General features: G+C 45.3%; 1 protein-coding gene, 1 long non-coding RNA gene and 1 other non-coding gene across 4 annotated transcripts; 2 read left to right on the forward strand and 1 right to left on the reverse strand.

Moving 5' to 3' along the window:
• On the reverse strand, positions 21,991–32,932 carry LOC106502199. 2 transcript variants are annotated; one of them, XR_001918186.1, is made up of 4 exons: positions 32,887–32,932; positions 31,723–31,888; positions 26,638–26,719; positions 21,991–22,579 (listed from the first exon to the last, which is right to left on the reverse strand). It is a non-coding gene; the product is annotated as an uncharacterized LOC106502199 (long non-coding RNA). The 2 variants fall into 2 exon arrangements; XR_001295791.2 differs by having other exon boundaries at positions 31,723–31,885; positions 32,887–32,924.
• On the forward strand, positions 33,590–46,226 carry SMIM20 (small integral membrane protein 20). Its single transcript, XM_005681486.3, has 3 exons — positions 33,590–33,822; positions 44,743–44,799; positions 45,552–46,226. Exons 1-3 carry the CDS (start codon positions 33,714–33,716, stop codon positions 45,587–45,589), a joined length of 204 nt encoding a protein of 67 aa, XP_005681543.1. The 5' UTR covers positions 33,590–33,713; the 3' UTR covers positions 45,590–46,226.
• On the forward strand, positions 66,267–66,339 carry TRNAA-UGC. Its single transcript has one exon. It is a non-coding gene; the product is annotated as a tRNA-Ala (tRNA).

The following is a 71,744-nucleotide window of genomic DNA, read 5'->3' on the forward strand; positions in this document are numbered from 1 at the left end:
CCAGGAGATCTACCTGACCCAGGGATCAAACCCAGTTCTCCAGCATTGCAGACAGACGCTTTACCATCTGAGCCACCAGGGAAGCCCACTTCTAGATCTATATAACCCCAATTTCATGCTCAGGTGTGCCAACAGATATTTACAAGAACATTCATAATAACCAACAACTGGATACAGTCCCAATGCCCATCAACGATGAGCTGTGTAAGTAGATCATGAAAAGCGAAAGTGAAAGTTTTAGTCACTCAGCCGTGTCCATGGACTGTAGCCCACCAGGCTCCTCTGGCCATGAAATTCTCCAGGCAAGAATATTTTAGTGGGTTGCCTTTCCCTTCTCCATGGATTCAGCCACTCTGGAAAGCTAGGGGATTGAACCCAGGTCTCCTGCAGATTCTTTGCCATCTGATCCACCAGGGAAGCCCACAAGTGGATCATGGAGTCCTCACATAATGCACCATGGCAATGAAAACGGGTGAACTACAACCACACACGGCATCACAGGCAAATCTCACACACGTATTGAGTGAAAGAAGCCATACACAAAGAAATACATACTGCATGATTCCATTTACATAAACTCTCAGAATAGGCAAAATGGACAATAGTAGCTGGTTTCCTTCAGGGAGAAGAGAGCGAGGTACGAAAGGGTGAGGTCTTGTGAGGCATTTGTTTACCTGGTGATCAGAAGCCTTGTGATAATTCATTATGCTGTTTATGCTTTGTGTACTTTCTCGAATGTATGTTATGCATATTTAATCATATTCTAAAGATTAATTTTTTTTCTTAAAATGTGTGACCCTTTGAAAATAAAAACACTAGCTTTCAGAGAAGTATGTTGCTCACTACCCCAAATTTGCTGCAATATGTGTTCATCCTTGGTGATTAAGTTCAAGAGGTATTGGCAAGGCAGAGGGGCTATCATGGAAGACCTGGGAGCTAGGAAGTGGATGGGAGTTGGCCAGGTTGTTGACCAGCTCTGGTGGGGAGTCCATCAGGGACACTATCTCCTGGGGATTGACAAATGTAAGCACTAGACCTGGGTTACCTGAAGAGACCGGAAACAAATGAACCCACAATGCAAGAGGAATTGGGTTTAAGTATAAAAGTCACAGGATAGAGCCAGATAAATGGTACCAAATGACAGATACAAGCGATGAGACCCCAAAGAGGAAACAACTGGAAAGAAGTTGCTGAGGAGTCCGAGTAAGGCCAGAAAATAGAAAGATGGGTTCATCTCCCAGAAAGCTGAAACCCAGGGGACTAGGACTGTTTCCCACGCTGCCTGTCTTCCAGCATTACCACTCTGAGGACTCAGAATCTGAATTTGAATCTAGGCTTCCAGGTGGTGTCAAGGTAGGAAGAAAGAACACACTTTGTCTAAAAGTTTGTTAGACTGATTTATAACTTCAAAGTCTTTGGTTGTATGGAATGCTGGTCTTCATTTGTACTTTCGCCCCAGGGCCCAGGAATGTTACAGGTGGATGTTCAGGAGTCTCACATTTATCCCGCTCTAGCTCATCAAGATTTTCTGAAACAGTGATGCTGACAAATCAATGCCCATTACTAGCTATCCCCTATCCTCCAGCTATAGGCAAACTTCACACTGATAGCATGGCTTCTGAATTATTTGTGCCAATAAAAATGCAGGAGTTAAGTCCGGAGTCTTGTGAGAACTTGTTAGAGATCTCCAAGATTGATGTCAGCCCATTCATCTGTACATTGTATAGGCCATTATTTGACCATCAACACAACCTACTAATCAGTTCCATCCTACCTATATGGTGGAAGGTTTTTGAACTCTGATGTAATCAATATGCTTGGCAGGCTGCTCATCTCATGCTCGAGGACTCCTGCCGAGAAGAAATGGAGTGGTTTGACCAGACTTGTCTAGTTCCTGGTGCTCACCCTCCTTTGTACGTGACACTCTTCACTCTTTTTTCCTGCTACTGACTTAATCAGCACGATTAAATCTGGTCACTTGTTAAAGGCAGAGGTGAGCCGTACACAAGGTAATGAGGCAAACCTTCAAGATGATCTCCAGAGTTTCTAGTCTGATGGGAAAATTGGCATAAACTTCAGAGAACCAAAGGGCAAGGGTCAGTACAGTTTTTCTGTAAAGTATCAAATCACGAATATCTCACACCTTGCAAGTCATACAGTCTATATTGCTACTACTCAACTCTGCTTTGTGATCAGCCACAGTGTGAAAGCCACAGTGCGAAAGCCACAGTGGAGAGCGCAAAGAAATGACGAGAATGTGTTCTTTATTGATAAAGCAGGTGGGAGACCAGATATGGCCAGTGGGTCATAGTTTGCAGACCTCTGTTCTAGGGTAAACACTCCCTGAGAATAAGCAAAGAACTTTAGGAAGTGGATTAATTCTCTGAATCAGTAAAACAAAAACAAAAACACACACACACAAAACAGCGCCATGTATCACCCTTAAGGTGGATCTCACTGGGAGGCTCTGCTCTGCAGATCAAAGACTGTTTAAAACACCAATCTGCTTGTGCCTTTCTCAGCCTGAAAAATCTCCAGGGTTCATATCCACATAGAGCCGGCCCAGCCACCCTGCCCTCTTTTCCAGCTGCACGCACACCATCAGCCACGCAAATCTCTTCCTGTTCCTTCGTTAGCTGTGCAGAGTCGTGTCTCCAAACCTTTGCCCACGCTGTCACTCAGCAGAGAAGACTCCCCATGCTGTTTTCAGACTCTTATTCATCCTTCAAGACACCGTTCAAATGTCTCTGTCTTGATGTTTCCCTGGCACCCCTGGGTTGGCTTAATTTTCACCTCGTCTGTGTCCCCAGCACACTCTGTATATAATCTATACTTCAATGCAGCTTCAGAGTGATCCCTTCCAATTGATGTTTAATGGCTTACCCTCATCTTGTACGGTATTTTTAAAATCTGTTCGCTCCTTCCCCCCTGGGTTGTGAACACGCTCAGACACAGCAGTGCCTTGTGACTCATCCTTTACCTGGAGTTAGCACTGGATCTGCCATGGAAAGGGGCTGAGTTCATGTTTGTGCAACTGTTTAACTCAGTGCCAAATCCAGTCTGGGCCACCAGGGCTTCATGGAATGATTTACAGTTTACATTGTCTGTTGTTTTTATACTTTCAGTGGCTTAATAAGCAACTCTTTTTGACAAGGTACTTGGGAACTGTTCATCAATGACAGAATGACATGAAAATCAGGTTCAGAGGTAAATACAGAAATCTCTCCAACATTATATGTTCCCTTCAAATTGGAAGGGATAATGGTTTGGATTTATCCATGTTATTTCTGCACATGCATTTTTCTTTTTGGAAGATAGCTCATGAAAATCTCATTCCTGTATTAGATATGGGAATGTGTTGCCTTTTCTTTTATTAATGGCTTTCCCGGATCTTGTGGTCTTGCTCTCCGGTTCCATTTAGAACAATAGAATGATCACTTCTTCAGTCGAACCCTAGCAACTCAAATGTGTGGCTGCAGTTTTTCAGAGTGCCTCCTGGATGATCTCTCACAGAATTAAATCCAGCGGAGAATAAAGTTCATGAAACGCCAGGTGTCCCCGGGGCTGCTGCTGCTGCTGCTAAGTCGCTTCAGTCGTGTCCTACTCTGTGCAACCCCATAGACGGCAGTCCACCAGGCTCCCCCGTCCCTGGGATTCTCCAGGCAAGAACACTGGAGTGGGTTGCCATTTCCTTCTCCAGTGCATGAAAGTGAAAAGTGAAAGTGAAGACGCTCAGTCGTATCCGACTCCTAGCTGTTACATTATCTGTCCAAGGAAAAGATCAGTATTTGAGATGGACATACATTAACTACTTGATTTAACCCCCCCTCAATTCATCTGGCTTTCTGCAGCACCCATTTTCCAGATGCTGCTTTTTCTGCAAATTAATGTATACGGCAGGCTTCCCAGGTGGCTCCGTGGTTAAAAAACGCAAATCTGCCCACTATACATACAGGAGACCTAGGTTTGATCCCTGGGTATGGAAGAAGCACTGCAGAAGGAGATGGCCACCTACTCCAGTATTCTTGCCTGGGAAATCCCACGGACAGAGGAGCCTGGTCAGGCTACATCCATAGGGTTGCAGAAAGAGTTAGACACGACTTGGTGACTTAACAACAACAACAACAACAGCGAATAGGGCACACACGACTGGGATCAGGGGGTGGGGGTATGGAGGCGGGTGGGGGGGTGAGATATGCAGGTATGCTCTGCCCCCAGGCTCCCTGAAGGGGGCAAGTGGGAGGCTGCTCACTCTGCTCTACCATTAGTCCTAGCCTCGGGCTGCCCAGAGTGAGGGGGAGAAGGGGTCCAGGGACAATGGGTCATACTTCTATAACTTACACACAAGAACCTTACAGTCCAGGACTGGCCCCAAGGAAAACCAAGGCAAAAATTTTAGACTAGGCACACCCCAAACCTCGATCGTGCTCCCTGTAGAGTTTTGGACAGCCTCACGTTTCCCCCCTTACTTGCCCTGAGAATTCTTGGGGAAACAGTAGGTCTAAGAGAATCAAGCCCCTCAGCAGGCAAGGTGACTCGGTCCTGCCCCCAGTTAGGTGGCGGCGTCATCACCTTTTTCCCTTCCTCCCAGTCTCTCCCTCACTAGCACCTCGCTTTCCCATAAAGAACTGGCCCTGCCTGGAGCCCCACACCAGCAGGAAGCCCACGCAGGCTAGTTCCTCAAGGTTACAGAGACCACGAACAAGAACAAGGGAAAGGAGAAGTGCTGGAAATCAGTTTCTTTTAGGCTTGTCTGATATCCTCTGGGCTCTGAGTTTGGCAGGGCATAAATAGATAATCAAAGATTTTTACTTTCCCAGGTTGGAATTATGTAACCAGGAGCGGCTTCTTCCTTTGTTTTCCTGAAACTTCTCTAGAAGGAAATTCCCCTTTCGTTCTCAATCACAACGAGTGTTTTCCCCTGTGCTTTTACTTGGAGATCTTCAAGTCAGCAGCCTCTGAAGCTAATCAGATAATTCTGTGTGAATTAATGCACACACTGGAGTTTTAAAAATATATCCTTCATGATCCTTTGGAGTACGTGCGTGTGTGTGTGTGTGAAGAAATATCATATACTGACATGGATAACCCTTTCCAAAAATAGCTCTGATTCCTTTTTCCAGATCTACTGAATTCAACTTGGTTCCACTCCCCTCCTTCCCACCCCCAAGAGCTTCAAAGATGAGTAAGTGTTCTATCCGTGCTCTCAATCTGAAAAGGTGAACTGTTCAACTCCTGTTGACAGAGGGAATAATTTCTTCCCTTGGTACACGAATTCTGATTCTCCGAGGTTTCAGCCCCCATTCCTAATGACTCTAAACTCTCTCCTCGGCTCTGGAGACCCACCCTCCTCCTGGACATCTCCACATATTTATCCCCCGTGCCATTTCCAGCTCCACCTATCTGTCTCACCTTCAGTCCACCAGACCTGCACTTCCTTTGGCACTTCCTGCAGCACTGAGAATATACCTGGTTATCCACGGGAGAAACACACTGCCCCGGCCAAGAATTCTTTTCTGGGAAACGAGCCTTACTCTCATTGTGCCCCAGACCTGAGCCCAGGTCCGCATACATCAGGATAGCCAGGGTAGCCTCTCGCTTCCTGATTGTCTCCGAGTCTGGGCAGTTTTATCCTCTTCATTCCTTGTCAGGTTGCTATGGCTCAGGTCCTCAGCTTCTTCCCTGCTAACTCACGTCAGTTGTGTCCGACTCTGTGCGACCCCACAGACGGCAGCCCTCCAGGCTCCTCCGTCCCTGGGATTCTCCGGGCAAGAACACTGGAGTGGGTTGCCATTTCCTTCTCCAATGCATGAAAGTGGAAAGGGAAAGGGAAGTTGCTCAGTCGTGTCCGACTCCTAGCGACCCCATGGACTGCAGCCTACCATGCTCCCCCGTCCATGGGATTTTCCAGGCAAGAGTACTGGAGTAGGGTGCCATTGCCTTCTCTGAGCTTCTTCCCTAGACCTCCTTAAATTAGAATGATGCCTCATGGGCATTTGGAAAGGACAAGGGTTGGCAGACTTTTCCCATAAAGGGCCAGGTAGCATTTCCAGCTTTGTAGGTCAGTTTGTAGGTCAAGATGCAAAATTAAGGCTATGATACATAACTAAAGAGAGAATAAATTTCCACAACATATTTTACTGATAGAATACAAAATAGAATAATAATTGAAGATTGAAGACTTTTCTAATAATAATACATGTCTGCTAATGAGAACAATGGAATTCTTTTGGGGGAAAAGATAATACTTTGCTTAATTAGGTTCAGTCTTAGTATTTTCCTATCATCAAAATCTTTTGCAAATGTTCGTCTGTGAAAAATCATGCTTAGCTTAGCTCTTAGGCTAAAAACAAAACCAAGTGGTGGACTAGATTTGGCCCGCAGTTTGCCTACTTCAGGGAAAGAATGAGAGATAGCAGAGAATACTTAACACGCTGTGGGTACTCAGAAGATGTTGGTTATGATAATGATTTCTTATCTTCCTATCCACATTCACCCTTGGCTTCAGACGTGTAAATGCTTGGGGTTTCCTGGAGCTGTTTCATCCCTCTGAACTTTGCTCATCCTGTTTTTCTCCCTTCTTCCATCTCTTTTCATCCAACTTCTCCCTCAAGGTCCTGCTCAGAGTGACTCTTTACAGAGGCCCCTCCCTGCCACGTAGCATTCAGTGGTTTACTTCCTCCACTTCAAACTGTTAATAGAAGCCATGCATTACTCATAAGGTCCCCAGCTCTGTGCCCGATCACAGTATGTGTTCAACAAATATTGGCTGAAGAAATAAAGGAGCTCCTCCCGCGAATGGAAGACTCAGAAGAAAACTTCCTTGATAGCCCCAGCTCCCTGGGAGCTCTTTGTTCTCTGCATACCTAAAGCCCTTGTGGATTTTCTTCTAGGGAACCTGAACTCTGGGTACAAACCCCAGTATTCCATCACTTCCTAGCTTTGTGGCTCTGTATAAAAAAATCACTTAACTTCTCTGAGACTCCACTTCCTTATTGATAAAACAAGGATAATATTGGTGCCCATCTCACATGTTGTTTGCAGATTAGATGAAACAGAGCATATAAAACACTCAGCACAGTGAATACTCTACAAATGATTGCTGCTTGGTCACATTTACTGAGTAATGACCATGGTTTAAGCCCTTTTGTTAATATGTTTACCCCCCACAATGACCCTATGAGGGAGGTAGGTAGTGTTGTTATCCCCATCCTACAGATTCGAAAACTTGAGGCTTTAGAGGTTGTGTAATTTGCCTGAGGTCACATAGCCAGTGTGATAGAGCCAGGATGCAAACCCAGGCTGTCTGCTTCAAAGCTGTGCTGCTAACCCTGGCTGGAAGAGATGTACCTCTTTTGCAAGATCGTAGGCTATTTGAGGGTCAGGAATGTGTTCCAGAATTCTTTGTACCTTTCCTAGGTGCCAGCACAGCATCTTGCATGAGATGAAGCTCCATAGACGCCTGCTCATTCATTTACCCATCTCTCCTCCACCCTGACCCAGAGGAGGGAACAGAGTGTACTAGAGACATTTCTTACTGTCTGGGATTGACCACCAATGAGCACCTTGGTGTCTCAGAGATGGTGACAGGAAGGGAAGCAGAAAAGCATAATGTACCTAAGGAAGCGGTGCAGGTGGGTTCTGGAGAGAGTTTCGCCTGTTCAGAAGGTGACTGTGGGCTTTCAGCCTATCTCACAGAATTCATAATCCCTGTGGGAGCCCCAAGGCCACCATCAGTGAGCAACTCTAAGGACACTGACCAATGCAAACTGACTCCACTGATTATCTGTAACGTGCTTGTTCCTCTTAATCAAAGTGATGTCATCCTTTGATTTCAGAAAGTGAAGGATAGCAAAATTAATGATGGCTTCAGTGGGCTTCTGACAGCCAAGGCCGCCGAGGGGCCGTAGGGCTGCAGAGCCCGCTGCATTTCAATGATGTGCACAGGGATTTTTTCACTAACGAGGGTGCCGTAAGTCTTAATTACCCAGAACCGAGGCCTCACCTTGCTGCCTGTCCCCCGGGAGCATTCTGTGAAGTCAGTGGGAGCTCTGCCTGCAGTTCAGCCTGGTGAAAACTTGCCTGCAAATATTTGCAAATTACCTTGAGCACCTCGGATAGAAACGGGGGAGAATTATTTATTTTGAAGATGTTGGCATAGCCCGGTCCCTGCCTTGCCTGACGCTTACTGCAATGCTATCTTGCAGTAATCCCACTCCCTTTATCTCTGATTAATTCAGGACTGTGGGCCTCTTTTCTTCGTGGTTGATGACCCACCTCTTTGGTCTCACCCTCAGCCGAACAGCTGGTTATCTCCCGTTGTTCTCACTCTTTGCTTAGCTGCTCTTTCTAGACGGCCTAATGCATTTTCCATTAGAGAAACCGATTTGCCCTTTTGTTTCCAGCAACTACAAGCTGCAAGCTCCCCCCTTGGAAGAGGTCAAGACCACCTACATGGCTCTTCCTTCCCTCTGGGAAGGAAGCATTGCCAGCATTTGCCTACTTGTATTGAGACTACCTTCCCTCTGGGAGTAGATGCTCTTGGTACCCCACCCATGTCCCCCTGACCAGGGGCTGCTAACAGCTCACAGCTGCTCCCTTCTCAGAGACTTGGCCTGGGAGAAAAGCACTAGGCATTTTTGTGGGAAATGTCAGGAGGTTTTGCCTTTTTTTCTGGGGACAGCCTGATAACAAGGCACAGGGCCCCCACACCCAGAGCTCTGCATGGGATCAGGCTAGGGCTAGACCATATCTCTGCCTGCCCTATTCATGCTTCCCACACGCATGCTTCCCACTTCTTCCAGAAACTGCTTGCCCAGAAAGCCAGTCTCAGGCTCAACTTCTTGGCATCCCAGCCTAGGACACCTCTCCATGCCACCCTCCCCACTGCAAGCAGAGTAGCCTTTAGAACCTCAGCCTGATCTTGTCATTTCCTTTCTTAAAGTCGGCCATGACTCCCATCAGCCAAACTCCATCACAGACCGGGTGCTGTTTAACCCTCCTGCCTCACCTCTCATCACACCTTCTGCCTCACCTGAGAAGCCACTTTCTCCAGAGGGACTCACCCAGACTCCCTTCCGAGGCCTGAGACATTTGTGCATGTCCACACAGCCCTCTGGACTGACCCTTCCCATAAATCCTGTTGTATTGAGACTACCTGCCTCCTTGTCTTTCTTCCCCTCTAGACCACAATCCCCTCCGGTATTCCCAAAGCCCACCATGCATCTGGCCCACATGAGACTTTCGATAATTATTAATGTTTGTTGGTTGATGAAATGAACTGATGAATGAATAAGCTAGACTGCATAAAGGTTTACTGCTGCCGCTGCTGCTGCTAAGTCGCTTAAGTCGTGTCCGACTCTGCGGCCCCGCAGACGGCAGCCCAAAAGGCTCCCCCGTCCCTGGGATTCTCCAGGCGAGAACACTGGAGTGGGCTGCCATTTCCTTCTCCAATGCATGAAAGTGAAAAGGGAAAGTGAAGTCACTCAGTCATTCTGGCTCCTAGTGACCCCATGGACGGCAGCCCACCAGGCTCCTCCACCCATGGGATTTTCCGGGCAAGAGTACTAATGACAGCTAAATTCCCACTTCGAGTTAATATGTCAGCATTTGCCTACTTGTGGTTTTTCTAAAGTTTTCCTAAATGGAAGAATTCACTGGAAACATATTAAAAGAATTCAATGCCTTCAATACTTACAGGTATATGCAGTCTGATTAGGGTGTCTAGTCTAACTGAGGTATGACTAGGCCTAGATGTTTCAAAAGGTTTCTGTTTCTTTCAGACCCTGAGCTTGACAATCAAAGATTTCCCAGCCCTATCAGCCTCTAACTCTTGGTGATCCTCTGCTGAATTTTAAATCCCCTTGCCTTCCCTGTCTGCTCCCAATAATAACAAAAATAAACAAATAAGCAAAGAGAAAAAAAAAAAAAAAACTGTTGCAATTCCAAGTGCCAGAACAGCTCTGCTCATCTCAGGAAGAAACCCTTGAACATCAATGAACCGTGATTTCAAACTGCCATTTCACTGCCGACTTTTCAGAAAAGCATCACCCTGCAAAGACGTTGCTCTTGAATGCAAACCTTGTGACTGCCAGGATCATCCAGGGTTCTGTCTTACCTCGTTCTCTCTTTGGAATTGGGTGTATTAGTCAGTAGAGGTGCATTAATTCTCTGCGTGACCTCAGATGGAACACAAGCAGCATTAACAAATTACCAGTGATGGGGAGGCAAATGGAGCAAGGACGAATATTCACACAGCCCTGTCTCTCTGGGCCGCTACCTCATCTTGTCCAAAATTCACAGAAATATTAATCCTCCTGGAATGCTTAGCAATGCATATACAGTAACATTCCTGAGGAAGCTAATAATTATCTCTTGTTAGCAAGATCAACTTACTGCAGTCTTTCACTGCAGGGACAGAAAAATATTGTGACTTGCTATGCTAAGTGAAACATGATGACAGGGTAAATTAGGACATTTAAACTAACAGTAATAAAGACACACAGCTCTGTCTCCCCTCTATATAGAACTGATAAAATTCACGGAAAATAGACACGGTGGTAAAAGGAGAATGTATTGTGAATAGTTGGTTGAAACACAAAGAGACAAACTTTCTTCCGTTGCTTTTGTTGTTACAGCTAATATTTATTGGGCACCCACCATGCATGGTACGACTCTTATCAGGGACAAGGATAATAATAAATTACTACCTGTCAGCCACATGCACAGTAACTTCATTATGTGACTAGGCAGCACTCTTATTAAGTCTTCGGAATCTATTAAAAGTCTCGTTTTGAAACAATGAACCATGAGGAACAAATTTATGAATTGTGGATCCCTGGTATTAACCCAAAGATTCAGCCTTGGGGAAAGAAAAAACAAATTCCTAAGGGGGAAAAAGATTAATTTCTGCCAAGGAAAATCTAAGAACATACGTTAGCTGGCCCTACCAGATGCCTCTAGCTGTGCTGTAACAGAGATGAGGCAAATATCTAATTTCACAGGAAAAAATTTATAGAGCAGTCTTGGAATCAGACGGAGTCCAAAACGCTTCCCTGCCAGGTCCTCAGTCAAAGGGCGTAATAAACAGCCATACCCTCACACGTCTGAGGTGCCCCTCTGATCTCTGGCTCTGATTGGTATCACGCTGTCACCTCCACTGATGTATCCAGGCAGAACTCGTCCTGTATATTCACTCGTTTACTTTGCTCAGTGAATGTGGTAGATCACCTGCAAAACTGTCACAACAAATCCTCATGTCGCTGTATGCACACTCCTTTATAACGTCACTTTGAATCGCTTCCTGTCTGTTTTATTAAGGTGGGGTCTATTCCTCCTTGCCTTAAACGTAGGAAAGCTTTGTAACTTGCTTTGACCAATGGAAGTGATGTTTTGGTGACTCCTGAGCCTAAGTCTTAAAGGGCCTTGCAGCTTCTGCTTTCACCTTCTTAAAACACAGGGTGTCACCAGGTAAGGAAGCCCCAGCTAGCCATCTTGAAGATGAGAACTTTGAGTATACAGTCAACAACCAGTACCAGTTGTCTGATGTCAGATGTGTGAGTGAGATCATCTTGGACCATCTAGTTCCAGTGCTGTGGAGTGAATGGTTGCTGCTGCTGCTGCTGCTAAGTCGCTTCAGTCGTGTCCGACTCTGTGCGACCCCATAGACAGAAGCCCACCAGGCTCCGCCGTCCCTGGGATTCTCCAGGCAAGAACACTGGAGTGGGTTGCCATTTCCTTCTCCAATGCATGAAATGAAAAGTGAAAGTGAAGTCACTCAGTCGTGTCTGACTCTTAGCGACCCCATGGACTGCAGCCTATCAGGCTGCTGCCTCCATGGGATTTTCCAGGCAAGAGTACTGGAGTGGGGTGCCATTGCCTTCTCCGGGAGTGAGTGGTTATGTCCCTCCAAATTCACAGGTTGAAGCCCTAAACCCCAGTGTGATGGTATTTGCAGGTGGGACCTTTGAAAAGTAATTAGGTCATGAGGGTGGAGCCCTCATCAATGGTTTTAGTACTGTTATGAGGGCTTCCCCTGTGGCACAGTGGTAAAGAATCCGCCTGCCAATGCAGGAGATACGATAGATGCAGGTTCAATCCCTGGGCAGGGAAGATCCCTTGGAGTAGGAAATGGCAAACTGCTCCAGTATTCTCGCCTGGAAAATCCCATGGACAGGGAAACCTGGCAGGCTACAGTCCATGGAGCCCAAAGAGTATGACACAACTGAGCACTCATTCAGCACTTATAAGAGACATGGGAGAGATGGTCTCTGCCTCTATCATGAGAGAACACAGGGATATGACATCCCCAGCAAACCAGGAAGAGCGGTCTCACCAGGAACCCAATCAGCTGGCCCCTTCATCCTGAACTTCACAGCGGTTGTGTAAGCCACAAAGTCTATGACGTTTTTGTTACAGCAGCCTGAACCTAGCCGTACTAGCCAGGCGACAGAAGCTGCCGCAGTGACTCCGGAAGAGACGGAGCAGAACCAGCTAGTTGAGGCCAGCATGAACTGCTCACCCTCAGCGTCCTGAACAAATAAAATAGGTACAATTTTAAGCCACTCAATTGTGAAATAGTTTGCTAGACAACGGTAGGTCACCAGACCATGAACCATGTCTTTAACATTTCGTGCATTGTTCTAAAAGAGCAGTTCCGCTCTGACTCCTCGTACAGAACAGTAGCTTCCAGAACTGTATTAACTTGGAAGCAAAGGAATTTCTTCTCATTTCTTCCCCATCATCTCCTACAGCAGTTCACCCTGAGATTGAACGTTCAACCTTCCTTTGCTGAGGGAATAATACAAGTTGAAGGCTCAGAAATATGCTTGTTCAGTGGTTCAGTGATAGTTTGTTTACAGTGAAGTGGGTTGAAAGGCAGCCTCAGGCATTCAGCTCTCTCTAGGTGAGGCATTGCCAGCCCTGCCAAGATGCTGAGGCCTGAGGAGGAGGGTGTCAGGGACAGGGACCCTAGGATGGTGGGTTAGTCAGGACTCTTCAAAGAAACAGACCACGCATAACTGTATTTATATTTATTTGAGGGGTGGGGTGGCAAGAGAGAGAATTTGTCCTAAGGAATTCACTCACATGATCATGGAGGCTCAGCCAGTCCAAAATTTTCAGCGTGGGCTGGAAGGCTAGAGATCTGGGAGGATTTCAGCTGGAGTCCAGAGGTGGTCTGCTGGCAGAATACCCTCTTCTTCCAGAGAGATCAGTCAGTTTCTATTAAGGCTTCAACTGATCAGATGGAGGGTAATCTGTTTTACTGGAGATCTCCTGATCTAAGTGTTAATCTCATCTGGAAAAACAACTTCACAGAAACATCTATAATAACGTTGGATCAAATATCCGGATGCCGTGGCCTAACCAAGTTGACACATAAAATTAACCATTACAGATGGTGTTAGGAATTGAATTGCATCTCCCCAAAAAAGATACACTGAAGTCCTAACCCCCAATCCTGAGGAATGAGATATTATTTGGAACAGGAGCTTGACAGAGGTAATTCAGTTCAAATGGGTCATTGAGGTGGGCCTTGATCCAATATAACCGATGTCCTGTATAAAGGGAAATTTGGACAGATGGCCAGATATGCACAGAGGAAAGATCACGTGAGGACACCCAGGAAAAAGATGTCACATGACTGAGGTGATGCATTTATAAGGCAAGAGAGGCCAAGGAGTGCTGGCAAAGGCCAGGAGATACAAGAGGTGAGAGGAAGGAGTTTGCCCTGCACCCACGACAGAGAGCATGGCTCTGCCAACGCCTCGATGTTGGACTCCAGCCTTCAGAACTGTGAGACAGCACATTTCTATTTTAAACCATCTAGCTTTGGGTATTTTGTTATGGAAGTCCCAAGGGATTAATACTGATGGATAACTGGGAATCTTGCTTCCAGATCTGAGAGACCTCAAGCACGTCTGGGGCAGGTGGGAGGCTGAGCAAAACCTTAAAACAGTCCCTTCTTCGTGAGCTCCTGTCTCTTCCCCATGGACTTTTGACAAGCTTTGGGGGATAGAGGGCCTTCCCCGGTGACTCAGCGGTAAAGAACCTGCCAGCACAGCCCCTGCCCGTCCGCCTCTGAGGGCGTTGGGGGAGGCCCCGACATGCACTTTGTATCAGCGTCCCAGCTTCCCTGCACCGCCTCTCCCCGCCGGTCTTCCACGGTGTTGGTCCCTCGCTATCTTCCGGCCTCCCTCTCTGCTTCCTCCTGCAGCCCACCTTGGGTTTTCTTCTGATACCAGTTTATAGCCTTTTTTATAAAAGCATTTGATTTTTGTAACAGGCGGAGCCCAGCCCTACCCCAAGTCTCCCTGCGCCCTGCCAGGGGCCCCACAGAAACCGATAACATTTTGCCACTTGAAACAATAAAGTCTTTTGGGAATTAAAAAAAAAAAAAAAAAGAATCTGCCAGCAATGCAGGAAAGGAGACATGGGTTCAATCCCTGGGTCAGGAAGATCCCTTGGAGGAGGGTATGGCAACCTGCTCCAGTATTATCGCCTGGAGAATCCCATGCACAGAGGAGCCTGGTGGGCTACCGTCCATAGGGTCACAAAGATTCAGACATGACCAAAGCAACTGAGCACACACCGGGGAGACAGAGACCTGAAAGGAGCCTGGAAAGATTCTACTTTCCGCCAGAGAGGCAAGGATCTTCCCTCGATTTCTGGATCACCAACTGGAATGGGAATATGGGGGTCCTTGGGAGGCATAGGTGCCTGGCCATCTATGGAGGGAAATAAGCAATGATGCTGGCTCCCCATCTGTGTGACCACTCACCCTTTGGGGATGAGCAATCCAGTGGAAGCCACACTGAGTTCCCCAGATGGGCAACCATGGAGAGACGGGACCAGACAAGCCTGGGTGAGTCCCAGCTCTGCCAATCACCAGCTAATGATAGCAATAATGGCTGTCATTTTCTTGAATGCTAAGCACTTTAGGTACATATCTCACTGACACATTCTAACAGCTTATTTAACAGATGAGAGGCTGGAGTTCAGAGAGGTTAATAAACCTTTCCAAAATCACACAGCCAGCTAACATTCTAATACAGGCAATCTGACTCCTAAACCCCAGAGTCCAAATTCATAACCACCATACTCCCTCAAAAACATACCATGGCCCAGATTAAATCTCTGTACTGAGCCTACCAGCAGGTCAGAAGCATGTGCTCTGTTAGATGTTCTTAAAGGTACAACAAAAAAAAGCAAGATAGGGCCTTGGCCTTGAGGTGTTAAAGGTCTAGTGACAGAACGCCCATTTGGGAGTACTTGTGACTGACTTGTGCCCCCTTCTTCGGGAGTGTGGAAAGTTTAAGTTCACCCACAGGGAAAGCTCTAGCTACTAGGAGCATCACCATTTTTAATGAGTTGGCATTTGGCCCGCTATACACATCAGCAGGTGAAGGCGTCTTATTAGAAGAGTTCTGTGGGCATTGAGAGAGAGTTGGCAACTCGAGGAACTTAGATCATTATTTAAAATTCTAGGCAGCAAGTCCAAATTGTAGCTCATCACTACCCTAGGCAAGTCACTGATTAATCTAGATTTTATTTCCCCTGGTCTTTTGTCTTCTTTCACATTGGTGCTGCCTACCTGACTCGCAGGAATGGGTGGGGGTGAGGGCTGGTCACGTAAAAGCACTGTCACGTTTGCCAACCAAAGGCTGTGTGCCTTCACCAAGTTATTAAGACCGTACATCAAGAAATGGCTTCAACATTAATCACAAAGGAGAAATCATGAAACCCGTATCCTGGAAACGGAACAGCCTTGGAATATAAAGGAAGGGCAACGCCCCGGTATTAGCTGTCCACTGCCTCCAGGCTCCTGCCCGTCCAGAGCAAACAGTGGGCCTCTGGGAAGCCGTTGAGTTCAGAGTGTGTTCAGAGGGCAGTGGAGGGAAGAGCTCTCATACAGGGTGGGTCCTCGTGCTGGGAACTCCAGGACCCGGTGGCTTCACACGGCGGTGGCAAAGAGGGCGGGGAGCCATGGTTAAGAGGAGCCCACCTTCAAGATGCGCTGGAAGGAGAGGGTGGGACACCTGTCTGCAGAGGCTTGTTGCTGGAGGGCCACTGGGGTGGGGGGCATAGGCAGAGCAATCTTGTGTGAACGTGTATGTATGTGCTCGCTTGGTCGCCCGGCCATGTTCAACTCTTTTCAACCCGCCAGGCTCCTCTGTCCATGGGACTTTATAGGCAAGAATACTGGAGTTGGTTGCCATTTCCTCCTCCAGGGGATCTTCCTGACCCAGAGATCGAACCTACGTCTCCTGTGTCTCCTGCATTGGCAGGCGGGTTCTTTATCACTGCACCACCTGGGAGCAATCTTAGGCAAGATTCAAATCAATGTAGGTTGCCAGAGGAGGATCCTGATGACTGTTTTTGTTTCTTATGGCGGCCGTAACAAAGTACCAAAAACTAAAACCTGAGTGGTTTGAAACAACGGAAAACTCTTGTCTCAGCCTTCTGGAGGCTGCTGCTGGTGGTGGTTTAGTTGCTAAGTCGCGTCCGACTCTTGAGACCCCATGGACTGTAGCCTGCCAGATTCCTCTGTCCATAGGATTCTCCAGGTAAGAATACTGGAGTGGGTTGCCATTTCCTTCTCCAGGGGATCTTCCCTGGAATTGAACCCAGGTCTCCTGCACTGCAGGCAGATTCTTTACCAACTGAGCTATGAGAGAAGCCCATTCTGGAAGCTAAAAGTCCCAAATCAAGGTGTTGGCAATGTTGGTTCCTTCTGAGAACTTGCAGGGAGAATCTATTTCAAGCCTCCTTCCTGGTTGCTAGTGACCACAGGCAATCCTTACTGTTCCTCGGCTTATAGAGGCATCACTCCAATCTCTTCCTCTATCTTCACATGGCCTTCTCCTTTTGTGGCTCTGAGTCTAAATTTCCCTCTTTTAAGGACACCAGTCATAACAGATGAGGGCCTGCCCTTAATAATGAACTCATTTTAACTTGATTACATCTGCACAGACCCTATTCCCAAAGAGGGTCACTTTCACAAATACTGGGGAGTTAGAGCTTCAAAATATCTTTTGGGGGGACACAGTTCAAATCAATGAAGACCCTAATGAAGTTCCCCCCACTGGACTGTGAATAGCTGAAGGATATGCACTATCTCATTCATTTCATATCCCCAATGCCCAGGACCTCCCAGCAAATAGCTAATGTCTGATAAGTGCTGAAGGAGTGAATCAGCAGTAATCTTTGCTTGATCTGTATGATATGGGTAATCTGGCCCAAATTCTGAGTGTAAAATCCTGGCTCCATTACATTCTACCTGGATGGTCTTTGGCATGTCTCTTAGTTCCTCTAAGTCTCGATTTTCTCCTTTCTAAAATGATATAACATGCAAGAAAGTGGTAAGAAGCCAAGACATAGAGTATATGAAACAGCTGGTACATTGAAAGTGTTCAGTAAATAGGAGACACTATTTTTAGAGGAAATCCAAAACTTAACCCTACAGACTACCCTCTAGTTCACATTTCTTTACAATACATTCATTCCATTATAGCAATTATTCACGATATTTAAAAAGCCTAATATACAGGTTAATCTAACTGTAATTTTCAGGATGCTTTGAAAATTAAAAAAAAAAAAAACACTTTCAGAAATTGGATTGGCAGAAACTCCATTCAAAAGGGACCATGGGGACTTCCCTCATGGTGGGGTAGCTAAGACTCTGAGCTTCCAATGCAGGGGGTCCTGGGTTCAACCCCTAATGGGGAACTAAGATCCCACATGCTACGACTAAGACCCAGTACAACCAAATAAATATTAAAAAAATTAAGTGATTATTATTTTTTTTACAAAGCAGCATGGAAGGTGTTTATTAGCCCACATAATGCCCTACCATTCTGGCTTCAGGCAAGTCTTGATCCAGACTGCAAATAATGCTATCAGGGATTTCCTGTTTCTCTAACTGGCCCTCATCCTGTGGGTACCAGAGCCTCAGACTGAAATCCTCTGAACCTAACCCCCAGGGAAAGACATAGCTTTCCTGACGGCAGCATCAGAAAAGATCCAAAGAAGATCCCAATTTTCTTGACTTGGATCATGTACCTGTCCGAACCAGTCATTATGGCCAAGGGCATGGGGTACCCAGACTGGGCAGCTGAAGTGGTTTCCCTACGGAAAAGAAGGTTCTGTTGTAGAAAGAGGTGCTGGAAAGATTTAAATAAGAAATGTCCCTGATCCTTATAGCCCTTAGAACAGAACATTTTAAATGAGTCTAAAAGCCATCAGGCTTCTGGAAAAGGACCCAGCGTAGTTTTTGAAGAAAAAAACCAAACAAACAGAAACCATAGCTTATATATAATAACTTGCAGCTTCAATATAGAAATACTGCCTTTGAGATTTTCCTGGCCATCCAGTTAGAAGCCGGTGCTTCCATTGCAGAGGGCATGGGTTCAATCTCTGATCAGGGAACTGAGATACCAACATACCTCATGATGAGACAAAAACAAAAATTTTTTAATAAAAAATAAAATCAAACATTATCATTTAGGGATTTGAAGATGATTAAAAGTTGCATATATGTTAGTTCATCCTAAGAACCCAATCCCAAAATATAAAAAATAAAATAAAAATACTGCCTTTGTAGTCCTCATAGCACATCAGTTACTGCTGGGGATGAGGAGGGCTGCTGGGAGTGGCATAGCCTGGGAGGGTCTATCAACACATCAGCTATTACCACTGGATGTCCCTGCAAGGGAGACAGGACCACGGGCAGGTGAGGCAACTCCAATGGATACACTCAGGTCCCCGCAGGATGAGGATGGAGTAAGAGGACATTCTGTGGCAGGCGTGCTAGTGCACCCAAATAGCCATCACTCAGGACAAGCTGTCCAAATCCACTTAAGTCTGCCTAACAATTTTTTTTTTTTTAGCTTGTTAGTTTTATACTAGACTTTGCTTTATGAAAAATACCCCATAACTCAGGTTTAATTTCCCTGGGGGAGACAAATTTGAAATAACCATCAAATTTTTTTCTCCTCTTTTTGCTGCTCTAAGCAAAGTGGGAAATATTTTCCCCTGAGGGACAATAGTCTGGTCACTCATACAATAATCATTTAAATGTTATTTTCTTTTTCTTTTCTTTTCTTTGTTTTCACTTCTCAGCAGTGTTTGCATACAGCCCTCCCCACTTTATATTCTTACTGATACATTCTTTTTAATGAGCAAGACCGACAGGATGTCCATGTTTAGGGCTTTGTTGAGAAAGTCAACTTAATGGCCAGGGTAGATGCAGATAAGTCACTGATGAAATTTACTAGGATTTGTCCAGTTTAGCAATGTATCCATAAATTGACATTTTATCTTGCATTCTCATTTCACCATCACACAATCTTCCTGGCCTCATTTTATAGATAAGGAAACTAAGGCCCAGAGAGTTGAATTAACTTGTCAAGGTGCCACACACTGTGTGTGTGTGTGTGGGTGGGGGGGTTGCCGGGGGGATGTGCCTGCACCCTCATTCATGTCCAACTCTTTGCAACCCCATGGACTGTAACCTACCAGGCCCCTCTGTCCACGGAATTTTCCAGTCAAATATACTGAAGCAGATTGCCATTTCCTTCTCCAGGGGATTTTCCCAACCCAGAGATCAAACCCACATTTCTTTCGTCTCCTGCCTTGGCAGCTATGCTCAGGTACCAGCTGAGCCACCAAGGAAGTCCTCACCCACAGGCATGAATGCAAACAGTATTAGCTGACATTTACTGTTCTAAACAGTTGCATGCAGTGTCTCATTTAAAGTGCTCAAAAAAATTGTGAGTCAGGATAGAGTTATCATCTCCATTTGGCAGATGAAGAAATTGAGGCTTACAAGATTTAGATACATTGGTAAGATTGAAACCCAGCTCCATCTCTCTACAAAGATGCACTTAAATGCAGAACTTTCCCAAGATCTCAGTTGACTGTGAAAGCTTCAGATTAGGGAGAAGTAGAAGCAATGGCTGTGCCTAAAGCCAGAGCGGGAGTGGTCAGATTTACCCCCACGCTCCAAGGAGAAGCCTTCGCCTGCCAGCCAGCTCTGTGGATGAACTATTTCCAGAACTTGCTAGTCAGGAGTGCTGAGGCAGCCTGGATGGAGGCCCAAACCCTGAGACGAAGTTGCCCGTGACAAAGCAACAGAGTGTGCTGCTGCCTGCTGGCCTCAATCACTGAAAACGTGGGGACCCCCATGTCCACAAAGATGCTGTAGACAGAAAGAAATGCCTGGTCAGCAGAGAAGTCCCAGTGAGTCCAACCACCCACTGCAGCCAACAATTGCAGTACGTGCCCATCTTCCCATATGGGGTGTGGACCACACGGTTATGGGGGAGGTTGCTGGAACACACTGATTCCTTAACCAGCTACTAAGGGCAGCCTTAGCATCTCTCATCAGCCCTAAGCGTCCTCCTCCGGGCTCCTCTACATGACAAAGCTCCCACTAACAAGTTAATCAAAATCCTGACCATGAATAGGAAAGGAAAAAAATACTCCATTAATTAAACTCTCAAAAGATGGCAATAATAACAGTCTATAGATACTTTCTTGCTGTACTAATCCTTCAGGGAGACCAGACACCAGCAAGCAGTGTAAGAGTCACAGGTGCTGTGATTAGGCTTGACAGCATGTAGCTGTGACAAGCGGAATAGGGAAAATTTTTCATCTTCCTGAAATCCCAAGCTTTGAAGGTAATTAAATAGTTAATGAGAAGCAAAGCTTTCCCTGCTTTCCCAGGAGAGATTAAACTTCCCAACTATCTTCCCTGTATAATAGTTTCTCTAAAAAGGCTGGAGAATATAAGAAAACAGGTATCTTAAGTCATTCAACAATTACTTATTGAGCAACTACTATGTGCCAAATATTCTGAAAGGTGCTAGAGACGCAGTGGGTAAGTAGGAAACATCTCTGCCCTCATGGTGCTTACATTCTAGAATAAGGGGCTGTGGGGAATGTATAAACAGGTGGGTTGAGGGCATTGTAGGAAAGAGAGCAAGGAGATGAATGGAAAGTGAATGGAGGGAGATGAGGTTGGAAGAGGTGGGCAGGGACAAGTGATCTAGAATCTTCTAAGCACATAGTAAGATGTTTGGCTATTATTCTAAGTGATTAGGAAGACTTGGGGGTATTTCATCAAGAGGTCATACAATCTGGGCTTTCCTGGTGGCTCAGATGGTAAAGAATCTGCCTGCAATGCAGGAGACCTGGGTTCAATCCCTGGGTCTGGAAGATCCCCTGGAGAAGAGAATGGCTACCCACTCCAGTATTCTTGCCTGGAGAATTCCATGGACAGAGGAGGAGTCTGGTGGGCTACATTTCATGGGGTCACAAAGAGTTGGACACGACTGAGAGACTTTCACTTTTATACAATCTGATTTTAATTTCTCAGTTAACCCTGGCTGATAGGTGAAGAATGGTTATGGGGATGAGTGGCAGGGGTCAAGGGAACAAAAATATTCAGTAGGACCAGCCGTCCATGTTAGAGCATATTGCCTCTGATAGAGCCAATTTTTGATTGACTTGACTACACAACCTGTTGGTATTTTCAGAATGAATTTTCTCTGTGGTTTGACAGAGTTCCATCATTTCAGTTAAGACTTTCCAGGGTCTTAACAAGTATTTTTATAAGCTGATCTACACTTTTATCTTTCTAGTGGCTAAGGAGGTGAGGCTTTTAAGAGGTGCTTACGACATGAGAGTGAAGCCTTCGTGAATGGGATTAGTGCCTTAAAAGGGGGGGTTCAGAGAGATCCCTCCCCCTTCTACCACATGGCAAGAAGGACCCAACTTATACAGAATTAGGACCCATATCAGCCATGCTGGCACCATGATCTTGGGTGATGATCCTAGTCTCCAGACATGTGAAAAACAAACGTTGTTTACAAACTACCTGGTCTATGGCATTTTGCTAGAGCAGCCTGAATGCACCAATACAGGAACTAAGTCTGTGTGTTTGACTTTTAGCCCATCCATGCTCTTATAAAAGAACAGAGGTATAAAAGGTGGTTTAATATAAGAAATACTGAAATTTTATTTGTCATCTGCCTGGATAAGAAATTTTCACTTATTTTTTGCTTCAGTCTCTCTTCTTCCACAGAATAAGGACTTCTACACATAGATTGATATCCAAAGGATAAAAGCCGAATCTTCTAAAACTAGGATCTCACAGGACACAGAGATGGTGCTTGTTGCTGATGGGAAGTCAATCTAGATTCACTTTTGGCTGGAAGGGAGCAGGCCAGAAATTCAGAGTTGTAGGTCCCTGGCCAGGGCAGATGTGATAGAACATGAACCATAAACCTCCATCACCTATCTTGGCAGATAGAAAATGGGGATTTGGGAGGAAAGTTGCATCAGGCACTCAGACCAAATAAATACTCTGCTACTTGCTGAACTCCCACTCTGTATTCCAGCTAGCAGACTGCAAAGGATGCTCAGCACTGGACCCCTGGAGCCACCTGGAGCACTTGATGATGATTCCGTGCCACCATTCACTTTCTGTCGTGCTGTTTCTTCTTCTTCACGTTGTTCTTCTGCCCAGTGACACTTTGGTTATGCCGACGGGGATTGACTTGAATACATTCTGTTGGTACTAAGATTGTAAGATGACAACAGAAGAGAGAATGGGAACACAGATTCTTCAGTGGGTTCAAATCCTGACTCAGCCACTTGCCAATTATGTAGGTTTGGGCAAGACTGAATTTCTCTATGCCTCAGTTTACCCATCTGTAAAATGGGGATAAAGTCTGGCTGGAGATTAGATGAGCTCAAGTATATAGCAAGTAGGCACTAAATGTTTGTTGTTGTTACTGTGGTTATTACACTGACAGAATTCAGTTAAATGGGATGTAATCTCAGGACTTCCCTGCTGGTCCAGTGACTAAGATGCCATACTCCCAATGCAGTGGGCCCAAGTTTTATCCCTTACCAGGAAACTAGATCCCACATGCCACAACTAAGACTTGTCACAAATAAATAAAAATTTTAAAGAAGATATAATCTTTCATTCAGTTCAGTCACTCAGTCATGTCTGACTATTTGCCACCCCATGGATTGCAGCACGCCAGGCTTCCCTGTCCATCACCAACTCCTGGAGCTTGCTTAAACTCATGTCCATCAAGTTGGTGATGCCATCCAACCATCTTATCCCCTGTCGTCCTCTTCTCCTCCCTCCTTCAATCTTTTCCAGCATCAGAGTCTTTTCAAATGAGTAAGTTCTTGGCATCACATGGCCAAAGTATTGGAATTTCAGCTTCAGCATCAGTCCTTCCAATGAATATTCAGGACTGATTTCCTTTAGGGTTGACTGGTTTGATCTCCTTGCAGTCTAAGGGACTCTCAAGAATCTTCTCCAACACCACAGTTCAAAAGCATTAATTCTTCACTGCTCAGTTTTCTTTATAGTCCAACTCTCACATCCATACATGACCACTGGAAAAACCAAAGTTTGACCAGATGGATCTTTGCTGACAAAGTATTGTCTCTGCCTTTTAGTATGCTGTCTAGGTTGGTCACGGCTTTTCTTCCAAGGAGCAAATGTCTTTTAATTTCAAGGCTGCAGCCACCATCTGCAGTGATTTTGGAGCCCAAGAAAATAGTCTCTCACTGTTTCCATTGTTTCTCCATCTATTTGCCATGAAGTGATGGGACCGGATGTCATGATCTTAGTTTTCTGAATGTTGAGTTTTAAGCCAACTTTTTCCACTCTCCTCTTTCACTTTCATCAAGAGGCTCTTTAGTTCCTCTTCACTTTCTGCCATAAGGGTGGGGTCATCTGCATATCTGAGGTTACTGATATTTCTCCCGGCAGTCTTGATTCCCGCTTGTGCTTCATCCAGCTGGGCATTTTACATGATGTACTCTGCATATAAGTAATATAAACAGGCAGACTTGATGTACTCCTTTCCCAATTTGGAACCAGTCTGTTGTTCCATGTCCAGTTCTACCTTTTGCTTCTTGACCTGCATACAGATTTCGAAGGAGGCAGGTAAGGTAGTCTGATATTCCCATCTGTTTAAGAATGTTCCACAGTTTGTTGTGATCCACACAGTCAAAGGCTTAGGTATATTTAATAAAGCAGGAGAAACTCCAATATTCTGGCCACCTGATGCAAAGAGCTGACTCATTTGAAAAGACCCTGATGTTGGGAAAGATTGAAGGCAGGAGGAGAAGGGGACGACAGAATGAGATGGTTAGATGGTATCACCGACTCAATGGACATGAGTTTAGGTAAACTCAGGAGTTGGTGATGGACAGGGAGTCCTGGCGTGCTGCGGTTCATGGGGTCGCAAAGAGTTGGACACGACTGAGTGACTGAACTGAGATGTTTTTCTGGAATTCTCTTGCTTTTTCTATGATCCATTGGATGTTGGCAACTTGATCTCTGGTTCCTCTGCCTTTTTCATTAAAAACTTAAAATCTAGTATGTGAGATAAAAACAAAAATGATTATAATACAGACAAAAGGAGATAAACATTCTAATCAGTATGTGGGTAAAGCACCAAGAAAGCTGTGCTGGATTAAAGTTAACTGCAGAACTGAGGTCTAGCCCCCATCTCATGCTCTAACCTCCTGCCCCTTGAATCTAGTCCATCTATGACCTTTGCTAAAATGATTACAGGTGTGCCCTCCAAGTCTTAAACCATCAGAAGTCTGTGGCTCCCTCCTGACTTCCTTGGGATAATCCCTCTCAGGACAGAATCTCCATGCTGGGAAGTGTCACCTATGGGTACTCCCATTGGCAGTCACTGAGCATCAGCTGTCAGCCATCTGAGATGGTCCAGCCCAGCTAGGCCCCTGGCCGACTTCAGTTGTACCAGCGCCCAGACACCCCTGAGATGCTGAAGGCTTAGTAAAGCCACAGCATTTCAAGAGATGGTAAAACATCACTTTAATATTTAAATGCTGTTTGGGGTAGCTAGTTACGCAGCCAAAAATAATTCAAATGGGAGTTTTGGAGAGACCAGTTCATTAAAAATCAAGTGATCTAGAAGCTTTCCTAGAAAAAGAGGGGTCTGAGAATGTCCTGGGAGAGAAGGACTGTGACAAGAAGCTCTGGGAGAAAGTCATCCAAACACAGGGAAGAGTGAGAGCAAAGGCACCAGGCAGGCAAAGGCAGCAGCATTCAGCACCCGGCAAATAGATACGGCTGCCGGAGGTAGGTGCTGGGAGAGACGCGAAAGAGAAACCCAGAAGGTCGTTGGGGTCAAATAATGGGAAGGGGATCACTGTGCTGCCAGGAAGGAAAACTGATTTCTGCTCTTCTGAGTAAAAGGGCTTTGTGGGAAATAAGGTGGTCCCGTGGGTAAGGAAGGTGTCCGTGCAAAGAATGAAAACCATAGAGTAACTGGACTTCCCCAAGAGATGGCAGCACTGGAAGGTTGCTGGGGATCCTGCGTGGCTCTCCGCATCACACACACACAGTAACATCCTGAGTCCTCCGCGTGGCCTCTGATGCCCCTGGGCACCATGCTCCTGCCTGGGCCACCTCCATGTCCCCTCGGTTCACTCCGTTCCAGCCACACAGACCTCCTTTCTGTTCTTGGAACAGCAAGCATACCGTGCGCTCACCACTTTTGCACCCAGGACCCTCCACTTGGATGTTTCCTCCTCCAGATATTCACAGGGCTCCCCGCTTCCCTTCACTCAGATGTCTGCCGCCTTCTCAGAGAGGCCTTTCCTAACACCTAAGTAAAAATAGTTGCCCTCCCATTCCCCACTCCAACCCCAAACCCCAGCCCCTTGCTGGCTCAGTTTTTCTTTCCAGCACTTCTTATTTTGTCTATCTATCTATCAAATATCCCTTTATTTTCTTTTCATCTGGAGTAATCCCTTCCCCCCTCCCCCAGGTTTTTGTTATAACATGGATTTTTTTCCCCCTTCAAAGTCTGTTTCTTTTCTCTATAGCTTCTGGAGAAATTATAACAGCTTACTAAACCTCTTCTAATGGTGGGGGGAGGGTTTTTCAAAAATAGACTTTATTTTTCCAGAGCAGTTTTAGGTTCCCAGCAAAACTGAGCAGAGTACAGACAGTTCCCATATGCCCTCTACTCTCATATGACACACAGCCTCCCCCACTATCACCATCCAGAGTGGAATGTGTGTTACAAACCGTAAACCTACACTGACACATAATTATCATCCAAAATCCATAGCTTACTATTATGATTCACTCTTGGCATTGTGTACTCTATGCATTTGGACAAATGTATAATTACAGGAATCCATTATTACAGGAGCATAAAGGTATTTTCACTACCCTTAAAATCCTCTGGGCTCTGCTTCATCTCTCCCTATTCCCTAACCCTGGCAAACACTGATCTTTTTATCATCTCCATAGTTTTGCCTTTTCTAGAAAGCCACACGGTATGTAGACTTCAGAGTGGCTTCTTTCACTTAGTAATATGCATTTAAGGCTACTCCAAGTCTTTTCCTTCATAGCTAATTCTTTTTAGTGCTGAATAATAGTCCACTGTCTGTACCACAGATAATTTATCCATTTACCTACTGAAGGACACAGTGGTTGTGTTAGGGGAAGCACCCTGATTGAAACCGCCCACCCTGGCCAGGCACCATAGTAACCATTCGCACGAGTTGTTTTATGACAGGAGATCCTGATAAGGAATACGGAACTAATAAGCCACCACCAACCTGAAGAGCTTGGGAAAGGTCGAAAGGAGACACCGCGAGTCCGTCCACTTCCCGGAATCCCTCTTGCTGGCATCCATCTTGGCTGAGGGATGCGTGCGCCACCAGGAAAGACTCTGAGTTAGAATGATTGGCCAAAGACCACCCGGAAACTAATCCCATCACCATAAAACCCGAGATTGCGAGCCACGCAGCAGAGCTATTCTCCTGGGTTCCCTTACCCTACTGCTCTCCACCCGGGTGCCCTTCCCAATAAAATCTCGCTTTGTCAGCAAGTGTCTCCTCAGACAATTTTTTTCCAAGTGTTAGACAAGAGTCCAGTTTCGGGCCCTGGAAGGGGTCCCCCTTCCTGCAACAGTTGCTTCCACATATCAGCAATTTTGAACAAAGCTGCTGCAAACATCCACATGCAGGCTTTTAAGCGGACCGATGTTCTCAGCTCCTTTGGTATTGTATGGGAAGAGCATGTTTAGTTTTGTCAGAAATTGCCAAACTGTTCCCATTTATTTTTGTCTATTTATTATTTACCTTCCCAACTAGAACACAAGCATCATGAAGGCAAGGACTTTGTCTAATGCCTAAAGTTTGTTGTTGCTGTCCAGTTGCTCAGTCATGTCTCTTTGCGACCCCATGGACTGCAGCACACCAGGCTTCCCCATCCTTTACCATCTCCCAGAACTTGCTCACACTCATACCCATCGAGTCGCTGATGCCATCCAACCATCTCATCCTCTTAGAATAGTGTCTGGCATACAACAGGTGCTCCATAAAACTGGTAGAAATCAATGAACGAATACATGAATCCCAGGCAGTCCTCAAGCTTAAGGTATCTCGTTACTTCTCAGCAGCAGGATTTGTGAATCTTGGTTTTCACTCTCCTCCATCATGCCCTGCTTCCTGTTACTCCCAGGCAATTCCTCCCCCATCTACTCAACCCAGCTTTTCTCTGACAGTTTCTACTAACTTGTCATCCTGGCTTACTCAGAGCTCCCCTCGTGCTCCTATCACCTCCTCCTGTTCATCTGTCCAACTTCTACTCCCTCTGCTGAGCTCCAACTCTCCCTGACTTACCAGCTGAAATTCCAGGGGCAGAGAGTATGACTGGGTCAGCCCATTCCCCATTTAGATGGAGATTTGTGGTCTTTGACTATGGTCTGGGTTTTTCAACCCTGCTGATTCAATCAACCATGGCCACGGGCACAGAGCCAGGCAGCCAAGACGAAGAGCACTATTGTCTCATGCAGCAGAACCACATGGAGGCAGAAGCGCTTTAATGGCCTGTTGACCAGAGCCTGGGGTTCTGGATGATAGGTCCTGACCCTTCAGAGAGACACTGAAGGCTTCTGAGAGTAGAATTGATTGACCAGATCTATGGTTTCAGAAGATGATTTTGGCTCTCCCACAAATGAGACAGTTGGTGGCTGAAGAGGGTGACACATGTGAGACAAGTTGGATAGCTGTAGCCAAGGTCAGCAGGTGAGGCCTCAAACCAAGCCAGTGCCATGAAAGTGATGGGCAGGGGAAGCAGGAGTGAGTGGGTCTTGAACCCGAAGCTGGCCATCAGGCACATGAGGCTGGGTCTAGACACCTGGAAGTCATAAAGGAACTAGTTACAACTGTAAGGTGGATAGCTGGCAAGAGAGAAGAAGCCAAGATGGATATTTGGGGGAAATCTCTTAGATATAAGGGCTTCCCTTGTGGCTCAGCTGGTATAGAATCCACCTGCAATGCTGGAGACCTGGGCTTGACCCCCTGGGTTGGGAACATCCCCTCTAGAAGGGCAAGGCTACTCACTCCAGTATTCTGGCCTGGAGAATTCCATGGACTGTATAGTCCATGGGGTCGCAAAGAGTTTGACACGACTGAGCGACTTTCAATTCAATTCAATTCTTGGATATAAAGAACACATCAAAGCAGAAAAACTTGACAAGTGATATAAATTGGAAATATTTATACAGACAGGTGGGGACTGAGAGAGCCACAGAGCTCGAGAAAAACAGGGAAGCATTTCCCCGGCTTCCTCTCGTATTCTCAAAAGAACAAGTCTAGAGGGTCCTGTGTTAGATCTCACTCCTCTCCAAAGCCCAGGCTTCTAGTCTGTTTTCTGGCAGAAGGTGACGCTACTTCCTGGGAATCCACAATAGTCTAAAAATACAGCAGCCAAGCTGCAGCGCCACAATTAGTAGAGCTGCTGTCCCAGGAAACCCTCGTCACATTTTGCTCAGATCAGAGAGCGGATTAACTTTGATGTCTGTCTGAACTCCGTGCGAGACACCACTGGTGGTCTGCTTCCTGCAAGCATCCAATCTTCACATGCAAGGCAAGAAGGAGGAAGTGCCGCACAGGAGCCCAAACCGACTTTTTTTTTCTCTTGGTGACTGAGATGAAAATATGCACCCTAGCACTCCTGACATATTTGATTTGCATCCCGTCTCCCTTCATCCCTTGAGCTCTCTCTCCCTTTGTGTGAATACCTTCCCAGACCCGAACCTCCTTTGGCATTCACAAACATTAGCACAGCTATGAAGCTCCAAGTCCTTCATCTCTGCTGCGTGTTGGAGGTAATTCTGGGCATTTCTTTATCTATTAGGGCTGCTAGTGGCATGCAACTGAAACTGACTCTGACTAACTGAAATCCAAAGGGAGTTTACTGGAAGCATATGGCGTGACCTGTAGAATACAACAAACAATTGAGAATCAGGCTGCAAGATGGGACAATGAGGCAAGTGCACACCTAGGACCCCAGGCAAGTGGGAGATATGCCATAATCCTACCAGAACATTAGCAATGGAAGAAATCCACTGCAACAGTGCTGTCTGTCCTTGGGTCATCATCCTCATGATGCTTATTTCTAAGAGAAAGAGAACTGGGCCTGGTTGGAGCAACCCATACTCAGACAACATGAGCTCACTGACTTTGCAAGTCAGTTTAGAGGGGTGGTAAGGACCGGTCTCTGCAGCCAGACAGCATGGATTTGTATCCAGGTTCTGCCACTTACTAGCCTTGTGACCTTGAGCTAGTCCTTTTTCCATTGCTCCAGATTCGGCCCCTGCAATGGGGATACCTAGCTATGGGGGTTGGTGAGTACTGATGGTGTAAACCTGTCAGTGACTGGCACAGGGGAAGTGTTCTACAGCGTTGGTGTCAGTACTGCTAGGAATGCACAGGGCCCCTGGATTTACAGTCCAACCAAGAATGCCAAGATGAAAGGTCAGCCTCAGAAAAGAACCAGGAGGTATCATTAGGAGAGGCTGAGTGTCCAAAAAGTAATTACTATCCACAGCCAACACCTCTGCCAGACTGTAGCCACCACGAGGACAACAGATTCTCCTCTCAAGTCACTGTTGCATCCACCAGCACCTGGCTCGGTGAACCTCAGTCAGATATGCAAATACTGATCTGACTGCTTCCTTTTTGTGTTCCTGATCAACCAGCACAGGGCTTTGCCTGGAGTAGGCTCAAAATAAGTATTTGCTGATTGAATCTGTAGATCAATGGGATTCTCAGAAAGGGGAAGAACTTTGGGATCAGAGTTGTACCTGGTAGGAGTCAGTGGCAGGCAAGTGACAATATAATGAGGCTAATATATCATTTATCTTGTCATTTGTACATGTCAAACTGTACATGACATTTGTATAGATTATAGGTTGGCTGTTCACCAGGCTGATACCTCCGGTTCAACAAAAGGGGGCCGTGGAACCACCAGTTACTTGCCACACTGCCTTGGGGAGGGGGGTGGCTCATCAGTCCCATGCTGGTCTTGTTCCTGCCTTGGAGGCACCACTGGTACCTCACAAGGACATCCTGGCACCCTTTGCACTGGCTTTAACACACTCCGTGGATAGGACTCAGTCAGCCATCTGCCAAGTCTGCTCACAAAGACAGTAGGAGGTCATGGAAGAGCCTATCCGATTAGGAATCCTCAGAGTTCAGCCCTGGCCCTGGCTCAATCAATGGTGTGAGGTCTCTGGTTCTCAGTGTTCTGATCTAAATAATAGGGTAATCCTTGATTTGGAGCTTGTGGAGGTGTTGAGCAAATGAAATCACACCCATGGTGATTTCATCTGGAACTCCTTCTGTTTTAAAAGATAGAAGCCAACTCAAACTGGCTTCAGTGAAGAGGGGACTTTATTGGCTCATGTTACTAAGAAATCTGTTTGGGGGCACAATTGGCTTCAGGTGCTCAAATGCAGTGTCAGCATCTGATTTCTCCCCAACTCTCAGCTCTTCTGCTAAGAGCTCTACTGTCCTCATTCTCAGTCTCCAAACGGTGGTCCCCAGCAATTCCAGGGTCTCACACCTTCAAGTTCAAATCCAGCCTCCCAGCAGCTGGGATAGACTATGGTTGGCTCTATGTGTGTCATTTGGCTTGGAGGATGCAGCCACATTGGACAATCAGACCTGAGTCCAGTGCCAGTCAACCCCTGTGATGAGTAAGACAGCTTGGTCAGGCTTGGTTGTATGGTTAACATTCAGAGCTGGAAAAGAGTAAGGGTTGGAGTTAGGGGGAGAAGGTCGAGTTTACCTCACAGATTGAGAATGGGAGAAGAGTGGTCTGCCAAAAGATATCTGGGGTACTATTCACAGAAAGAGAAGTGGATGCTGGGAGGCTAAAATGTGCACTATAACTGGGATTGGTTTTGTTTTTGTTTTTGGTTCCTTGGGTCTTCTTTGCTGCCTGCAGACTTTCTCTAGTTGCAGCAAGCGGGGGGCTACTCTTCATTGTGGTGCCCTGGCTTGTCATTGTGCTGGTTTCCCTTGTTGCAGAACACGAACTCTACAGCATGGGTTTCAGTAGCCATGGTGCACAGGCATAGTTGCTCCGCAGCATGTGGGATCTCCCAGGACCAGGGATCAAACCTGTGTCCCGTGCACCAGCAGGCAGATTCTTAACCACTGGGCCACCAAGGAAGTCCTATACCTGGGATTTTTATATCACATGATATAAAGCATGCATTGCAGCCTCCCTCTCTGCCGTGAAGTCTTCTGTCTTCACCCCAAAAAGCTCCTGCAAGCGCCCAAGGACCAGCTGTCTCACCCTACTTCCTGGCTCTGAACTCCTGTAGCCCACAGGACCTTATCACTCACCAGCAACAGGCAGAGTTGGGTCATCAGTTATCTTATTATGTATATGTCCTTTCTCTTCATCCACTTGGCAGGATCCTGGAGAACAAGGGTCACATCTTATTCATCTTTGTGCCTCCTAAAGCACTTTGCCTGATGCTTGGGTCATAGAAGACGGTCCATAAACCTGCTGACAGATCAAACACCTAATTTACATGCTTCTGGAAGTATGGAAGTAAATAGTAGCTTGCTGCTGCTGCTGCTAAGTCACTTCAGTTGTGTCCGACTCTGTGCGACCCCATAGACAGAAGCCCACCAGGCTCCCCCGTCCTTGGGACTGTCCAGGCAAGAACACTGGAGTGGGTTGCCATTTCCTTCTCCAATGCATGAAAGTGAAAAGTGAAAGTGAAGTCACTCAGTCGTGTCCAACTGTTAGCGACCCCATGGACTGCAGCCTACAAGGCTCCTCCGTCCATGGGATTTTCCAGGCAAGAGTACTGGAGTGGGGTGAATAGTAGCTTGATTCAACTATAAAACTACCAAAAATTTCCAGGAAATCTGTGCCCTCTACACCATTTCTGAAGGATCGCAGATAATTTCCTGAACTAATAATGATGCTGGGGTCAAGATTTGCTGGGATCTTCTTTGGTCCGTAGCCCCCAGTAGCTGGTATCATTCTTTTTTAAAATAAAGGATTGAGTGAGGGCCCAAGGAATCTTCGTGTCAGCTGCCAGTACCCCTGGTGGGTCCTGTGCCAGCAGAGCAGACATAGAAGCCTGGAGGATGACAATCATAGGAAGAGGAAGCAGATGTCTGTCCTCAGTGGCTCCCACCTCAGGCAACAAGGCAGAGCCCCAAGGTCCCTTCAGTGGGACTAGCTGCTGGCTCCCTGCCCTGTGCTGATCTCTATTCACTCTCTATCCTCATCCATAACCCTGACATCCAGCAAGGGGAAGGAGAAAGGAGGACATGGAAAATCAGTCGGAAAAGATCTGCTTGTAGCTTGGATGTTGAAATAACATTCCTCCCGGGTTAATCTTTGTCTGAAGCTCCTGTGGCTCCGATTTCAGAATCCCTTGCAGGCCTTCTTGGCCAGGCATTTTGCACTTTTGTCTCTAATCCCCTCAAATCGCCCTTTAGGCCAAGTGACTTGTCCAAATCCGCTCAGCCAAGCCAAGATTCCCTCACCTGTAAAAGATATGGAGAAGGAAACGGCAATCCACTCCAGTATTCTTGTCTGGAGAATTCCACGGACAGAGGAACCTGGCAGGTTACAGTCCATAGGGTCGCAGGGAGTCAGACACGACTTAAGTGACTTAGTAACAGATACGAGGATTAAATCAACGAGCTATAGAGATCCTCCACCTCCTGTTAGTGTGAGGCTTCCCCGGTGGCTCAGAGAAGGATATGGCAACCCACTCCAGTATTCTTGCCTGGAAAATCCCATGGACGGAGAAGCCCGGTAGGCTATACAGTCCACGGGGTCGCCAAGGGTCGGACACGACTGAGCGACTTCACTTCACTTCACCTCCTAGTGTAGTGAGGAAAATCAAATCAGTTGCGGGGAAAGAACCAAGAAGTTAGTAAAGGAGGGAGTGGTAGACGAGGTCAGAAGAGCGGTGGGTGGGGCAGCTGAGAGAAAAATCAGGCTTGGCGGGTAGCGACTGGGGGAGGGACTGGGAACGGAAGCAATGAGCAATTAATCCTCCACTCTTAATAGCGGTTGGCTCTCGCTGGGCGCTAAGCGATGCCGGGACAACCGGGGAGGCGGTGCGCCGGGCCTGAGGCCCCGCCCAATCTCTCCTAGCCCCACCCACCCCTAGGCCCCGCCTCTGATCCCACCCCTGCTCCCACCTCGCTCTGCCTCGGCCCAGCCCCAACTTCTAGCCCCGCCCCCAAAGCCCGGAAGCGAAAGCTGTTCCTCCTCTTCCGAGCGGGGTCACGGCCCAGCCGGCGGGAGCCGGGTTTGGAGAGCCCGGGGCGCTAGGAGAATCCCGGTAGCCCCGGCTGGAGCCATGTCCCGGAACCTGCGCACTGCTCTCATTTTCGGCGGCTTCATCTCACTGATCGGCGCCGCCTTCTACCCCATCTACTTCCGGCCCTTAATGCGGCTGGAGGAGTACAGTGAGTGACCTCTGACCCCACGCGGCGTCCCGGCCCCGGTGACAGTGATCTCTGACCCCACGCGGCCGACTGGCCCTAGTAACCCCCCGCTTTCCCTCATCATCCCCACGTGGGGCCATGGACAGAGGTTGGTTCACGAGTCAGCGAGACCCGGGTTCGACTTTGGCTGTGTGCACTTTCGTGACCGGGGTCAAGTGACTCAACCTCTGAGACCTTCACCATCCTCAGTAGTAGTTATCTGTGTGTGTGTGTGTGTGCGCGTGCGCGTGCGTGCGTGCTGGGTCTCTCAGTCGTGTCCAGCTCTTTGCTATCCCATAGACTGTAGCCCGTCAGGCCACCCTGACCGTGGAATTTTCCAAGCAAGAATATTGGAATGGGTTGCCATTTCCTACTGGGATCTTCCCAATCCAGGGATTGAACCTGCGTCTCTTTTGTCTGTATAATATCTTTAAAACTGCCTGGCATCTGATGAGACTCAAAGGTGGTAATAAAAGCAGTTGACATAGTAGGTCAACACTAAATCCTAGTTCATACTGGTATTGACTGGAGGCTTTATAATGTGTCTTCATTAAGCACGTTGCCAAGATCTCCTGGAGAAGGAAATGGCAACCAGCTTCATTATTTGTCTTGAGAATCCCAGGTACAGAAGGGTCTAGGGAGCCCCAGTCCATGGGGTCACAAACAGTCGGACACGACTGAGCAACTAATACTGGATCACTTAATTTATACAACCTCATTTTGAGGCAGGTTATTTTTAAGTGTTTTATGGATGGGAAGTCTCAGAGAGGCTGTATTACATGCCCAAGGACACACAGCTAGTAAGTGGCAAGAATAATATTCCAACTTCCGCCTTCGTTTCCGGGCCTTCTTCCACACCCTGAAGCTGGGAATGGTGATGTTGTGGGGAGGGATGGCCCCTCATTATCCTGAGCTTGAAGGTGTTTTAATTTCCACTTCATTTCCACTCCCAAAGATGTCATTGAGCGGACATGTTTCGAACCTGAACTGTTAACCTGGATTTTTGAGTTTTTCCTCTCCTTTCTCCTCAAATCTTTTTTTTTCACATTCTGCTGTCTTCCTTGGTTTTAAGCCGGCTGCTCACATGACAATGGCGAATATCCTGGGAGTAATTTTCTTCCTTAATCATTCAAGTCCTGTCATTCTAAAAGCCAAACTCTCCTTCCTTGAGACCTATACCTCAGCAAGGATTAGCACTTTGATACATCTGAAACCATCTGTCAGAGAGAAAATATCAGGCATTAGAGGCTCATTTTGTTCTCCAGGAAACCTGAATCATCCTGAAGATGGAAGAGGGCCAGCCTTGCCCCTTGACAATATTAGCGGAGGCTGAAAGCTTGGCGATCTAAAGCCGAAAGCTCCGTGTGAATGCTCTGCCCATTACAAATGCTACAACATTTTGTTTCTGAGACAGAGCGTTTTAAGCACACACTCAGATTTCCTTGCAGCTTCTTTTTTATCACCTGGTATTGAAATGATCTCTGCATTCTGCCTTTCAGCCTGTCTCTGTGCACCCATGTGTGGGGTAAATAAAAGTGGGGTTGAGTGAGGCCTTGTATAATCTGTGTTATCCCTCCTTACAGAATCCTTGCTTCACTTTTTTATGATAGCCTCTAGAGTTGAACTTGAGTCAAGAGGGTCTGCTTTGGATCCCCCTAGCAAAGTTTCAGTCTGGGAAGACTAGAGCAGTGGTTTTTCAACTAGCGGTGATTCTTGACTCCCAGGGACATTTGGTTCTCTATGGAGACATTTTTGCTTGTCACAAAATGGGTGCCATGGGATAGGGTGGGGTGGGTGAGTGTGCCACTGGCATCTAGCACATAGAGGCCAGACTCCTAAAGTTTGTGCAACACGTAGGACAGCCGCCCATAAGAAAGAATTACCCAGCCCGACATGTGAATGGTGCCGAGATTGAGAAACCCGCCTCTGGTTCAGGGTGTGGGTTTGTGCTGTGTCTCCCAACAACAGTCTTACAGGTCCATAGACTATGGTTATCTGAGTCACTTTAAGACAGACAAATTAGGCCTTTTAAGTGAGCACTGAGTGTGTGGCTACAATATCAGCATTTTTAAATGTGTAAGGCAGTCAACACCTGCCCACGTTTCTGGTTCAATTTTAATTAATTTGGACACTCTTATCTGAGTTATAACTGAGTCCTTAAACAGGTAAATGATACTGTATAGCGAATATGTATTGAAAATGGATTATATGTCTGACATCCTTCCAAGCTCCTTTTATATATTAACCCATTTGGTGCAAATAGCAACCTTTTATGGTAGTTGCTATGTGATCATCATCCCCATTTTATACATGGACAGACTGGGGTATAAAACAGTTAACTTGTACAAGAACCCACAACCAGTGAATCCCAGATTTGAACCAGTGCCATTCACTATTACACCAGGGCACCATACTGCCTCTCTAAGAGGATAGAGCCTGGCCTGTTTCCTCATCTGTAACAGTGAAATTGCAGGACTGAATTTACATGTTTTGGAGTGAATTAAATGAGATAAAAGGTGTAGAAATACTGATTTTTTATTTTTGTTTTGGTTTCTCAGTTGTGTCCAACTCTTTGCAACCCATGGACTGTAGCCCACCAGGCTCCTCTGTCCATGGAATTTTCCAGGCAAGAATGCTGGAGTGGGTTTCCGTTTTCTTCTCCAGGGGATCTTCCTGACCCAGGGATCAAAACTGTGTATCGTGCATTCACAGATGGATTCTTTGCTGCTGAGCCACCAGGGAAGTTCATATTTTTACATTAGGAATCCCGTAAAAACATTTCAAAAATAAGGAGCTCCAGGGGCAGGGAAGTGAGACAAGGAGATTTAAGCAGATGCTTAGACCCAGGTGAGGCGTTCGTGACCAGGTCATGGAGATGCACTGTGAGGACGGAGCTTCGATTCGTTTCGGCACGTTCAGTTAGCATTTACTTAGCCTTCTTTCTATTTTTTAGAAACCTGTGTTTTAACAGCAGTGTGCCTGGCGCTGTTAGGTGCTGGATATATGTGGCTGGACGAGTCAGAGCTCTCCTCTCATGTCACCGCCCCACCCCTGTCCAGCCCCTCTCCCGCCACCCACGGCCTGTGCTCTGAGTTGGTCTCCCTGCCCCACCAGCACCACAACCATCCCGCTCTCTACCCTGCAGCCACCCTGGTCTTTCTGGTTACACTATCGTTGCTTATCTACCTTCTTTGCATTTGTGGTCAAAGAATTCAGACCATGTGATTTTGATTCTTTGATGCTGGTCAGGATTTGCTTTGTGACTTGGTACAGGTCAGTTTTTGTGAATGTTCCCTGTATGCTTGGAATGAGGTCTCTTCTTTAGGGGTACAGAATTCTGTGTATGATGGTTCCAAATCATTCTTAATTCTATTACTTATATGTCTTGAGGCCATATTAGTTGTTGCTCACAATCTAGAATGTTCTGAAGAATTTTTTTTTCAATTATCATTACGTAAGAGTCCTCTTTATCCCCTAACATTCCTCCCCAATTCTGTTTTATCTAATATCATCATAGTTACCAGCTTTCTTTGGGTTAGTGTTTTCCTGGTATATATATTCTCTTATATTTAGCATTTATTTAAGTCTTTTAAGCATTTACTTAAGTCTTATAAGCAGCCCAAACTGGGATTTTTCAAAAAAATCCAGTCTGATAATCTTTAAAATGTTGGATTGTTTTCCCTATCTTATGTTTTCTATTTAATCTTGTCTCTTTTTTTTTCTGTCCTTTTCTGCTTCAAGGCTTCTTTATTTAATTTTCTTGCCCTCTACTAGTTTGAAAGTTTTACATTCTGTTTTTCTTTTTTTGTTTTGACAATTTAGAGCTAGTCAATATCTTTCAGTTCAGTTCAGTTCAGTTCAGTCGCTCAGTCGTGTCCGACTCTTTGCGACCCCATGAATCACAGCATGCCAGGCCTCCCTCTCTATCACCAACTCCTGGAGTTCACTCAGACTCACGTCCATTGAGTCAGTGATGCCATCCAGCCATCTCATCCTCGGTCGTCCCTTTCTCCTCCTGCCCCCAATCCCTCCCAGCATCAGAGTCTTTTCCAATGAGTCAACTCTTCGCATGAGGTGGCCAAAGTACCGGAGTTTCAGCTTTAGCATCAGTCCTTCCAAAGAAATCCCAGGGTTGATCTCCTTCAGAATGGACTGGTTGGATCTCCTTGCAGTCCAAGGGATCTCTTTACCTCCTATGAAATAAACAAAGACCTTAGAAGGCCTTAGCTCTTGTTCCACACTCCCCACCCCTCCTGCCTTGTGTTTCTTGCTCCCCAGACCACTTAGGACCATCAGCGTTTTACACAATCACTGATTGTTTCTCTAGACCACTTAGGACCATCAGCATTTTACAGTCACTGATTGTCTCTCTTGACCCACATTCTTTATTCGCTGATCTGTGTGTCTCACACCTTTCTAGTTTCAGTTTTCTTCATTCTGAAATACATCTTTGTGTCTCTTTGGTGAGAATTTGTAACTGGGAAAATACATGCGTGTGTGTCAGAAAATATACAGAACTCCAGGTTTTGCACTGTGCCTGTTGAAAAACCTGTTGTTGTGCCATTTGCTCTTAGAATTTGATCATCTCACTTGCTTATTTTAAAACACTTGAATAACCCTCTGCTGTCCTCAGAGTCCAGCTGGTGGAAAATCATTGAAATGTTTTAATCAGGAGAGCAAGGTGATCAGATTCAGCCTTTCCAGGCATCTCTGACTGTATCTGGCGGAGGGGCCGGAAGGGCCAAGGTTGAAGGTAAGAAAGCCAAGACCCAGGCAGGCTGTGCTTCCTGTGACTTCAGGAGAAATGACGGTAGCCTGAACCCAGAGTGCCGGTGGTTATGGGACTGGGCAGAAGGACTGAGTTCAGGAGCCAGGTTTAAGAAATAAATCCTCTATAGGGATTTGTGACTGATTAGCTCAAGGGCAAGCCAGGGAGAGGAAGGAGACTGGCCCTCAGCTTTCTGGCTCCAGCAGTTGAAGAGATGTGGTGCTAGGCATTAAGGAATACATGAAGTCTGTTTGGGGGGCGAAGGGACAGGCTGGTTCAGTTTGGGATGTATTGAGTGTTAGGTACCTGGATGTGCTCCTGGAGGTTTCCCCTAGGTGGTGGGATGTGCCAGTCTGGAGCCGAGCCACAGGGTCTGAGCTGGAGCTAGAGACAGCACATCTTCAGCATCAGATGGGAAGCAGAGTCACTGCAGCAGGTGCGGCTCCAGGCAGCATTCCGGGATTGAAAGCGACCCGCTGGTCCAGGATGGAATGCAGCTGAACACTGGCACTCGAAGGTCTGAAGGGCGAGTGGTCAGGGGAGGAGGGGCCTTCTAAGGAGACTGACAAGGATTGGCCAGAGTAAGGGCATTAAAACCGGAAGAGGCTGCGGTCATAAGCCCCAGGAAGATAGCTCTTCATGGCAGAGGGTGTGATCAGCAGGGCTTGGCTGCTTAGAGACAGTAAGGAAGATAAAAACTGAAAATATCCATTGGATTTAGCAAAAAGAAGGTGAAGCTCAGTGGCTGTTTTGTTAAGAGTGCTTTCAGTGGTTTGACAGTGGGCAGAAGGCAGATTGCAGCGGATGAAGAGTAAATAATACATTAGGTTGACTGTATAAAGACGTTGGGCTGTCTGAAGAGGAGAATGAGGAATTGTATTCGCAGCTGGTCGAGGGGGCTAGGGGAGCAGTGGTTCTGTTTTGTCTGGGACCATTGGGGAGCCAAGAGGGTCTCTGGATAAAGAAGGCTGCTGGAGGAGGTGGGGGAATCTCGACGTCAGATGGAGGAGGAGCCTTGGGCCCAAGGCAGGACACTTCTCCCACCAGCTGAGGAGGACGGGTGGGCATGGATACAGCTCGATGGCAGTGTGGCTTTGGGAGGTTGTAGGTCCTTCCTGGTCGCCTTGGCTTCTGTTTTCGTTGTGACGCAGGAGGTCGGGTGACTACACGTGAGAGGCAAGACCCCAGGCAGACTGCCCCCGCTCCGGACGCATTCTTCCTCGGGCTTGGTGGTCCACCTCCACCAGCACTCCTGGCTTTGCTCTTTTGTTCCTACCTTTCATCCACTCCTTAGCCTCTCTTGTTGGGTCTTTTCCTTCATACCTCTTTGGTCCCCAGAATTCTGGGCAGGCCAAGGAGAAGCCCACAGTCCTTGGAAGGCCTGGGCAGACACCCAGTCCTTGACAAGGGGAGCGAGAGGCTGGCAAGGAGCCCAGGCCATGTAGGGCCCAAGAGCCGAGTCACTGTGGGACCTTTCAGCTGGGCCAGCTTGACTGATGCTGGCTGGCCTGGATAGGGGGTAGGTAGGTTCCTGGGCCCCTTGTGAAATAAGCCTCAAGGCAGTAGAAAAGAGGCAGAAGGCCCCTTATGTAAAATAAAGCCAAGATCTTCTGCGATTTAAAAGCAGACAGGCCACTATTGCAAGACTGCCATCTTGAATTTCATCTTGACATTCAGTGTGATCTTCAGCTCTTTAACTAACTCAACCAGACTTTGGCAAGTGTTAGGTAGCATACAAAGTCAGTTCGACTCGTGATAGCTGATACTGAAATGAGCCCCGGGAGATGGCAATTGTCAGTCCGAAACCAGAGTCTTCAGTTAGTTCTGCAGTCCTTCTGCAGGGGAGTCCGGATGTTACTTTTTAGCTTTCAGCCTGTCGGCCCAACATGGTTTGTGGGAAGAGCCCATGTTTAGGGAAGCGTGCAAGTGATACAGCTTGAAGCCTGATTGCCTTTTGTCTTAGAACCAGTCAGGGATCCTGAATGTAGCCTTTTAAAAATAACAGCATTTCAAGGCAACCTATGAAATGAGACAAAATAAGATCATTTCCTGTGATCCTGTACATTTTTAACTAACTTTAATTAGATGTGGAGAAGCATAAAACCATAGGGTTTTGCCAGGAAACTTGTGCTCATTCAGCCCCCACGTTTAGGGGCCTTGTTCAGGGTCACTTAGCACATTCATTCGGAGAAGGCAATGGCACCCAACTCTGGTACTCTTGCCTGGAAAATCCCATGGATGGAGGAGCCTGGTGGGCTGCAGTCCATGGAGTCGCTCAGAGTCGGACACGACTGAAGCGACTTAGCAGCAGCAGCAGCACATTCATTACTGGGTAAATACTCGACCCAAACTCCCCAGCCTTGTCTGCTGCTTAATGAAGCCCAGTTTCACCTGCATTTAGGACAGAGGAGTGTCTGCCAGCAAAGCCAAGGTGGAAGAACCATGAACCCTCAATTTTTCCTCTCTCCTTATGCCCCCATCCACAGTGTGTGATAGTTGGAGCAGGCCTGTGAGAAGTCACTTGATGAGGAATACCTCTTACCTTAAGAGGGCGTTTTCCCTATTCCATGGCAAGTGCTCAGAATATGCTTTTTATTCCTTTCACCTTGAGTAAAATGAATTGCACAGACTAAAGTCTTTTTTTCTAACAGGCCTTACAGAGCTGCCTGGATTTCATCACACACCCTGGTGAGAAACAGAGGTGTTCCCAGCATTGGGAGGAGCCCGTGCTTCTGGTGGCCGCTTGGTGCCCTCAGCCACTGGCTCACACTCCCTCCCATGGCACACACATCCAGCCTGGGTCACCCCGCAGACTGCAGCAAAGTGGGAGCACTAGAAAAGTACTTTTTCATTTTATATTTGCTATTTTTAAAAGAGACTTTGAATTAATCATCATGAAATAGTGTTGTTGGACTTCCTTATACTTGTTTTGCAGTTGTGTTTTTTTGTTGTTAAAAAAAATGCAACTGACAGAGAAAACCTAAGAATAGTGGAATGAATCCCTTTATGTCCTTCACCTAGATTTACCAGTTGTTAACATTTTGCCACATTTGCTTTCTCTTCCAAAGGGTATGTGACATGTCTGTACACACATACATACATAGAATACGTGTATGTTCACGGATTGTACACATATTACTATTACTGTTATTTTGCTGAACCATTTGAGAGTTAGGTAGCAGGCCTTGTGAGCTTTGATACCTAAAACATCAGCATGTATTTCCTGAGCACAGGGACATTCTCTTACGTAATCACAGTTATCTAATCCAGGAAATTTAATGTTGACACAATGCTTTTATGTACTATACAGTCCCTATTCAGATGCTGACATCTGGCCAGTTACCTCAGGTGGTGAGTTGCTTGTATTTTAACTGGTTCATTGGCAGGAGGAGATGGAGAGGGTATTCTTGAGGTGGTGGTCTCACTGCAGAGGGTCCCGAGGTGAGATTCTGCACGTGCTTTTAGGCTTTTGTCTGCTAGTGCTCCCCAAGAGCATCGTCCCTGACAAGACCGCTGAGGGGCTGGTGCGTGGTGTGCTGCGTCCATCTGCTGTGAACGTTAAATAAAGTAATAAGTCACACAGATTTCACAGTATGGACATTTAATATAAGGATGGGTTTAAGACTGTAAAAAGTCTTAAACTTTAAAACTTAAAAAAGTCTTAAAAGGTGGGTTTAAGACTCTTGCTACCGTACAAAAATGAGCCCATCTGCGTGTATTACTAAGTTCTGAATAATATAACTAAGGATCCTCGATTAAAACTGCCAATCAGCTCACTGCCTTAGCACCAGGGGGCAGAGTTGGGCTTGCTGAGACACTGGAGAGGGGACTTAGCTAACTGACATTGCAAAGCTCCTAGCCCAGTGCTGCGTATTTGCATTTTAATCATTTCACTCCTGATAGAAATATGCTTACTACCGAAAAGTCAGTAGTTAGCTTATCCTGATTCGCCCGCACAGGTAAGCCCCTGACTTCTGTATTGCCCTTTACCTGAAGCCCAGAGACGTCTGCTGTTTCTCTAATGACGGCAAAATAGACACCTCCTGTCAGCCTCATCAGGACGTATTTGCTGAGTCCCGAGGGGCCAGTTTGTTTGCCTTTAAGCATATCCCACATTCACAAATAAAGTGTCTTTGTGTCATATTGTGAATTTATATAAGACTGTTTTGGTCTTCAAGGACTATGGAACACTAATGGATAAAAGAACCAGGGTTTGTAGATAGGATGCTAATACCAGTTATCACTCAGTAAGAACTAGTTCTACAAATCAGTTTGAATTGCCCGTCCAAGCCAAAAAAAGAGGTGCTTGCATAAGGACAAGGATTATAAAGAGATTATGGTCTATTTAAAATAAATCCTCAGCCTCTTTCCCACCTCATTAGCAATTAGCAAGGAAGTGTAAAGACAGGGATTTCTTTCTCTTCTCCTGGTTCTCTATTGCAGTGTGAGAGGTGAGAACACAATTAGGCATTCTGTTGTCACCGGAAGTCAACTTCCTTTGATGCTTGGCAGACTGCCAGTTTCTTTGGCTTTGTACAACCTGCCTCTTGTAGAACGTGTTCCGGTACACCAGGCTATCTGATTCTCTTAAATCTGTACATCTAGAATGCTTTCGGGCAATCAAGTTTTTTTTTTTAAAAACTCATCTCTTCCTTTTTCCGTAATACTGGAGAGTGGACCTTTTAGGTATGAAAAATGATACCTATTTTTGTTCCTGGCACTATTGATGACAGTGTAGTCTTGTACTAGTTGGCATTTTCTAAGAGCATGTTTGAGACACATCTATACTTGGAGACTTCCATGGTGACAGCATGGTGGGGCTCAATCCTACAGGGATTCAACTTCTTAGGAAATAAGACGGTCTTTTGTGTTGAGTTATTTTAGAAAGTCTGACACCTTCAGGCTCCATTATCACCCGCTCTAGATGGAAGGCATCCTTTGGCATCTCTTGGTCCATAGGGACTTGGTTGTCATTTACCTGCTACTTCAGAGAGGCCCAGTGAAACTGTCACCATTGTCTATAAGGGGCTTCTTTGTGCTGTATCTTCTCTGTCTCACTTAGAATTGGATGTCAAGATTCAGATGATCCCTACTGCCCAGTGTTTTAGTTGCCAAAGCAAAACTTAGCATTGATAAAACCTCAGATAGGTCCCTTAGGATTGACACTCTGTCGTATCACCAGAGAAGCAAGTTCGATCGATATTCAATTTGGCAACACCCTGTTTCTTTTAACTTTGTGAGAATCCAGAGGCCAGAATAAAGAAAATGGCCTAATATTAAGAAGAGTTAAATATGGATTTAAAAGAAACACTCTTAGCCTGATTAAAACAGAGGTTTGATTACAGCACTTAATTACTATAATATACTAGTAAACATCCTTTGGTTCCAAGTCTTTCTGCTGAAAAGCCACGATTTGTTTGTCAAGATACTTAAAATAATAAGTCTTTGTTTTTACAGCCCTTGGGTTTATTTGAAACCACTTAGAAAGATGTGTCAGAGTGCTTGAAGCCCACAGACATAAAATGCCCAATTTCTCTTGGCCCTCGCCTGTTGGACACCTCCAAAGAGATCAGCTAAGCTGCTGTCACTAGAACGCGCTTACTAATTGGTGCAGCACCTGCAGTCAATTAGGGAAGCTTCAATTATCCAAACCAAAGCCACCCACCCAAAGATTAATTTTCTGCTCTATTTCCTATCAAAAACATAGCATATTTAGCTCTAGGCCTTCAGTGGAGTACATTTTAGGCACAAACTGCATCGTTTTCTTGTTAATTGTACTTGTTCCATCAATTCAACAGCCCTGCCCTCATCGCATCACACCCACTAGTTCTTTCAAAATTGTTCTTTTTCTGTTGTTTTTGTTGCCTTTCCAAACTGCTGATATCACCGAGAAAAGATGTTCATTGGGAGTTTTTCTTCTGAAGTATGGCTTGCTTGCTTTCCCTGAAAATATCCAGTCTTTTTGCTTGATAGGGTCCAACTTCCATTACCTAAAGGCTCTGGGCAGTGGCAGCTCTGAATTTAATAGCACTCAGATATATTGTTCTCTTATTGTCCCATGTAGATACAAAGAGTTCCACCATTCTGCCCCCCACCCCCTCTCTAAAGAGTAATTTTTCTGTTGTGTTTCTCAGAGAAGGAACAAGCCATAAATCGAGCTGGTATTGTTCAAGAAGACGTGCAGCCACCAGGTAAACTTAAAAATCAAGACAAAAATCTCATGTGAAATACTGCATTGTTGGGGGGAGGTATGTGCTTTGCAGAGAAATCTTTTTCACTTTGAGGCTAGATTGTGATTGTGTTATTATTTTTCAGCAGTTGCCATTTTAGAGGTTGCCACCCTAAGACTTCCTCTTAATATTTCACTCCGGAATAGTTTTTGCAAGTTTGCATGTTTCTGTTGAGTTTGATAAGTGGGCATAAACATGTAACAAGTGTGCAATTAACTATGAAGCATAAATAGCTGTTTTGCAGACTTATTTACCAAGCACCTATTTAAACACTACCCTCATGGGAAAATACTGTTTACTTGTGAGCTATTTTAATTGACGCAGGATTCTGCTTTGTACAGAAGCTCAGAAGTTCCCTTTATGGCTGAATGGTTAGTTACTTTGAGACAATCCAAGTTGGCTGAGAATGAGAGGTTTCTAGCTTATTAGCCAAAACTCTTGTGGCAACGGTCTTTTTTTAATTTATTTTTTAACTAGGCCAGATACATATCTCCCTACTGTGGGGCAGTTTCTGAGCCATTTAAAAATCTCTCTTGGCTGCCACGGCTGCCCAGCCGTTCCATTCTGGGGTTCCGGCAGCTTGCCTGGACTACCTCAAACTCCGTGGAAATTGCAGGACTCCATTCTGATGTCATCTTCTTTGTTTGGGGTTGAGGGAAGTGATAGGAAATTTTAAAACGAATCCTGTTTTTAACTCATGTTTCTTTCTATAGGGTTGAAAGTGTGGTCGGATCCATTTGGCCGGAAATGAGAAGACTAACACTACCTCTAATTATGAAAGTAGACAGAGACTTCATGCTTTCAGTCCTGCAGCAAGTGCAGTAAGCCACCTGGCTAGAGAACACCGGCTGGAGCAGAAAACTCTAGCAGGCCATAAAGAGTCCTGTGCCTGAGGATCACGTCCCTTCTTAAAAGAGCCCTGGAACAAATCATACTGTTAGGAGGGTTTTCATGACTTGGTTTCCTTTCTAAAAATGAAGCTGTCTCACTCAGCTGGGCTTGAAGGCTATCTACATATTATTCAGTCCCTACCTCTTAGCCAGCCAAGCTGTGATATGAATACAGGCAACCAGTAGACTGGGGAAGATTCTAGACTGTTTTGCCATCCTCCAAATAGGAAATTTCAGGGGAAAACTACCATACTGAGCAGCCTCATAGGGCTCTTTGAAAATGTTAAAGTTGATAAAACTCTTTGAGGACAAGGTACATTGTACTCTTTAAGAATAAATAGTTCAGCTTAACTATCTCATTAGCAAGGTTGCTGCATGTTGAGAAATAAATTTGAAGCAAACTAAATGGGTCTGCATGCCTATTAAAAATCATTGTTGAATTGACTGAAGTGAAAATGTGTATATTAAAATGATTTCTCTTACTTCATAATGGTATAAGTGTTTTTGTAAATCCTTTTTTATAGGCTTATTAATTATACCAAGAAGTACTGTTTGACTGAATTGTATTTGACCAGACATTTGACTATGTGGTGTTTGTCAAGTAAAAATCTTAGCAGTAAATAGCAAATATGTTGAGACAAATGTTTATTGAATACAGTTCTCTACCAGATAGCTCGCCACGTGCTGCAGAGATGAGCATGAGAATACTTGTTTCCTTCTCTGGTCTCTGTCTGACCTGTTATCTAGATTCTGTGCTTTCAAAAAAGACACATCTTTTTCATTTTTGTATTCCCCCAGAGTGCCTTGCACATTGCTGTGTGCTCTCTTTTAGATGAGCTGCCTGATGACATAATTTTATTATTGTGAACTGGGAGTAGGCCTAATAGAATACTGGCATAATTATGTTAATTACTGTCAGAAAGAGATAAGATTGATAGTTCCAAAGTCATCGTTTCTGGTCAGCATTCCTTAACATTTAATTGACTCATAGTTAACAACCCAATAAAAGAAGTTGACTCATTCGGGGTACATTTAACCACTCTTTTCCTTGGAGGGGGCACCAGGAGGTGTGACTTAAGAATCAAGCATCCTGTGGGTGCTTAATTGAGATTTCTCTGTGACTGAGGCCAGTGCCCGTACCATCTGCTTTGGAAGATACCCAGCTGAAATGACTGCGTCTGAGCATCATAGATGACGGGCCTCAATGGCCTGTTTGTCGGCTGGAACAGACTCAGTTTAGTCTGAGTGGGCTCTTTGTCCTGGCCTTGACCCTGCCCTTGGTCTACCTTTTTGCAGAGATTAAAGAGGTTTTCTGTCCTGCTCATCTGCCTTGATGTTTATAAAAAGGATCACTCTTGATGTTATCAGAGGTGTAGTGTCAGACTGTGCTGCCCACACTTGACAGAAGCCCAGGTTGTAGGAGATGGTACTTAATGAGGGTTGAATAAGGCCTGGTAGTTCATCCATCGGAGAAGGCAATGGCACCCCACTCCAGTACTCTTGCCTGGAGAATCCCATGGGTGGAGGAGCCTGGTGGGCTGTAGTCCATGGGGTCGCGAAGAGTCGGACACAACTGTGCGACTTCCCTTTCACTTTTCACTTTCGTGCACTGGAGAAGGAAATGGCAACCCACTCCAGGGTTCTTGCCTGGAGAATCCCAGGGACGGGGGAGCCTGGTGGGCTGCCGTCTATGGGGTCGCACAGAGTCAGACATGACTGAGGCGACTTAGCAGCAGCAACAGCAGCAGTTCATCCATGCCACTCCCAGGTGTGGCTTCAGGGTAACAAGGAAAGCACTCGAAAGGGGATCTTAGTCACAGTCATATACAGTTAGGAAACAGAGTCATTAAGTTCATTTGCTTCTCATTTCACAATTTGCAAGAGAGACATAACATTTCCCAAATATATTTGATCACAGAACATTTTTTACCAGTTATCTTCTGGGCCTTGTGACTTCTGGGGACACTCGCCAAATAGTCTCATGACCCTTTATCGCTTGAAAATTTTTGAGAACTCCCAAGTGTTTTTTCTTAAGTGGATTGTATCTCTAGATGCTTAATTTATTAGAAATTAAAACAATTTTTTAATATTTAAAAATATCCATAGGAGACCTAAAGTATATGACATTTTTGTGTGAAAAATTTTATTTTCCAAAATAAAGTAATAAGCAAATTTCTTTAATGCCTGGCTTAATAGAAGATTTCAGATTCTCGTGTCTACTTCTGCGTCTGATCTATTGCTATATCACATGTCATGTGACCTCTGGAAAACTACACCGTCATAAAAAGGCAAAAAGCCTTTGGTAGGATTGTAAAAATATTTTTGATCATGCAATACCCCTAGAAAGATCCTGGAGACCCCTCCAGGTACCTGAACCACACTTTGAGTCTAGTTTATTTTTTTCTTGGTCTTACGCCTTTGGAGAAACATGTATCTGATTGCATTAGTTCCCTCAGAGTTGCCTGTTGAGGGAGATTATAACCGGAGGGGAGTAACATAAAATTTCCTTTGTTGTTGCCAGTTGAAGTTGTTGGATCCTTCATTTTCAATGTCAGACAGTATCCTCTTGAGGAAGACTGGTTGACTTTTTTAAAATCTCAGCACCAGAAATAGCCACACTGCTGAACAGTTGGTACATTTATCCTGTGAACATTGATTTGTGTAACTTGTTTCCCTCTTTGTATTGGCTGATAGGAGGCTCCACCACATTTGTGGTCCAACTTTTTGAAAAGTACCTTGTGGAATGTATTCGAGCCATTACATTCCCTTTGTTCTTTTTTCCTCTGAGCTTATTTTCATTTCTGCTTTCTCACTTAGTTTTCCATTTTATGTTGTATGTTAGACCGGTCATTTTAAAATGAGCTGGAGCACAGTGGTTATTTAATTGAAAATACACTTAATAATCTGTTAAGGAAAAATGATGTAAATTCACAGATAATGTGGAATATTAAAGGGCCTTAAACAAGGTTCAGGGTAACTTCTGACACTGGGTACATGTAAACCCTGTGTCCCTGCAGTTCTACTATTTATTTATGCAGTAGAAATGCATTTGTAAAGCCACCAAGAGGCATGGACTAAAACCCAGCAGCTCTGGAAACTCCCCAAATGCCCATCCACGGTAAAAAGAGTAAACTGATACAGTCACACAATAGACTACAATACAGCAATGAGAATGAACAACAATGCAATGAATCTCACAAGCGATGCAGAATGAACAAAAGCAAGCTGCAAGAGTACTTTGAGATTTCATTTAGATAAAGAATAGAAACAGGGTAAATTAAGCCATGGAACTGGGATTCAGGGTAGAGACTGCTCCTAGGAAGAAGCAGTGGGGTAGTGACTGGAAAGAGATACAGGAAGTCTTCAAGGCGCTATGTTCTATATATATATATATTTTTTTTTATTTGGATGCAAGTTACATGGGTATAGTGAGATTTTGAATACTTCCTTGAGCTGCACAATTTCACTTTCGTAAATGTATGCCGTGCAGGAAACTTTCCAGAGAACCACATGGTCCAGGAGGAGGAGCACAGAGTTCAGGAAGGATGATAAAACTTCCCCTTTGTTGTTGGGGATGTTAGGAATACCATATGCAAAGTACCTAGTGAATGCCGGGAACTGGCAGCGGTCAGAATAATGACAGCTTTCATTGATGGACTAGCTGACATTTCAAGAGAGCTGTGAAAAATGCCTGGGATTCAGACACAGGTGCAGAGTCAGCAAAGCTAAGCATACCTTTGAGAGATGGTTTGACTGGGATGCACGCTGTGGGCGGAGCCCACCCCACCAGCCTGGGCTTGACATCCAGTGGGAACTCACCAGTATTTTGCATGGATTGAATGAGAAATGGAAAGAATGAATGAGGGAACAAATGAAGGGAATGGTGTTTACGACCATGTGGTGAACACTCTCCAATGTCCACCGACAAGCTACTTAATTTTCAGACACCTACTGGAAGCAGGAAGTGGTCTGAACACTTTCAAACAAAGCAAGAGTGCTTTCCCCAGAGCACTGTGGGACGGCCACCTGTGAACCAAGTGCAGAAACAAAGAATAAACAGTGAAAAGCGTCAATAGCAGTTTTTATCTTTTGAATCTGAATTTTAAAAATTGGTCTTTCCTTAACAAAGATTTACTGTGTCTTACATCCTACAATGGATAAGAATTCAAACTGTATATATATATATATATATATGTATATATATATATATAAAATATGTATATGTGTGTGTATAACTGAATCACTTTGCTGTACACCTGAAACTAACACAATATTGTAAATCAACTATACTTCAATTTTCTAAAAGGTTGGGCTTTCCTTTTGTACTTTTTTGCTTTTTAAAATTTTTAAATAAAATTAATTTTATTATATGTTATAGGTGTTCGGTGGATTGGTGGTTAGAACAAACAACTGGACTTCACCCCAGGTAGTTTGAAAAGCACTAACAGGAGGATGGATCTGAGATGTTCTCAGGTCTGGGTTCCTGGGCTCAGCTGCTGGTGACCCGGGGTTCCCAAGCATCAGCAGCTGAAACATCCAGGTTTCTTAGCCCTGGGCAGGTCTCCGCGGACAGTGATTTCATTCTCCCAGACCTCCCTTGCACCTGCTGAGTGCGGAAGGCCCTCTGCAGTTTATTCTGCCTGTTGATAACAAAATACACACCTCATTGGCAGCCCCCGTGTGGGGGAAGGTAGCCTGCCGCACTGCTCCACTGAATGTGGTCTGAAGGGGGGGCATTAACTCCACCGCGCTCTTTCCTGGTGTAGGCAAGCCAGGCAGTGAGTGGCAGGAGGTCGCCCTCCCCTAACGTCCCCCAGCAGATTGGCAGCAGAGGAAGCGGGGCAGGGTTTCACTCTTCTGCTTCTGCTAAGTTGTGTTTCCCAAACTCTGATCTTCTGAATACGATGCAGAGAAATGAAGTGTCACAGCTTCTTACAAGAGTCAGGCTACCGTGCACAACAGTATCTGCCTGGGTTTCTCTATCTCACCATAAATGATTAAAATAAATGCCAAAAAAAAAGGGGGGGGGGTTCTTTGTCCAGAGCTTTTTGGTGGCAAGTGACAGAAAATCAAACTCCAAATAGTGCAAAAAAGAGAATTTGGTCATGTAATTGAAAACTCCAGAGTCACAATCATTTCCTACTGTCATGATCATATCTTGAACTATAAAAATCAGTAACTGACAATCATTTATGAATGTAAAGAGTAATTATATCCAGCATCCTCAAGAAAGAGCCATGCTGGATATCCTAAGTGGGTACAGGTTTTCTCTCCTTGTTGACATAGCTGCTCTTTTTTTTTTTTTTTTTTGACATCACTGCTCTTGCTCTCTTTGCCCAACATCTTACTCTCTCTCTCGTGGGGTCATCTACTCCCCTCTAAGTCTTTTGTTCATCTTTCTCCCACTCTGTCTCCCTGCTTTGGGTAGAGTTAACTTCAACCCAAGCACAGGAGCAGGCATATGGCCCAAATTTGGCCAGTCAGAACCTCTGTGCAAACTCTTGGCCAGCAGAAATTGGATCTGGGATGAACGTGGAGCACAAACCAGGTAAGGCAGGTCTAGCTAGAGTTACTCTTGCCTGTTGGCTTGTGTGGTCAAACTAGAGGAGAATCTCTTATTCACCAGATTTTGCAGCCATCTTGCCACCATTAGGGTAGAGTTGATCTAAAACTAACACAACCTGGAAGGAAATAACAGAAGGGACCTCCTGATAGCCCAGTGGTTAAGATCCCAACCTTCCAATGCAGGGGGTTGGGTTCGATCCTGGTCAGGGAACTAAGCCCACATGCTACACAGCACAGCCCAAAAATTAAAAAAAAAAAATTTTTTTTTTAAACAAAACAACAGGAGATGGAAGCCAGGTTTAATACTGTTGTTCACATCTCTTGGGTTCATTTGTGTCTGAAGCAAGGCTATCTCTAGATTAATAAATAGTGTTAATGAATTTCCTTTCTGCACCAATTTAGATTGGGTTTTGTCACATGCAACCAAGAGAGTCTTAACAAGGCATCTCAACTTTTTATTTTAATCATTTTTTCTAAAATGTATTCCACATGTTATTTTCACCTTACATAAAAGATGTTGAACATAATTCAGCCCTCCTTTATGACTTGGGCTTATTATTATTATACAGTTGTCCCTAAGGGACTATTGGGGTGGGTCAGACGTTTACCTACTGTGCTTGTGAGATTTCTGGCTTTTCTCTTTTTCTTATCTCTGCCCTGCCTTATAGTTATAAGGAGCAGGCTCTGGCTTCATCTCGGATTTACTGCTTCTAGTATGCAGTGAGGTTGGGAAGCATTAGCCAAAATTCTGGAATTTGGCATCGAATGAAAGTAAACTCCTTTAATGTGGATTTAGAAGCACTGGTGAGGATAAAGTGCAAGGGCTTTGTGACATTTTGGCTCCCTGAAGTGTTTTTGTTTTTCTTTTCTTTCTTTCTTCTTTTTTTAAAATGGTATTTGCTTTCTGTTTCTGCATTGTTCTGGATAGATGAGTTTTCTAGATGTTCCTGCTGGCTGAGAATTTTACCATAACAAAATTTTCACACTAAAAATTGTGCCATGTGAGCAAATTACGTAGGGCTGAAATGTCTTATAATTTAGCAAAGTTATTTAGTTTCTTCAAAGAAGGCACAGTAACCCACAGCAGTATTCTGAACCTCAGGCTGATTTTTAACTTGTTTTTCTTCTTTTCTAAAATAGCCCTTTTATTTTCAACCTCTAATAGCATACACTGACTTGCAAGGGGAGGAGGGAAAAAAAAAAATGTTTGTACCAGAGGGAGCAGGTTTACTTAAGGCAGAAGTGGAATCAATTTGGGCAACTGTGAGTTGCCAATTCTGAACTTTCCTGCTAAGTACATGTGCCCTGGAATACATTGGAGCCACTTAAGCCCCATAAATGTGGAGCTGGAATACAGGATAAACACGTGTAGGGGGCACGGAGCTCACTGCCCTTGCTAAGTTGAGTGAAAAACCAAAGGGACACACTCCCTCAGAGAAGTTCAAATGAAGGCAATTGTTTTCAGAAAAAATATAACCCATGTCTGGGTTCGAAATTCCTAGTAAAACAGCAGCTCTGGTGATTTATCTTGTGGAATAAGCAAAATCTGCTTTCTAAAATGGCTATTTTTTATTTGTGCTCCCATTTGATGTGGACTCACATTACAGACATAAAATGTCCAAGCAAAAAACCATTATTTAGTTTTCGTAATGAAGAGAGACGGACTTGGTTTTTGCTGGTTCCTGCCTTTCGAACGTTTGGTCTGTGGCTTTGGAGAACAGTTTGTTGTTAGGCAGCAGCTTGAGAATCCCAGAGGGTGACTTCTGTCCTTCACTGACTCAACATGTGATTCCTCAGCCCGCTGGGGCTCCCGATTCATATTTGCACCAGCTTGTGCGAGACACAGTCATTTGCAGTGATGATGAGAGACATTACAAGGAGTGAGTGTCAGAGGATGAGGCATAGCCAGTCCCCAAGGCCCTGGCCTTCAAGGTGTGTTTCCAGTAAAGGGGTGGGAAGACAAGGAGGGTGGTTGCATTTCTAGTCTCTAGAAGACCTAACATGATTACACCAACTAACAGTGTCATGGGCTCAGTTGTGTCCCCTCAAAATTCATAGATTGAAGTCCTCACCCTCAGCATCTTAGGATGTGACTGCATGGGAGACAAGGTCTTCAGAGAGATGATTAAGAGAAAATGAGGTCGTATGGGTAGGCCCTAATTCAATATGCATGCGTGAGTGCGTGCCCAATCGTGGTTGACTCTTTGTGACCCCATGGAGTATATCGCCCACCTGGCTCCACTGCCCATGGAGCTTCTCAGCAAGAATACTGGAATGGGTTGCCATTTCCTACTGCAGGGGATCTTCCCAACCGCAGGGATCAAACCTGCATTTCCTGCCTTCGCAGGCAGATATTTTGTCATTGAGCCATGTGGGAATCCAATCCAATATGACTGGCTTCCTAATAATAAGAAGGGAAGCCTCCAGAACTTTGAGAAAATAAATTTCTGTTGTTTGAGCCAGCCAGAGACTGGTCTCTGTGCGCTCACAGGGCAAGTCAGAACTGCTAGGGAGTTGACCCCGGTGAACAGCCCCCAGCAGCAGAGGATGGCAGTTGGTGGAGAAACAACCCATACTCTTGCCCTGCGGCGGGGCTGAGCCCCAGATGCACACAGAAGCGGCTGACACACTGACACCCCTTAGCTGGTATCCTTCTCTCTTCTGTCCTACTTCTCCCTTCTCATATCACCTCCCAAATTAATGACATGTCTTTAAATCCTCATTTCAGCATCTGCCTTTAGCCTACAGGAACCTAAGCCCATTTCCTGGTTCAAAGTATTAGAGTTGCAAGCCACTTTCTTAAAAAACAGCCTTTGGAAGTGACCAGTAGTTTGGTTAGTTCAGTTCACTCCCTTAGTCGTGTCCGACTCTTTGCCATCCCATGGATTGCAGCACACCAGGCTTCCTTGTCCATCACCAACTCCTGAAGCTTACTCAAACTCTTCCATTGAGTTGGTGATGCCATCCAACCATCTCATCCTCTGTTGTCCCCTACTCCTCCCACCTTCAATCTTTCCCAGCATCAGGGTCTTTTCAAGTGAGTCAATTCTACACCTAAGGTGGCCAAAATATTGAAGTTTCAGCTTCACCATCAGTCCTTCCAATGAATATTCAGGTCTGATCTCCTTTAGGATGGACTGGTTGCATTTCCTTGTAGTCCAAGGGACTCTCAAGACTCTTCGCCAACACCACAGTTCAAAAGCATCATTCTTCGGCGCTCAGCTTTTTTTATACTCTGACTCTCACATCCATAGATGACTCCTGGAAAAACCATAGCTTTGACTAGACAGATCTTTGTTGGCAAAGTAATGTCTCTGCTTTTTAATATGCTGTCTAGGTTGGTCATGGCTTTTCTTCCAAAAAGCCAGCATCTTTTAATTTTATGGCTGCAGTCACCATCTGCAATGATTTCGAAGCCAAGAAAGTAAAGTCTCTCACTGTTTTCATTGTTTCCCCATCTATTTCCCATGAAGTGATGAGACTACATGCCATGATCTCAGTTTTCTGAATGTTAGGTTTTAAGCCAACTTTTTCACTCTCCTCTTTCACTGTCATCAAGAGGCTCCTTAGTTCTTTGCTTTCTGTAACTGTGGTGTGATCTGCTTATCTGAGGTTATTCATATTTCTCCTGGCAATCTTGATTCCAGCTTGTGCTTCATCCAGTCCAACATTTCTCATGATGTACTCTGCATATAAGTTAAATAAGCAAGGTGACAATATACACCCTTGATGTACTCCTTTCCCGATTTGGAACCAGCCGGTTGTTCCATGTCCTGTTCTAACTGTTGCTTCTTGACCTGCATACAGATTTCTTAAGAGGCAGGTTAGGTGGTCTGGTATACCCATCTGTTTAAGAATTTTCCACAGTTTGCTGTGATCCACACAGTCAAAGGCTTTGGCATAGTCAATAAAGCAGAAGTAGATGTTTTTCTGAAACTCTCTTGCTTTTTCAATGGTCCAGCAGATGTTGGCAATTTGATCTCTGGTTCCTATGCCTTTTCTAAATCCAGCTTGAACATCTGGAAGTTCATTGTTCACATACTGTTGAAGCCTGACTTGGAGAATTTTGAGCATTACTTTGCTAGTGTGTGAGATGAGTGCAATTGTACAGTAGTTTGAGCATTCTTGGGCATTGCCTTTCTTTGGGATTGGAATGAAAACTAACCTTTTCCAGTCCTGTGGCCACTGCTGAGTTTTCCAAATTTGCTGGAATATTGAGTGCAGCACTTTCACAGCATCATCTTTTAGGACTGGAAATAGCTCAACTGGAATTCCATCACTTCCACTAGCTTTGTTCATAGTGATGCTTCCTAAAGCCCACTTGACTTTGTACTCCAGGATGTCTGGCTCTAGGTGAGTGATCACACCATCATGATTATCTGGGTTGTGAAGATCTTTTTTTTGTATAGCTCTTCTGTTTATTCTTGTCACCTCTTCCCAATATCTTCTGCTTCTGTTAGGTCCATACCATTTCTGTCCTTTATTGTGCCCATTTTTGCATGAAAATTTCCCTTGGTATCTCTTATTTTCTTGAAGAGATCTCTAGTCTTTCCCATTCTATGGTTTTCATCTATTTCTTTGCATTGATCATTGAGGAAGGCTTTCTTATCTCTCTTTGCTATTCTTTGGAACTCTGCATTCAAATGGTATATCTTTCCTTTTCTCTGCCTTTCACGTCTCTTCTTTTCTCAGTTATTTGTAAGGCCTCCTCAGACAACCATTTTGCCTTTTTGCATTTCTTTTTCTTGGGGATGGTCTTGATCACTGCCTCCTGTACAATGTTAGGAACCTCCATTCATAGTTCTTCAGGCACTCTGTCTATCAGACCTAATCCCTTGAATCTATTTGTCACTTCCACTGTATACTCCTAAGGGACTTGATTTAGGTCATACCTGAATGGTCTAGTGGTTTTCCCTACTCTCTTCAATTTAAGTCTGAATTTTGCAATGAGTTCATGATCTGAGCCACAGTTAGCTCCAAGTCTTGTTTTTGCTGACTGTATAGAGTTTCTCCATCTTTGGCGCAGAGAATATAAGCAGTCTGATTTCGGTGTTGACCATCTGGTGATGTCCATGTGTAGAGTCTTCTCTTGCGTTGTTGCATGTCTAGTCTCTAGAAGACCTAACATGATTACACCAACTAACAGGTGTCATGGGATCAGTTGTGTCCCCATCACAACTGAGTAAGTAAGTAAGAGGGTGTTTGCTATGACCAGTGTGTTCTCTTGGCAAAACTCTATTAGATTTTTCCCTGCTTCATTCTGTACTCCAAGTCTAAATTTGACTGTTACTCCAAGTATTTCTTGACTTCATACTTTTGCATTCCAGTCCCCTGTAATGAAAAGGACATCTTTTTTGTGTGTTAGTTCTAGAAGGCCTGGTAGGTTTTCACAGACCCATTCAACTTCAACTTCTTCAGCATTACTGGTCAGGCCATAGACTTGGATTACTGTGATACTGCATGGTTTGCCTTGGAAATGAACAGAGATCATTCTATCGTTTTTGAGATTGCATCCAAGTACTGCATTTCAGACTCTTTTGTTGACTATAATGGGCTACTCCAATTCTTCTAAAGGATTCTTCCCCGCCATGGTAGATATAATGGTCATCTGAGTTAAATTCACCCATTCCAGTCCATTTTTGTTCACCGATTCCTGTAATGTCAATGTTCACCCTTGCCATCTCCTGTTTGACCACTTCCAATTTCCTTGATTCATGTACCTATGCAATATTGCTTTTTACAGCATCAGACTTTACTTCCATCACAAGTCACATCCACAACTGGGTGTTGTTTTTCTTTGGCTCTGTCTCTTTATTCATTCTGGAGTTATTTTTCCACTGATCTCCCCATACCCACAGGAGATGCTTAGAGGGCTCAAACAAACCTTGTGCACAGCAGGACCCAGTGACCCCACAGAGACTGAAACAGAACTGTGCTTGAGTGTCTCCTGCGGAGGTGCGGGTCAGCAGTGGACTGCTACAGGGGCAGGGGCTCTGGGTGCAGTATACCTGGGTATGGCATAAGCCCTCTTGGAGGAGGTCGCCATTAACCCCAACATAAAGCCGCTAGAACTTACACAGGACTGGAGAAACAGACTCTTGGAGGGCACAAACACAACCTTGGACCCAGGAGAAAGGAGCAGTGACCCCACAAGAAGCTGACCCAGACTTGCCCATGAGTGTCTGGTGGAGGCATGGGTTGGTGGTGGCCTGTTGCAGGGTTGGGGGCACTGAGTGCAGCAGTGCTTTCATGGAACCCTTTGAAGGAGGTGGCCGTTATCTTCATTACCTCCACCATAGTTTAGCCTCAGGTCAAATAACAGGGAGGGAACACAGCCCCACCCACCAACAGAAAATTGGATTAAAGATTTACTGAGCATGGCCCTGCCCATCAGAACAAGACCCAGTTTCGCCCTCAGTTAGTCTCTTCCATAAGCCTCTTATCCTTCTCCATCAGAGGGCAGACAGAATGAAAACCACAATCACAGGAAACTAACCAATCAGATCACGTGGACTGCAGCCTTGTCTAACTCAATGAAACTATCAGCCATGCCTTGTAGGGTCACCTAAGACAGACGGGTCCTGGTGGAGAATTCTGACAAAATGCGGTCCACTGGAGAAGGGAATGGCAAACCACTTCAGTATTCTTGCCTTGAGAACCCCATGAACAGTATGAAAAGGCAAAAAGATAGGACACTGAAAGATGAACTCCTCAGGTCAGTAGGTGCCCAATATGCTGTGGACAGGGAGGCCTGGTGTGCTGCAGTTCATGGGATCACAAAGAGTCGGACATGACTAGCGACTGAACTCAACTGAACTGAAGAATTTTAGAACAAGAGAACTAAAGGAAGCTTTTTATCTGGTGGATCCCAAGACTTCTTGGAATGGGTTAGAGATGGAGTTTCATCAAGGTAGCAATGAAAATCCAAGAACTGCACTCAACCTTCTGATAGCCTGAGAGAAACCATCCTTTTACCATTGGCTTCCCTGGTGGTTCAGATGGTAAAGAATCCACCTGCAGTTCAGGAGACTTGGGTTTGATGTCTATGTTGGGAAGATCCTCTAGAGAAGAATACTCACTCCAGTATTCTTATCTGGAGAATTCCATGGACAGAGGAGCCTGGCGGGCTACTGTCCATGGTGTTGAAAAGAGTCTGACACTGCTCATCGTAACACTTTCACTTTCAGCTCCAGACTGTGTGCCACCTCTAGACTCCTATTCTCATACTCCTCACTTCATCCAGGAAGATGATGGCATACTGTGGGTAGTGTGGGACTGTTGCTTCATCTGAGGAACACCTTGCTGGAGCCAACATTTTCCTTGAAAAGCACAGTGAATGTATTTTACCCATTAGGAGATGAATTAGCTGCGATGACAGAATGCTGACTATTTAGGACAGTTAATGAGCTTCTCTGTAGGAAACAGCTGCATGGCATCCAAGGAATAGAGTGTGGTATGATTACACGCCAGCACATACCTGGCATGTAGTAGGCACTTAGTGCCCAACTCTTTAACCTTAGGCAAGTGACACGACTCCCTCTTTTTCCTAAAGTGGAAAATGTGGGGAGGGGAAGTCCATGATTTAGTGGGAAAGTCTGGTTTTTGGTCTTAGCTTTGCCATGGGATCCTGGGTGAGTCCCGCCACTCCTCTGAGCCTCAATGTTCACATCTGTAAATAGAGAATTAATTATAAGGTCTTTAAGGTGATTTTTAGCTAAAAAACTCAGAATCCGATGGCTTCAGTGTTTCCACATACCCCTTTCCAGCTCTCACAATCTCTGATTTAATTGGATTTAGAATTGATTTGTTTCTGAGATGGATTTTTTTTTTTAACCTGAGTAAAAATGAAATGACACTTTCCTTTCAGCTGGACTAATCCCAAGCCAGCAGCTCAGAGATGAGGAAAGAAGTGTCAAGTAGACAAAAGGAAGTGAGGGCAACCATGGCAGGGGCTTTCTGAAACCTGTCTCCTTTCAGCCAAAGGTGATCCTTGGGCCGATTACTCTCAACCATGTGCTTGCTGATAGGAAAGGAAGACTCACAGCCTTGATCTGACAAAACTCAGGCAAGGTGATGAGCAATCTATTGTTAAAATGTGGATTTCCTCAAATACTTGTTTTTAGATTCATTTTTGAAGAAAGCAGACTGCTTCGGGGTGTCTTGTTCCTGATCAAGCTCTTCCTAGAACTGTAGGCAGGATGTCATGTCTCCATCCCCAGCCTGGCCTCACTCATGGTGGGTGGTGGGTGCTCCAGGGGCAGAAACATAAGTTTTTGAAAAAATGCTTCATACAGTAAATCCTGCATTAGAATTTAATTCTTAATCTGTTTACAATGTGTGTGTGTGTCTGTGCGCCTGTGAGGGTGTGGTAGTTAAATAATGCAGTTGATTTCTGTTTTACTTTTAGAAGTTATATGCCCAAATGATCAGACACCTGGGATAGCTATGTGCTTATCCTAACAATGCCACCCTAGAGAAATAATTTTGAAAATTCTCTATTCATTCTTGCTTTTAGAGTTGAAGACAGTTTTCAAATTGTCCTCAGTGGTAGAGAAACAGTCTCTTAGGAGTGATTTTGAGTTTAAATAACCTTAAGTAATTCAGAGGAAGACTTGTGGATAAGGTAGGTTCTCTGGCACTTTAAAAACATGCCTGATAAATGTGGAAGGAAGGAGAGACTTAGAAAATCATCATTTCATAACTCCTAGGGAAATCATAGATTCAGACAATGGTCATCAATGCATAAACTCATTAGATAAAAGATTAATGGGGAACTTGACCGCAAAGGGATCAGGCTGAAACTATCTAAACTAATGATTAATCTTTGTGTCACTGAAAGGAAGACATTGTATGCTTCCCAAAGTGGTATAATGTGTAACAGCACATGGTACCTCCAGGAGGGATCCCTGCCACAAATGCCGGTGGTGCCTCTAGAGCCCATTTCCATTCACAGGAGTCACGGAGAATAAGTAAAATCACTCAAATGGCACTACAGGAAGCAAAGAAATGAACCTGAATGGGGGTCATTTTTCAGGAAAACTGACCCAGTTTCTACAAATTAGTGGTGGGAAATAGAGATGGTGGCAGGAGTATTTACGGTTAAAAGAGAATGGGGTGGGGGGGGGAGATTAAAAGCAAATGAAGAGACATCAAATGAAAAGAATGATTTTTTTTTAAGAAAACAAGTATTTAGGGGACACTTATGATAAATGGGGAAATTTGCTGGGGACTGGGTATAAGGCAATATCAGAGAATTCTTGTAAATTTTGTTTGGTGTGATCATAACTTTGTGGTTATGTGAGACAGAATTAACATGTTTTAGAGCTGCACATTGAAAAATGTAGGGGTGATATGACCCAATGCCAATTTTGGTTTGGACTACATCAGCTAGAACAAAACCAAATAACTTCTAGATGGATTAAGATAAAGGACATGTCACAGAATTAATCATTGCATCTGAGTGATGAGTGTATGGGACTCCATTGTACTAGTCTCCTCCGGTGGGAGGAGGAAGTGGGGGAACTTTCCAAAGCTGGTCATTCTCAAGGTGGGGAGCCAGATGTCACAGGCTCCCTGTGGTCCGTCCATGTCAGTTAATTAGACATATTACTTTAAAAAGAAAGGAGGAGAAAAAGAGAGCTGCAAGGAGAAGAAGGAGGCATATCTCCTTATACGGGATGAAATGATCATCAGGATATAATTTTTAGTGATAAGACAAGAGACAGAATAATGGGCTTAGAATGCTACCATTTGAGTTCTTAAAAAAGTGGGGAGAGGGCAGGGGTAAATCTACCTTCCAGAAGGACACAGAGGAAATCAACGGTTGTTGCTCCCAAGAAGAGAAACTGGTGGCTGGGCCAGGAAAGAAGGGAAATTGACTTGTGCACCATGTGCCTTCTGTACTTTTTGGATCTTGTAGTATGCATGTATGTATCACATATTTGAAAGTAAAATTTGAAATAAAAGCAGCCAACAAAGAGATTGCATTTATTCCTCTGTTTCAAGCAGGGCGTTTCCAGTCTAGAGGAGGTCTTAACCATTGAGGGATTTTAGGTTTGAGGAGATGATGCTTCATTTATGCCTCTCCTTCTCAAGGAACACTTCCCATAGAACGTGCCGAAGGAATGGCCTGGGCAACACCATTTACAAGGCAGGCAGACTCAGCTCACTGACCACGGCTGAAGAGGACATGGGTTTCCTCCCCCTCCTCCACATTCTCTTCAGCCTCATTTCTTCTTCCTCTTCTCTTTCCCCTTCCCCTTCTCCTTCTCTTCCCTCTTTTAATTAAAAATAATTTTGCTTAGTTTTGGTAAAATGTACATAACATAAAATTTACTATGTTAATGATTTTTAAGTGTAAAATTCAGTTGTTAACACATCCACATTGCTGTGCAACCAACTTCAAGAACTCTTCATTTTGCAAACTGGAACTGTGTACATTTTTAAAACATTTTTTTATTGACATATAAGTGATTTACAATGTTGTGATAGCTTCTGATGTTCAGCAAATTGTTTCAGTTATGTGTGTGTGTGTATACACACACATACTCTTTTCCATTACAGTTTATCGCAGGATATTTTTTAGGTTCTATTTACAAATTTTTTTTTAATTAGAGGAAAATTGTTTTACAATGTTGTGTTGGTTATCACAGGATATTGAATATAGTTCCCTGTGCTATACAGTGGAACCTTATTGTCTATCCTATATATACTAACTTTCATCCACTGATCCAAAACTCCCAATCCATCCCTTCCCCACCCTTCCTCCATCTTGGCAACCACAAGTCTGTTCTCTTATCTGTGAATCTGTTTCACGGGTCATATTTCAGATTCCACATATAAGCAATACCATATGGTATTGGTCTTTCTCTTCTTGACTTATTTCACTTAGTATGACAATCTCTTGTTCCATCCATGTTGCTGCAAATGGCATTAATTCATTCTTTTTTATGGCTGAGTAGTATTCCTTTGTATGTTGTTGTTTAGTCGCTAAGTTGTGTCCAACTCTTTGCAACCCCATGGACTGCAGCACTCCAGGCCTCCCTGTCCCTCACTATCTCCAAGAGTTTGCCCAAGTTCATGTCCGTTGAGTTGGTGATGCTATCCAGCCATCTCATTCCATTGTGTGTGTGTGTGTGTGTCCATTCATCTGCTGATGGACATTTAGGTTGCCTTCATATCTTGGCTATTGTGAATAAGGCTGCTACGAACATAGAAGGTGTATGTATCTTTATAAATGATAATTTTGTCTGGATATAAGCCTAGGAGTAAGGTTGCTGGATCTTATGGTCACTGTGTATTTAGTTTTTTGAGAAACTTCCATACTGTTCTCCGTAATGGCTCCATCAGTTTACATTCCCATTGCGAAATTGTGTACATTAAGCAGTAACTCCCTGTTCTCTCCTTCCCCAGTCCCTAGGGAAGTTCTGCTGTCTGTCTCCATGAATTTTATTACTCTAGGTAGCTCCTTTAAGTGGAATCATAGAGTATTTGCCTTTTTGTGACTTACTTAGCATAATACCTTCAAGGTTCATCCATGCTTATTTCAGAATTTCCTTCCTTTTTAAAGCTGAATGATATTCTGTTGCATGTCTATATCCCATTTTATTTATTCATTTATCTTTTGATAGGCATTTGGGTTGCTTTTAGCTATTGTGAATGCTGCTGCTTATGAATGCATGTTACAGTTATCTCCTCAAGGTCCTCTTTAAATTCTTTTTGGTATATACCCAGAAGTAGAATTGCTGAATTTTATGGTAATTCTTTTTAATGTTTTGAGAAGCTTCCATACTGTTTTTCATAGCAGCTATACCATCTTACATTCTTATCAACAGTGCACAGGGATCATATTTCTTCACATCCTGCCAACAATTGTCATTGTCTATTTTATGTAGTAGCCATACTTGTGGGTATGAGATGGTTTCCTTGTGCATTTCCCTGATGTCAGTTTCTTTTTCTTGACTTGATGCCTTATCTTCAATCCTGCTCTCTTGCTATAGCTCTTAACAAGTCTGTCAGTTTCTTGAAGGTTTTTGTTTTCCAAATGTACCAAAGAATTTTTTATTGGCTCTCTACAGGTTTTGGAGGCCAAAGACTTTTCTGACAGCATGTTATAAAGTTTCATTTAGGCAGTCAGTTTCACATGAAGCAGTAGAATAGCTGATTCAAGACAGCGAGGGTGAGAAAGCCGATTCACTTTGGCTCTAGAATGTCTGCTCCTCAGAGCTATCTTTGAAGTAGGTTTGCCTTCTTACAGTGAATATTTGTTAAGATTTTAGTTATTGCTTTTTATAATGTTGGCAAATTTTGGTATGCTCCAAGAGGCTCTGAGTGACTGAAGTGTGGGTGGTGGTCTTTAAAACCTTCCATCTCTCATGGGCTTCCCTGATGGCTCAGCAGGTAAAGAATCTGCCTGCCATACAGGAGACACAGGTTTGATTCTGAATCAGAAAGATTCCCCTGGAGAAGGAAATGGCAACCCACTCCAGTGCTCTTGCCTAAAAAATCCCATTGACGGAGGAGATGGCTAGCTAAAGCCCAAAGAGTCTGATATGACTGAATGTGAGCATGCACGTCCTCACACACAGACACGCACACACACACACACACACACACACACACACACATTATGAAGGAAGACGTCCTGTGACCATCTAAGGGAAATCACTCCAGGAAGGGTGCACAGTAAGTGCAAAACCCTACGGCAGGAACTTGCCTGAGTCCCCTGACCACAGCAAGGTGGCCAGTGGAGCTGGAGCACTGCTGAGAGAGGGGTGGGAATAGGGCGGTAACCATGGTGATTAAAGGGGCTGCTCCTTTCCTGGGGCTGCCATAGCAAGTACCACAAACTGAGTGGCTTAAAACAATGACGATGTGCTGTCTCATAGTTCTGGAGGTTAGATGGTCAAAAGCAAGATGTTGGCAGCGTGGGCTCCTTCCAGAGACCGTGAGGGGGAGTCCATCCCATGCTCCTCACCTAGCTCCCGGGGGCTGTGGGCAGTCCTTGGCATTCCTTGGCTTGTGGGTACATCACTCCCATGCGTGCCGCAGCCTCCACGTGTGTGGCGTGCTCCCTGTGCATGTCTGTGCCCTAATTTCTCTCTTCTTATGCAGACACCAGTCATACTGGGTTAAGGGCCCTCCCTACTCCAATATGACCTCATCTTAAGTAATTACATCAGTAGCCTCCCTATGTCCCCAAATAAGGGCATGTTCTGAGGTACTGGAGTTCGAGCTTCAGCAAATCTTTTTTGGGAAACACAATTCAACCAATAACAAAGGCAAAACTTTGCTGAACTAGGGAGTTAAAAAAATGCATTATTTTAACCATAAGAGAGCAGAGCCCTCATACTGGATAGAGGTCCAGAGACCATACAACTGCAGCTTCCCTGGAGCCTAGAAGTTTAAGGGTCTGAGAACCAGAGTGATCAATGAAGCCAGAAGTCAAAGGCCAAAGGAACACTTGGCAAGCCCACAGACCCCTACCTATATGAGTCATGGGAAAGGGGGCAGGGGTGGTCCACTGTTCCAACACGTACCAGAGCCTATTCTTTAACGGGTGGGCTGAAGTGTGGCATGGTAGAGTAGATGTCAGGAGCAAGGACTGCCTAGGTTCAAATTCAAGTGTTATGTGATCTTAGGCAAGTTACTTTTCCTCTTTGTTTCTTGGTTTCTTTATCTGAAAATTGAGGAACAATGTAATCTGTCTCAAAGGGTAATCATGAGGATTATATCTGTCAACCCAGAAAAAGAGCTTAGAACCTTAGTGGGGTGCCTGGCCCCTCATCACTGACCTCCACAGGTTAGTAGATACTCCCCTGGCTGGGGCCGGGAGTTAGTCCTGCTCAGATGCTCCTTTCCAAGTGGGAAGATGGTTAATTCAAATGGAAGTTGAAAAGAGGTTAATGAAGATGGAGATGCTATTTTCAGAGGCTTGGGCAGAGTGAAGGGAACCAACAGAGGATTATGAAACACCCGAGGACCAGCAAGAACAGGATGCTAGAAGAGGGGAGGGGGGTTTGTGGATATGAGTGTGGAAGGGACTGAGGCCGCCTTCCAGGTGCTGTAGCCGTGGGGAGAGGAAGTAGTGCTGCCAAGTCAAGGCTGGCAGGGAGGGAGTGAAGGAGCAGCACCTTCTGCCTCCCTCTCCTTCAGCTTCCCATTCTCTGCTGGTGATTTCCCATTCCTCTGCTGGTAATTTCCCATTCCTCTGCTGGTGACTTCCCAGCATGCATTTTCCCCTGACTAAACCCAACTGGAAGCCAAAGGGCAGAGGAATCCAGCAGATTCCAGGTTCTAGAAGGACAGAGGATGGGTCTAGGGTAAATACGGAATTAACAGCCCCTCTACCCAACATGAGGCTTCCCAGGTGGCACCAGGAGTAAAGGATCCATCTGCAATGCAGGAGATGCAAGAAATAAGGGCTCAGTCCAGGTCAGGAAGATCCCCTGGAGGAAATGGCAATCCTCTTCACACTCTTACCTGGAGAATTCCATGGACAGAGGAGCCTGGTGGGCTACAGCCCATTGGGTCGCAAAAGTTGGAGTTGAGTACACGCACACACATCCCCCACAAAGACTGTTTCTTATTGGGAATCCAGGGCAACATATTGAAAGTGTATGTTCCCTGAGCCACATCAACTGGAGCTCACCCCAAATTTCATGTGCTCCCTATGGAGCAGCTCAGGGTCTCCTGACTACTTTGGGCCAGCGGACTGGCAGCAGAGGGGATGCATCACATTCTGGCCCAAGCAGTTAGGAGCCAGTGGGACTCCTCCATCTTTCTCTCCCTCTCACACAGAGAGACTGTGGAGGCCACAGTTTCAAGACAGTGCAGCTTCAAGATGGAAGAGGAATGACCACCCTGCATCAGATTTAGCCTCAGAAAGAAGAAACTCTTTCCTGGGGTAAGCCTGTGAGATTTGGGGATGGAGTATAATCCATCAGTTCCAACATGCAGAAGAAGATGAGGACTGCCCTGATGGTCCAGCGGCTAAGACTCTGCGCTTGCAATGCAGGGGGCCCAAGTTCGATCCTTGGTCAGGGAGCTATATCCCTCATACTACAACTAAGAGTTTGTGTGCCACAGCTAACACCTGGAGCCCCAGATAAATAAACATTAAAAAAAAAAAGGAGGAGGCGATGACCCAGGCCAGGAGGTGCCCTGGGGAGTGGAGAAAATGTCCCTGATGAGACTTGGAAATATGCTGGAAAGAACTTAAAAGAAAAGAAATCACCCCACCCACCTCTATCCCAGAAGGCCCCTGGACATCGACTGTTTCCTGGGATCCTACCTGTGTCCTCTGAGTGAGTAGGCCTCAAGAAGGAGCGCTTAGGGGCAAGGACTAGGGGGACTGAAGGTGCAAAGTGGGGATGGGGAGCAATAAACCAGGGTCTCAGTTTCCTGGGTGGGGAGGGTAGAAGTAGGAGAGGGGAGGGGTACTTCCCTGGAGTCCTCAGCCTGGCAAAGGCTCTAATTAGAAACGACACGATTCAACAATGAAGCATTTTTTCTCTTAAGGAGCTGAGGTGCTGTGGTAAATATACCCTTTGAAGATCTGTTTGTGCCATGAACATCAAAGAGTAAGGAGGGTCCCTCTCTGAAATTTAAATGTAAGGCTTTACCTCTCAACAGCTTGCTGCTGTTTCAAATTAATGCCTAGAACATCACAGGGTTCACAGAGGAAGCAGGAGGCCAGATGCATGAGCTGTGCCCAGAGGGAGCAGACGGCCGGGGCAAGTCCGGGGGTGAGCATCCACACGGCCAGCAATAGGACAGCTGGGCCCACGTCTGGTCAGAGCCCAGAGTCTAGGGGGACCCAGGGGTCGGTGGTGGGGCTCCTGGCCCTGGAAGCCCCACACAGAGAGATTCAGACCCAGAGACAGAGGTCTGTCGGCAGGACCTGTCAGTTCCGTCAGCCTTGGCCTGAGTCTTGGGGCTGAGAACTTGGTTGGGGACCTCACAGGACCCTGACATGGGCAGCGGGCAATGTCAACATGGAGAAAGTGAGGCGAGGCTGAGAGAAGGCACCAGGAGAGGACAATTCTCAACCGAGTGTGGGAGCTGTGTCAGATCCCTGCCCAGCAGGGAAATGCGAGGCTCAGCTGGCACATCCCCCAGGCTCCTAACTGAGACGGTGGGTGCATGGCCCTTGCCCAACACAGCCATCAGAACCAGGGTACTGATGCAGAAAAGATGCCAAGGCTTAGGCCACACCCCAAGCCACTTCAGTCAGAGTCGTGGTGGCCTGGTGGTCCCAGGTATGTATAAAGCGTCCCAGTGATTCTCAGGAGCAGTCAAGCTATGTGAGGCCAGGGGTTCTCAGTGTGGGGCCCCCAGGTCAGCAGCAGCCCCTAGAAATTTGTTGAGAATGCAGATTCTCAGGCCCTGCCCTATTGCATCACAGACTCTGGGGGTGGGACCTGGTGAGCTGTTTCAGTGAGTCCTCCAGGTGATTCTCACAGACACTGAGGTTGGAGAACCGCAGCATTTTGGAGGCAGAAAGAACCGCCTGTCTGTCGGTCTCTCTCCTGCGCAGACTGACTCTCCCTCTGCAGCAATAATCGTAGTAGCAGATGCTGTGTTCTGGCCGCAGAGAGCTCTGACGGTCCTATCCAGTCTCTGAGGCAGGGGCTTTATTTCTCTCCAACATAATCCGGAAATAGCCCGGCAAGTGACGATGCAAAGAAAGGAGGGGACGGACGGCTGTGTTGTGTGTTGGTAGCCTCTGTCTTCTCCTCGAGCCCTTGTAGTCTCTCAAGAGCAGCATCACTCTGGCAGGTTCTGGGTGGGTTGCTAAGGGAGGCTAAACTGCTCTGCTTCTCCCCAGTGGGCTGTGCCTTTGAAAGAGACCCAGCTGTTCCATTTCAGCTCAGCTTCAATTTCCCTCCCAGCCGGGTAGCTCCCCTGCCTGATTTGGAGCAGATGATCTGGTAGCTGCAGATTCTGCACCCCTTCTCGGGACTGAGGGCCCCCTCTGCCCTGATCAGAGAGATACAGAAGAAAGTGCTAAGGAGTACAGCGAGGCCTGGGAAACTGCCTGCCTTGGTCTCCCCACGCCAAATGCACAGTGAGGCAGGAAAGGGTAGCCGAGGAGAAGGGAGTATGAATCCATTCTCTCCAGAAACTTCTATCAGCACTATATGAGCCAGGATTCTCTGGAGAAACAAAACCAAGAGGAGATTTTACATGTATAAGATATTCTGAGAGAATAATACATAGGAGCAGAGGACAGTGAAGAAGAGAAACAGCTCCAATAGCGTTGGAATTCCTGGTGCCAGGAACATTTCAGCTCTCCCCTTCTTGTGATTTTCTTATAAGAGCAATCCAATTCCATCAGTTTGCTTGATATGTGTATATTAGATTTCTGTTGTCAGCATGTCAAAAGGCCTGAGTTATACAAGGAAGGAACTGGGCGGGGTGGGGGCAGGGCAGGCAAGGCCCCGAGGCCCACCGTGCAAGGAGGAGTCACCAGGCTCCTGCAAGAGCACAGCTGGCATCAGAAGTGAGCTCCTTCTCACATTCAGTGCCCTTGCCCTTCTTTTCCCTCACTTGTCCTGGCTCTGGGTAGTAATCCCAGTATTTGGCCACAAATGGAAGTTTTTAATTTGGAGACTCAAAATAGAATTGCTCACTGACTCCTTTGTTTGTTCATTTATTCAACAAACAGTGATTGGAAGCCTATTGGGTGCCTAATGTTGTGATCAGCACTGGAAGCGGCAACAGATGAAGCTTTGTCCCTGTGGGGCTGACTGTCAGGCCAGAAAGACAAATGCTAAGAAAGTAATAACTTGACTGATGAATCCTGGAGAAGCAGAAGTATGGGTGTGTTGGTGTATGTAGCTGCAGGATCTGGAGCAGAGGCTTTAACTGAGTGAAGAGGAACTAAAAAGCCTCTTGATGAAAGTAAAAGTGGAGAGTGAAAAAGTTGGCTTAAAGCTCAACATTCAGAAAATGAAGATCATGGCATCCGGTCCCATCACTCCATGGGAAATAGATGGAGAAACAGTGGAAACAGTGTCAGACTTTATTTTTTTGGGCTCCAAAATCACAGCAGATGGTGATTGCAGCCATGAAATTAAAAGACGCTTACTCCTTGGAAGAAAAGTTATGATCAACATAGATAGTATATTCAAAAGCAGAGATATTACTTTGCCGACTAAGGTCCATCTAGTCAAGGCTATGGTTCTTCTAGTAGTCATGTATGGATGTGAAAGTTGGACGGTGAAGAAGGCTGAGTGCCGAAGAATTGATGCTTTTGAACTGTGGTGTTGGAGAAGACTCTTGAGAGTCCCTTGGACTGCAAGGAGATCCAACCAGTCCATTCTAAAGGAGATCAACCCTGGGATTTCTTTGGAAGGAATGATACTAAAGCTAAAACTCCAATACTTTGGCCACCTCATGCAAAGAGTTGACTCATTGGAAAAGACTTTGATGCTGGGAGGGATTGGGAGCAGGAGGAAAAGGGGACGACAGAGGATGAGATGGCTGGATTCCATCACTGACTCGATGGACGCCAGTCTAAGTGAACTCCGGGAGTTGGTGGACAGGGAGGCCTGGCGTGCTGCGATTCATGCGGTCGCAAAGAGTCAGACACGACTGAGCGACTGAACTGAAAGATGAATACAGTTCAGATTGCAGGGAGAAAGAGGGAGAGAATGTATATATTAGAGAAGAGAACATCATCCCAGGTAGAGAGCAGCATGTGCTCAAATACTCTCATATCCATTCGATAAATGCTTGTTCAAAGTCATCAGGGATTATGGAGATAAATTTACCATCCTACCCTCAAGGAATCAATCCTAACAGGGAAGGAACCAGACAAGCTAGGGGACTGTGCCCACACAAAGCAATGCACTCTATGGGGTATAGAGCAGGCTGTTCAATTCAACCAGAGTGGATAAAGAAAGGCTTCCAGGAGGGGTGGTGCCTGCATGCGCTGGATTTTGAAAGACAAGTAGACATTTGCCAGTCAAAGAAGCGATCAGAGCAAGCCAGGAAGAGATCAGCCAGAGAAAAACCGAGAGGTAAGGAAACACAGGTAGATGCTTCAGATGATCATTAGATGCCCAGGTTAGCCCATGCAACTTAATACAGACCTGAAATACCATACAGTTGCAAAGAAAAACAGTAGAAATAATTCTACAGTGGAGTAGCACCCTTAGCATCTTTCATTGAGTCCCACGCACCAACTTTTCTTCCAGGCTGAGAACAGATAGCTATTTCTCCAGTGGAACACAGGATGAAACAGTTGGCTTACATCTGAGGATTTGTGCTGCATGAAAAAATATACGTCTTTAAACTAGAATGAAATTCAGGGCACCGAGGTATTTTCTCCATTAGTCTAAGAAGCAGAAGGAATTGAGATGGACCAACAAATCTCCAGATTTATGTCTCATAGTTACCGTTCTCAAACTACCACACAATTGCACTCATCTCACACGCTAGTAAAGTAATGTTCAAAATTCTCCAAGCCAGGCTTCAGCAATACGTGAACTGAGAATTTCCTGATGTTCACGCTGGTTTTAGAAAAGGCAGAGGAACCAGAGATCAAATTGCCAACATCTGCTGGATCATCGAAAAAGCAAGAGAGTTCCAGAAAGACATCTATTTCTGCTTTATTGACTATGCCAAAGCCTTTGACTGTGTGGATCACAATAAACTGTGGAAAATTCTGTAAGAGATGGGAATACCAGACCACTTGACCTGCCTCTTGAGAAACCTATATGCAGGTCAGGAAGCAATGGTTAGAACTGGACATGGAACAACAGACTGGTTCCAAATAGGAAAAGGAGTATGCCAAGGATATATATTGTCACCCTGCTTATTTAACTTCTTTGCAGAGTACATCATGAGAAACACTGGGCTGGAAGAACCACAAGCTGGAATCAAGATTGCCGGGAAAAATATCAACCTCAGATATGCAGATGACACCACCCTTATGGCTGAAAGTGAAGAGGAACTAAAAACCTCTTGATGAAAGTGAAAGAGGAGAGTGAAAGAGTTGGCTTAAAGCTCAACATTCAGAAAACGAAGATCATGGCATCTGGTCCCATCACTTCATGGGAAATAGATGGGGAAACAGTGAGAGACTTTATTGTTTGGGGCTCCCAAATCACTGCAGATGGTGACTGCAGCCATGAGATTAAAAGATGCTTACTCCTTGGAAGGAAAGTTATGACCAACCTAGACAGCATATTAAAAAGCAGAGACATTACTTTGCCAACAAAGGTCTGTCTAGTCAAGGCTATGGTATTTCCAGTAGTCGTGTATGGATGTGAGAGTTGGACTGTGAAGAAGGCTGAGCGCCGAAGAATTGATGCTTTTGAACTGTGGTGTTGGAGAAGACTCTTAAGAGTTCCTTGGACTGCAAGGAGATCCAATCAGTCCATTCTAAAGGAGATTGGTCCTGGGTGTTCTTTGGAAGGAATGATGCTAAAGCTGAAACTCCAG

This window comes from Capra hircus, chromosome 6 (genome assembly GCF_001704415.2).
Source record: "Capra hircus breed San Clemente chromosome 6, ASM170441v1, whole genome shotgun sequence".
Classification (NCBI taxonomy): Eukaryota; Metazoa; Chordata; class Mammalia; order Artiodactyla; family Bovidae; genus Capra; species Capra hircus.

Coding starts and splice junctions, on each gene's coding strand:
- SMIM20 (XM_005681486.3), top strand. CDS start 33,714: ATGTCCCGGAACCTGCGCACTGCTCTCATTTTCGGCGGCTTCATCTCA. Junction 33,823..44,742: donor AATGCGGCTGGAGGAGTACA/GTGAGTGACCTC, acceptor TGTGTTTCTCAG/AGAAGGAACAAGCCATAAAT. Junction 44,800..45,551: donor AGAAGACGTGCAGCCACCAG/GTAAACTTAAAA, acceptor TTCTTTCTATAG/GGTTGAAAGTGTGGTCGGAT.